Source organism: Pleurodeles waltl, chromosome 8 (assembly GCF_031143425.1).
Source record: "Pleurodeles waltl isolate 20211129_DDA chromosome 8, aPleWal1.hap1.20221129, whole genome shotgun sequence".
Classification (NCBI taxonomy): Eukaryota; Metazoa; Chordata; class Amphibia; order Caudata; family Salamandridae; genus Pleurodeles; species Pleurodeles waltl.
In genome coordinates, this window is record NC_090447.1 from 294,442,992 (window position 1) to 294,515,080 (window position 72,089).

The window sequence follows — 72,089 nt, forward strand, 5'->3', positions numbered from 1 at the left end:
GAGAGGTTAATCCAGGATGGGCAATTGATCATAATCGCCTTGGGCCCTTTGTTCCTGGGTAGACCACCTGGACACGGGCCATGGGCGTCGGGTGCACAGGGGTCAAGACTCACACATCGGAGTGAGGTATTATTCTTTGGTTGTATGTTTCTTTACAGTGAGCCGCTATCCTCAGAAGTTCTTGGTCCTTTTAAGTGCAGGGCAGTCCTTTGGAGTTGGGCAGAGGTCGCTGGTCCTGCTGGATGCGTCGCTTATCTTTTGCCGGTTCTTTGAATCAGGAGACAGGCCAGTAGGGCTCGTGACAAAGCAGTAAAGCAGTTGTTGTCTTCCTTCTTCTCTGCTGGCGGTTTCAGACTACCAGTCCTTCTTCTTCTTGTAGGTCACCAGGAATATGGTTTACTGCAAAGGACTGCTGCCTTGCTGTTACCCTGCTTCCTTGCTGCCCTACGGCTCTGCTTTTCAAGGGCTTGGATAGAGCTTGCCTCCTCTTCCTTGAAGTCTCAGGACCAAAAAGACTTCATCCTGCAAAATAACTTCTTTTGCGGTGAAAGTTCCAAGCACAACCTGCAAGAAACGTCGCACCGCCTGCATAGTGGTATCACCGCACACCAAATTGGATCTACGCAAACCGACTTCGCAAAAAAAGATCAAGGCAGTGCCAGTATTGCGATTAGAACTTCGCCGCATGGCCCACTGGATCTGCAGAGAATTTGAATGCAAACCAGGTACTTTGTGCTTGCAACAGACATTTGTTGCTTTTTAAAGACTAAAGACTTCTTTATATCATTTTCTAAGTGCTATTTCAACGTGTATGTATTGAATCTTGATTGTTTTGACCTGCATTTATCCAGATAAATATTATATATTTTTTCTAAACACTGTATGGTGTATTTTTGTGGTCTTATACTGTGTTATTGCATGATTTGTTGCATGAATACTTTACACATTGCCTTCTGAGTTAAGCCTGACTGCTCAGTGCCAAGCTACCAGAGGGTGGGCACAGGATAATTTGGATTGTATGTGACTTACCTTGACTAGAGTGAGAGTCCTTGCTTAGGTAGGGTTTAACCTGACTGCCAACCAAAGACTCCATTTCTAACAGGGTATTTGAGGATAGCTGGGTTGGGGTGAGGTTAATTTAACATAGTTAGTTGGGTGAACTGCACTAGCACTATGAATGGTAATGGGAGAATGCCCCGTATGTCTGCAGATGAGCTGGTAGGAGTCATCTGATTGGTGCAGCACTACCTCCTATTGATGCTGGAACTGGGTGGCTGTGTGATCCTCGGCTACCCCACAGAGGTACAGCGGCTGAAGTGGGGCAAAGTGCTCCACCACCTGAACAGAATTCTCGGCAGTGGCAGGAACGACCACCAGCTTAAACACCCATGGACAGATCTGGTGACAAGAGAGCAGGATCTGCTGGATCATCTGGGAATTCAGATTGGTGGACCAGTTAGTAAGTCTCACATTACCATGCAAAGTTTGTAGTTTTGCATGTGCATGACGGTTGCAGATATGGTTGTAATGCTTGTGGATGTGGACATGTCTAATAATACCTGTATAATGTGTCCCAGCCCCACCTTAGGCCTTTAAGTGAGGTGTACAAACATGTAGCCGATGCTGGGCAGATGTACCTTTTTCCCAGGACAACCATTGGAAAGTGTTGTGATGCATGTATAGGGAAACTTGGTAATGAGCAGGAACAAATGAGGCCAGCACCATGCATCATGTATGGAAGGGGGTCCCAAAACCTATTTTGCTGAGAGCAGGTGTGATTTGGTGGGTTGAAAATCTATGAGATGGGCCCCTAATGTACTCAGCAGAAATGGTGAGGATATGTTGCAACTCTTGATGAGTACATCATTTACCTACACTTAAATGAATGCATTTGGGCCCTACCTGCATCACGCTGCGCCTTAGTTCTCATGACGCACACACATGGCAGGGAAAAGGGTTGTACTGAGGACCACAGGAACTGTCTTGATGAAATTGCTGCAGCACCACTGTTGTTCTATTGGCCCCTTTGTGTCATTGGCCAAGGCCATGCAAGGGAGCTTGACTGTGCACTGGGCCCAGAATACTAGCACTTCCCTGTTCAAATTCCTTACGTATCACATATACCCTATGATATGTCTATTACCACACATATGTCCAGAGTCAGTACCGCTTCTCTCTGACAGTATGGGGCTGTCTGCATCTGCTCCTTCACTGGCACATCAGTCAGTTTCCTCTACCAACAAATGCATCCTTGGACCACAGAGCAAGTGTTTCACTGTTGAGGCATATACTATGCCCATGTTCATATCCCTACCTGGACACATGATGGTATGCCATGTTGACAATGCCTGGCCACGCAATATTGTCAATACCTCCATGAATACAATCAGTAAATGTGCAGATAGGTATAATTACCTTCACATTAGTATACTTACATTGCATTACTGCTTAGGTGTGTGTCTTGTGATGGCACACACACACATTACTTAGGTCGCTGAAGGATGTATGATGTCACTCCTCAACACCTTGGCATGCCCAAACAAACCCTAGGTAGGAGTTTGTCAGTGTGTTATGACAATAAGGTAGATGTCAACAACATCTGAGGCAGGCACAAATGCTATGGGTGTCACAATGGGACAGCCACTGCAACAACCTTTGCATGCCACTCAAAGGCAATATACAGTGTGAAGCAGTCCCATATGGTCATGGAGGTGTTGAGGTAACAGACACCTGCATGACAATGCCATGCAGCAATGGAGTACTGAGAAGCATCACAGGAGTGGCAAGGACAGTGACGGTTAGTAGGTATGTCAGTCTACATTATCTAGCTCTTGGATGACGTGCTCACTCAGCCTAACTAGTTAACAGTAAGTAATGTTGTCCATTAACAGAAATGTACAAATTACGCTAATCAATGTTTCAATCCATGTTTTGCAAGTGGACGTGCACCCTGCATGGTCAGAGGTCACCCAATTTGAATACACTAATGTATCCAGTAAGTGTCATCTTGTGCATTATGGGTGCAAATCCTGGGTTTGGTGTGAGTCAGTCTAAAGGGTGGAATGCAATGTAAGATCGTTTTGCCTGACCAATGACCTGACATCATTGGAGAATGGATGGTGACATCACGTATATTGGAATGTTGTGCAATGAGAATGGCTTAAATGTAGTTTAAGGGGCAATGTGGGCTGGCATGGAATTGTGTGACATGACGATTGGTATAGGTGGCCAGTACTCCTTTGGTGTCTACTATGTCAGGTCTCATGGAAGCTGTTAATGTACATAGCATGCCTGTTTACAGAAAAATACATGTTGGAACCATGCATGCTGGAACCACACATGCCTTATCAACGTGATCAGAACAACGACCATGTTGATACCACACATGTCTTCACCATGCATGCCTGCACAATGATTATACATTGCAAAAGCCCCCAAGCCTGCCTCAGCCCCACTTACCTCACCACTTCCACTCCCGATCCACTCTGCCATTTTCTGTGCCTTCACCATACATTTTCATAGATCAGCTTAAATGTGGTTAAGGCACAGATAAAGGCATTTGTTGCTCTGGCAAGCATGGTTACCCTTCCGTGGGCAACATCCGCATTGTTCCTAACTCATTAATTGTGAGGGTTCACGTTTACAAAGACTTTGGCCCTCATTATTAACCCTGCAGTCCAGACCGCCGTGCCAGCGGTGACCGAAATTACCACCACAGGCATAGCGGTCTGGACTGCCATATAATAAACACAGGGGGGACCGCTACAAGCGGCCCTCCACCACCGCCAGGCTACCGCCGCCAGGCAGCCTGATGATGGTGGAGTTCTCTCTCCAACAGGGCAGTGCTGCAAGGAGCGCTGCCTTCTGGATAAAGAACCCGTGTTCTGCCAGCCATTCCCTGGCAGTTTCACCCACCAGGGAAAGGCTGGAGGAAGGGGTGATCCGGGGGCCCCCGTACACAGCCCTATCGTGTAGGTCACTGCCCGATTTACGGGCAGTGATGTGTGCGACAGGTGCTGCTGCACCCGCCGCACTGCGCCATTGATGGAGCCGTCAACAATGTCTAGGCCCAGCATTCCGCTGGGCAGGCGTGGTCCTCAACAGGCTGGCAGTCTGTGTTCAGACCACCAGCATGAGCACGGTGGGAATCCCCGCCGTGTTCATAATGAGGGCCTTTGTCACAACACCATTGTCACCACCCTATACCACACATAGCTTACACTTACTGACAAAATGGTACAGATGTGGGCGACATCTGCAGAGGTCTCTAGGGGGCCTATGTAGGAGACACATACACTACAGGTGACTCAGTATTCTTCAGATATCATGGGGTATATTTATGAGCCCATATTTTCACCAGAGCATCACTTTTCGTGACGCTCCGGTGGCACTATGCCCTGCACCGCCGCCCGCCAGGATGCCGCCCTCCAAAATACCGCGCCGCGGTCAAAAGACCGCGGCGGGTATTACAAGTTTTCCCCTGGGCTGGCGGGCGGTTGCTGAAAAACCGCCCGCCAGCCCAGGGGAAAACGACCTTCCCACGAGGATGCCGGCTCGTAATCGAGCCGGCGGAGTGGGAAGGTGCGACGGGTGCAGTGGCACCCGTCGCGTATTTCAGTGTCTGCAAGGCAGACACTGAAATACTTTGCGGGGCCCCCAGGGGCCCCGCGACCCCCCCTACCGCCATCCTGTTCATGGCGGCTTTCCCGCCATGAACAGGATGGCGGTAGGGGGGGTCGGAATCCTCATGGCTGCGGAGCGCGCTCCGCAGCCATGGAGGATTCACACGAGCAGCGGAAAGTCAGCGGGAGACCGCTGACTTTCCGCTTCTGACCGCGGCTGAACCGCCGCGGTCAGAATGCTCGTTGGAGCACCGCCAGCCTGTTGGCGGTGCTCCCGTGGTCGGTGGCCCTGGCGGCCACCGGCCGCCAGGGTCAGAATGACCCTCTATTTGTTGCTCAACGCTACCTTGTAAATACAACCCCTTCACATGCAGCCCTTTGCGTGGAAAGGGCATGCAATGGCTGTTGCAGTGGGCATGCCACAGCAAGACCCAGTGCAGCTTGATGCTGCCTCAGATTTAAAAGTTTTAGTAAACCTGAGGCTGAACCAAGATCTAACACCACCCCAGGGTGGTGTTAGCAAAGCACTAGGAGGAATACTTTTATTCCTCTTTGTTCTTAGCTTTTTCTATGTGTGCTGCACTCTGTAGCACATATAGAAAGAGCAAAATGGCAGAAATGATTGTTTATGTGCGGGAAGGTGTACCCTCCTGTACATAAACAATCATTTGTCAAATACACTTTGGCACTTCTTTGTGTGCTGCATTCTGCTGCACACACAGAAGTGCCAAATCTCCATTAGTGATTGTTTATGTGCAGGAAGGGACACCTTCCCACCCTTAAACAATCACATGCCTCAACGCAGATATCCTTGCACTATAGTACAAGGATGCCTGCATTGGTGCTGGCATCTAAATTTAGCACCAGTGCAGGGGACAACACAGTGGTATCTTCTATTCAATTGAATATGGGGCATCCCTGCATTGTAATCATGACAGAATATGGTGCAGGCCAATTTTGCTGCAGCAACGCACTCGGTAATTTTCCTTTCAATATATGCCCATGTGTCTGTAGCACTGCAAGGAGCCATATTGTGCTGTGCAACAATCAGTAGTGTACATATGTAGTCAACAGCTAACCTCCAGATAGTTATGTGAAAAGTCAATGAATCTTCAACACCAGCTCTCAGGCAGTTTTCATAACATGGTCCTGCCACCATGCTATTTGTGAGTGATGTAGGTCACATCACGTACACATATGATGTGAATGGTGTGTGTGTACCTGGTATTTGATGATGTGTGACATGCATGTGCAAATTATGTACTATGTTTCTGGATACTGTTGCAGCACCCACTGCAGTGCCAAACTCACTATGGGCCTAAGGGCACCCATGCAGCCACCTTTTGTGTGCAGTTTAACACATGTAGCACTATTTGGCACAGGGTGGGGGGCTTCAGTTGGGTTATGTGTTGACAACTTTGATGTGCAGCACAGGCTTCAAGCCTAACTTGCTGTACATGTGGGCACATCATGGGCAATGGCATGCCCCCTTGATATGTATGCTGAGGGCAGGTCTTACCAAAGGACACAACAATGTTGATATACCTTACCTTAGAATAGCAGGTTTGAAGTTACCTGAACCCCTATTATATGGGCCACATATTGCCTCCTTGCTGACTGGGCAAGCCGTGATGTTCCACCTGGTGTGTCGAAGTGATCGATTACATGCACAGCCCACCCAATGCACAGGGACACAGGAAATCCAGATTTGTTGGGGCACGTAAGGCTTATAAGGTAGACAACACAAATGTTGATCATGGAAAGTTTTGTCCACTCATCTCTGGGCCCTGTTGTATCTAAACACAATCCCTCCAACCCAGTGACATGTACATGATACTGATGATGACTGGTAGGAAACAGTCATAGAGCAGGAGTGAGTTATCTTGGAGTAATGTGTGTCGGAGTGTATGTGTTATCTGCAGTTGCAGCGTACATAATGTGTCTGTACAATGTCCACCCTCATGTTTCAGCTGCCAACATGACTGAGGCACAGAGGTGAGACATCCACAAGAGGGCAAAAGCTACTACCACATAGTGGAAGTTGATGATGCCTACCGCCAAATGGGCAGGCAGTTCTGAAAGGAAAAAATAATCAGGGTAATAGCATGCCTATCCACATGGGGCACATCTAAAACAGTCACAGCAGGACACTGGCAACAAGACTTCAGGAGTGCAGGGGGCCACTTCTGGAGCAAGGATATCAACGTCAGCTGCACCACTATTAACGCAGCCACCAGTGCAGCCACCTGGATCAGTGGGCCAGTTTGAGATGGACATTAGGAAGGACATTGGGCTGATATTGTCAAGACTGACAAATTTGGAGGAGGAGGTTGCAGCAACTCTCAAGATGTTGTGCTACGTCAAGAAGAAGTTGAAAAAACACACAAGTGAACTACTGTAGCATCCTGCAACCTCCCAGTTCTCACTCCTCCCTTTTACCATATTTGTATCGTTTAATTAGGGTATTAGATTTGCAATGTTAGGTTAATGTATGGTACGCATAGATTAGGTTAAGTATACTGGGGGTGGGTTTTACTATATCATTTTATTGTTGAGGGTTGGGTGGGGTAGTGTTGGGGTATTTTTGTGTAAAAATAAAGAAATATATTTAAAACAAATAAAAAGAAATTACAAAGAATATATATATTTGTTTAGATCATAGATTAGGTGGTACATGTGTAGTTATAGTTTATGTTGTCCTACTTGTACCTCATCTCATAAAGGGGGTGGGGAGCCAATGTTTAGAATGAGGTGTTGCATGTGTAAGATAAGTTTAGTATAGGTTAGATGGCTGAAGTATAATTTTAAGGATAGTTAGTATAGGTTAGTTTAGGATAGGGTAGGTTTTAGATGTTCATATGCTTGACGGTTTTAAATAAATCCTGTTCCCATTTGCCTCATTACTTTTTAAAATTATTTTGTGTATGGTTTATCATGAGTGCACTCAGCAAATTGAGGGAATGGCCTAGGGTATGCTTACTGTCATGATTTCCAAGTTTCCCATATGCATCCGCATGAACATGGAGCTGTCAGAATTGCTGCTACATTCTGTCTATTTGTGCACATATTGACATCCTGTGTTCCAGCCAGTCACAATGTGTGTTTAATTTTCATCTCGGAGAGGTGAATATGGTACTTTACCTGTCACTGGAGGGGTCTTGGTAATTCATTGTTGGCAAGTGTGGTACATCTGACAACTCCCAATTTTTAAACTGTCCTGCAACACTGCCTGCGACACTGACAGGTGGCCATCACTGGTTAGGTTAGGTTTTCCTGTTCCACACATATCAGTTGTACTTGTACTCCCATCTGAGTAACTCAAATTTGATTGGGTAATTGGCCATACGTGCCATATGTCTACTTCCAAGGCTATGTGTTCAGGAGCATTTGATCTACACAGTAAATTGGTTGTAGCCGACAACACCATCATCCAGCTTTTTCTTGTTTGGATCCTAGTGCGTGACTTAGGGGCTCATTCCAACCCTGGCGGTCGGTGTTAAAGCGGCGGCAAAACCGCCAACAGGCTGGCGTTAAAAAAAATGCAATTCCGACCCTGGCGGAAACCGCCAACAGAGACCGCCACTTTAACACACCGACCGCCACGGCGGGACAAACAAACAGTGCGGCGGTCACCGCCAACAGACAGGCGGGAGACAATGTCCCGCCCACCCTATCACAACCCACCAATCCGCCACCTTTTCTGGGGCGGTAGCCCCGCCGATTAAAAACACGCCGGAACCAGCCATTTCAAACGGAAAACGCTCACCTCCATACACCCCACGAGGAATCTGGACAGCATGGAACCCGAACTCCACATCCTCCCAGCCATTGTCTTCCTGCTCCTCTACCAGGAGCACGAACGCCGGCGCAGAAGACAACGGTGAGTACTGCACCTACGACACAGGGGAGGGGGGAGGCAAAAAATTACGGGGACACACATATGCGACACACCCACCCTCACCCTCACCCACTACAACACACACATCAATGCATAGCAACACATCACAGTTACCCCCCCAAACCCTCTGGAAGAATGCAAAGACAAAAGGAAATGAATATAAAATTAGAATTATATTGTAAGACTGAGTATAAAATATATCACACATCTATAACTTTATCTACATAAATTGTCCAGTCCGATATGTGTATCAGCCATTGTTCGTGGGCCACTGGGCCAAAACACATGGGCAAAGCCCACACAGGATACCTGCCTCCAACAGAGAGAACACTGCAATGGCATCAGATAGGAAAACTACAGGCACCTCAGGGGGAAGGGAAGGGGGGGCACCTCAGCCAGATGAGTCCACGACGCCAGATCCACGAGGGGCCTCCATGGCCACTGTGCCATCCTGGGGAGTGCAAAGCCACAGTCTCTCAAGTCTCTACAGTGGGTGGCTTGCCCACTGTGCCATCCTGGGGAGTGCAAAGCCACAGTCTCTCAAGTCTCTACAGTGGGTGGCTTGCCCACTGTGCCATCCTGGGGAGTGCAAAGCCACAGTCTCACAAGTGGATGATAGTCTCCACTGGTACTGGAGGGGGACTAGTGCCCAGAGTGCTTCGTGCAGCCCTGCCCGACACAGATGCGGGCCTGCCCCTTCCGCCATTGGCCCAGCGGTGCTTGAGATGAAGGGCCCAGTGGAGCGGTGCTTGAGATGAAGGGCCCAGTTCAGCGGTTCTTGAGACGGCGGTGCCCAGCGGAACGGTGCTTGAGATGAAGGGCCCAGTTCAGCGGTTCTTGAGACGGCGGTGCCCAGCGGAGCGGTGCTTGAAATGAAAGGCCCAGTTCAGCGGTTCTTGAGACGGCGGTGCCCAGCGGAGCGGTGCTTGAGATGAAGGGCCCTGTTCAGCGGTGCTTGAGATGAAGGGCCCAGTTCAGCGGTTCTTGAGACGGTGGTGCCCAGCGGAGCGGTGCTTGAGATGAAGGGCCCAGTTCAGCGGTTCTTGAGACGGCGGTGCCCAGCGGAGCGGTGCTTGAGATGAAGGGCCCTGTTCAGCGGTGCTTGAGATGAAGGGCCCAGTTCAGCGGTTCTTGAGACGGTGGTGCCCAGCGGAGCGGTGCTCGAGATGAAGGGCCCAGTTCAGCGGTGCTTGAGATGAAGGGCCCAGTTCAGCGGTTCTTGAGACGGCGGTGCCCAGCGGAGCGGTGCTTGAGATGAAGGGCCCAGTTCAGCGGTTCTTGAGACGGCGGTGCCCAGTGGAGCGGTGCTTGTGATGAAGGGCCCTGTTCAGCGGTGCTTGAGATGAAGGGCCCAGTTCAGCGGTGCTTGAGAAGAGTGTCCTGGCCAGCGGATCCGGCCATGGCATGGATGTCACTCGCCACCTGACATGTGGCTGGCGGGGCCTTCCTGCCCATCTGTCTGGTTGTTTGCGGGGCCCTCCTGGGCTGCAGTACCGGGCCTGTGGGTGTCCTCCTGCACACCTGGGACGTGGCTTGCGGGGCCCTCCTGGGCTGCAGTACCGGGCCTGTGGGTGTCCTCCTGCACACCTGGGATGGGGCTGGTGGGGCTCTCCTGGCCAGCTGGCCTGCTGCCGGACTTGTCGGGCGTGCTGCCCTTCCCACCCTTCCCTGTTCCCCTGTGGCCCTTTCCCACCTTTGGCGGTGTGCCAGGTGGCACCCGACTTCCTGCCGGAGCCAATGTAGGGATTTTTGTCCCTGGCGTCTTTGGCCTTTCGCGCCGGGCACTGGCGATCTTCGGATGCTTTTCCGGGGGTGGGCTGGCCGTGCCTTGGCTCCTAGCTGAACTGGCTGCCCTTGAGGGTGGGGGACTCCACAGTCCATGGCAAACAGTTTTTACAGGTCCCGGTTTTGTGGTGGCTGAGGTGCTGATTGGAGTCTTATTCGATGGAAGGGGTGGGGGAGTTGTTGGAAAGAGGTCAAGTTTGGAAAACAAAAGCAATTTGGCAAGAGAGGGACGGGTAGGTGTAGTGGGTATGGGAGTGGAGGAACAGGATGTGGTTGTAGGAGTGTGAAGTCTGGTGTCTTTGGGGGCAGGTGCTTGGGCTGGAAGCTGTCGTGAGGTGGATGGCGGTTGGGTGGGTGGCTGCCTGCGTTTGTGTAGTTTGGAAGAGGGGGTGACAGACACAATGGGAGAGGACACAGGGGACGTGTAAATGGTAGTGGGGGTGGTGACTGCACGTGTGCGGAGTGTTCTGGTGGGTGTGCTGGTGATGGACGTAGTGGCTGAAGATGTTGTGCATGCAAGTGTGAGTGGAGACGTCACAGGGAGGGAGGAGTGAGACGAGGAGGAGGGGGACACAGTGGAGGCAGTGGGTGTTGGTATGTCTGCATGTGGATGTTGCTTGTGTGAATGCTTGTGTGATGTGTGGTGCTTATGTCTGGATGAGCTTCCCTTGGGTGTTGAGGTGTGTGCAGGCTGGTCTGACGGTGTGTCTGGGATAGGCAGAGGTACAGGGGATTGGGTCTGGGTGGAGGAAGTTGGAGGGGGGTGGCTAGAGACAGGGACAATGGCTGCCATCAGTGCTGAGGCCAGAGCGTTGAACGATCGCGAATGGGCAGCCTGACCAGAATAAATGCCCTCCAGGTATGCATTACTCTGGTGCACCTCCCTTTCTACACCCTGGATGGCATTCGAAAGGGTAGACTGCCCAACAATGATGGTCCTCAGGAGGTCAATGACCTCCTCACTGAGGGCAGCAGGGGTGACAGGGGCAGGGCCTGAGGTGACTGGGGCGAAGGAGATGCCCATCTTCCTGGGTGAGCGGGCACGGGGCAAACGCTGAGGGGCTGGTGGGAGGGCGGTGCTGGTGCACTGGGTGGCGGCTGTACCTGTTGTTGCGGGGGGCACGGATGTTGCCACCACCACAAGGGAGCTCCCTTCAGAGGACGAGTCGCTGTCACTGACATCAGCACGAGTCCCTGCTGTGGAGCTCCCCTCACCCTCCGTCCCACTGGTGTATTCGGACTCCGTTGCATGGCCCTCCAGGGCCATGTGGGATGCAGCTCCCTCGTGCTCCGATGCCACTTCTCCTCCGCCTGATGATGCTAATGCACACATGAACAGGAAGACCACAAAAAAGTGGGGGTGGAGAAATAAAGACATGTTGAGTGCATGCATTGGCGACACCGTTGGCGGAGAGGACAGACACAGAAGCCCCCTGCACTACGCCGCGCACTTGGGGTCCACTACGCAATCCGTGGGACATGGCCTACAAGCTTATGGACGACAACTGCACACATAGATGACACAGGGCCATGGATACCTGTACTTGGCACTCTACAGAGGTGGGGGGCGGGGGCACAGGGCCATGCCTCACGGAGGGGCCTAGCCTACAGAAATCGCCCTGGCCTAGGGATACCCACAGCCCTCCTCCCCTACCCAGACACCTCCACTGCGCGCAAAGTCAGCCGAATGTATTTGTACTCACCCCCTTGTGTCTGCTGAAATGTCCTCACGTGCCCATCCAAATCGGGGTAGGCCACTGCCAGGATCCGGGACATCAGGGGGGTCAAACTACGACTGGCACCCCTCCTAGGTTGGGAGGCCATCCCCAGCTGAGCCTCCACCGTCTTCCTGCTGCAGCGTCGGATGTCCTCCCACCTCTTCCGGCAGTGGGTGCCCCGTCTTTTGTGGACCCCCAGGGTCCGGACGTCCTTGGCGATGGCACGCCAAATGTCGATTTTCTGGTGGGCGCTGACCTATGTGACATGTACAGGGAGAGAAAAATTGTCATCACCTTCTGCATGCTCGATGTGAGTGGCCCCCCATCCCCACCCTTGCCATGTGGCACATGCTCTCTTCTGTCGTTTGATGCATGCCTCAATTGCTCCCCTCCCCACCATCTTTCATCCACCCGACTCAACCCAGGCATTGCCCACTAAGCATGGTCCCTGTGTAATTACCTGTTGGTCTGGAGGACCGTAGAGTAGCGCATACTGGGGGAGGACCCCATCCACAAGTTTATCCAACTCCTCTGCAGTGAAGGCAGGGGCCCTTTCCCCAGTCGCATGAGCCATTGTCTCTTCCAGACCGAGGTCACAGCAGCACTTGCAGTGTAGGTCCTCTCCTGTGGAAGATCAGGCATCGAGTGATTAAGCAGATAGAAAATGGCGGTCACGCCCGCGGCGGTGCGTACCGCGGCGGTGCGTACCACGACCGCCGGCGCACATCGTCATTGGCTCCTGAAACCCATAGGGTTCAATGTTAACCAATGCGGCTTTGCGGCGTGGTCTTCGACCGCCTACCGCCTACCGCCACGGTGTGCCACGCCAGCGCATTGACCTCACATTCCACTGTCGCACTTAACAGGTCAGGCAGCTGCCATTTCAAGGGCCCACATGGCTTAATTTCTACTGCATCACACATACCTAGGCCTTGCATCAACACTCATACAAGCCATTCAATGCATTGGGAATCGTGTTATGTGCAAGCTGTGGTTACGTACCTGTGGGCTGATTGACTCTGTGCTCGCTGTTGTCCTTCATAGGCACCGTCCGATGGGACATGCAAGGAGATGGAGGAATCTTCCCGTGTACAGACCGCTGGTGGACCTGTCGACAATGGAGGAACGACATGTCATACTGACATACAGGCTTGACCGAGCCACTATACAGGAACTGTGTGCCCAGCTGGAGCCAGACATGATGTCACCCATCCGCCAACCCACAGGGATCCCCCCTCTAGTGCAGGTGCTGTCAGTACTCCATTTCTTAGCAAGTGGGTCTTTTCAAACAATATTGGCCATATCATTAGGGATGTCACAGCCCATGTTTTCCAAGGTGTTGTCCAGAGTGTTGTCTGCCCTGCTCAAACACATGAGGATCATTTTCCCTGAGGTGGGGGATTTGGTTACAGTGAAAGGAGACTTCTATGCCCTTGGACATATTCCCAACATCATTGGTGCCATTGATGGGACCCATATTGCTTTGGTCCCCCCCAGCAGGAGTGAACAGGTGTACAGGAACCGGAAGAGTTATCATTCCATGAATGTACAGATGGTGTGTTTGGCTGACCAGTACATCTCCCATGTTAATGCCAAGTTCCCTGGGTCAGTGCATGATGCCTACATCATGCGGAATAGCAGCATCCCGTATGTGATGGGTCAACTCCAGAGGCACCGGGTATGGCTATTAGGGGATTCTGGTTACCCCAACCTGTCATAGCTATTGACCCCAGTGAGGAATCCCAGGACAAGGGCAGAGGAATGGTACAATGAGGACCATGGGCAGACTAGGAGGGTGATTGAGCGAACCTTCGGCCTCCTGAAGGCCAGGTTCAGGTGCCTCCATATGACTGGTGGATCCCTAATGTACTCACCAAAGAAGGTGTGCCAGATCGTCGTGACCTGCTGTATGCTTCACAACCTGGCTTTGCGACGCCAGGTGCCTTTTCTGCAGGAGGATGGTCCCGATGGTGATGTTGTAGCAGCTGTGGAGCCTGTGGAGAGTGAAGAGGAGGAAGGTGAAGAGTACGACATAGAGAACATGAACACAGTAATACAGCAGTATTTTCAATGACACACAGGTAAGAGTACACACCGGCATATTACATTTACTTAAAGACTCCTACCTCTCTACTGTCTGACTTTTTCCCCCAGTGTATGGTAACTATGTTGTGACTTTCCCTTCCGTTTTCAGAGATGTGGGCCCCACTGCGTGACATCTGCTTTGTTTCCCCATGGACTACAGCTGTGTGACAGCGGTTTGTTGGCATCACAATGTGAATGAAAATTTTGGCACGGTCATGTCTAATACATTTGTACAAAATCACAGCCAGACTCCAGATTGTTTTGTGCAATAAGTGTGTTTATTCAAGTGCTCTAAATTGGATGGGTGGTTGCTAATCGGTGATGGGTGATGGTGGAGGATTGTCCATGGCAGAGTCCAGACTGTCAGTATCACAGGTGCATTGTCCAAATGCCTGTGGAAAGTGGAGCAGGGGCAGTTTAAGGTTGGACAGGGTGACAATGTGGGACAGTGGGATGACAATCAGGGCGGTATCCTTTGCTGCCGGGGGTCTTGACATCTTACTCTGTCTTCTTCCTGGATCTCAGGGCCCACTTGCGGGGTGGTTCTCCTTCTGCAGGGGGTGGGGTTCTGGTGGCCTGTTGGTCTTGTGTCGGGTCCCCCTGTCCACTAGCGCCGGCGGAGGTGGTAGGCAGTTCTTGGTCCATGCTAGTGTCAGGGGCCCTTTGAGGTGCCACAGTGTCCCGCAATGTGGTGACTACCTGATTCAGGGTAACTACGATGGTACCCATGGCGGAACTGATGTTTCTTAGTTCCTCCCTGAACCCCATATACTGTTGCTCCTGCAGAAGCTGGATCTCCTGAAACCTGGCCAGGACCGTCGCCATCGTCTCCTGGGAGTGGTGGTATGCTCCCATGATGGAGGAGAGGGCCCCGTGGAGAGTGGGTTCCCTGGGCCTGCCCCCCCCCTGTCGCACAGCAGCCCTCCCAGTTCCCCTGTTTCCATGGGCCTCCGTCCCCTGGACTGTGTGCCCACTTCCACTGCCCCCAGGTCCCTGTTGTTGTTGGGGTGTTGGGTTGGCCTGCGTTCCCTGTAGTGGTGGACACACCGCTGATTGACGTGTCCTGGGGACAGAGGAATGGGCCCGCTGGGTGGGTGCTGTGCTGGTGGTTCCAGAGGGGGGAAGGTCTGCTGTGGCCTGTGGCTGTGTGAGGGGAACCGACTGTCCCGAGGTCCCCGATGGACCGGGCTGGTCATCTAGATCCAGGGAGACAGAGCTGCTGTCCTCACTGTGGGCCTCCTCTGGGGGTGGAGTGGACATTTGTGGACCCTCCTGCGCGGTGACCTGGCGTTCGGGTCCTGCAGGGGTATAAAAGTATGGTTAGTGCTTCTGTGTGTGCCATAGCGTGCAATGGGTGGATGCCCGTGTACCCCAGTGCTGGCATTCCTTTATGGGGGCTGTTGCGACGGTGGTTTGGGGGGGGTTGTATGTGTATGTGCAGTGGGCATGCTTTGGTGATGGGTGTCCATGCTTTGTGGACGCATGCAGGGCTAGGTGTTGGGATGGGTGGGTTGTAATGGTGACACATTTGCAAGGAGTAGGTGTGATGGGGGTGGGGGTGAGGGTAGGGGTATGGGTCGGCATGCAGGTGGGGTGGGGGGGATGAGACTTACCAGAGTCCATTCCTCCGCCTACTCCTGCGAGGCCGTCAGGATGCAGGATGTTCAAGACCTGCTCCTCCCATGTTGTAAATTCTGGGGGAGGAGGTGGGGATCCGCCGCCAGTCCGCTGCACCGTGATGTTGTGCCTGGATACCATGGAACGCACCTCCCCCCGTAGGTCGCCCCGATTTCTTGGATGCTGTCCCACAGCGTTGACCCTGTCCACTATTCTGCTCCATAGTTACATCTTCCTGGCAATGGTGGTGTGCTGCACCTGTGCCCCGAACAGCTGTGGCTCTACTCATACAATTTCCTCCACCATGACCCTGAGTTCATCATCAGAAAATCTGGGGTGTCTTTGCGGTGCCATGGGGTGGTGTGGGTGATGTGTAGGGTGGATTGTGTGGTGCTAAGTGTGGTGATGTGTATTGTTGTGTTGTGTGAAGTGCGTGCAAATATTGCTGGGTGACAGTGAATTGGCCGTCTGGGTGCTCGGATGTCTTTTCTCGGTGCGTGCTCACGAATCTCTAGGAGTGGAGGTTTGTGGGTGATGTGGGTGTGTGTTTTATATTGTAATGGGTGTGTGGGAGTGGTGTGTGTATGTGTATTAGGTGTGTGTATTTTGAATTGTCCAATGTGGTCGTGTTTTGTACAAGTGTCTGTATTTTGAGCGCGGCGGTGTGTACCGCCAATGGAATACAGCGGTTGAAAGACCGTCACGTGGATTTGTGTGTCGTGAGAGTGTGGGCGTATTTCTGTTGGCGTGGCGGTGGAGGTTTGGTCATCGCCAGTTTCTCGCTGCCCTTTGGTGTGGCGGACTTTTGTGGATGTCTGTATTTTGGCGGTTTGCCTGTTGTGGGTCAGAATGACCGTGGCGGTTTGCCGCGGCGGTGTTATGGCGGTCTTCTGAACGGCGGTAAGCGCCTTTTACCACTGAGGTTGGAATTACCACCTTAGTGTCTGACAGTCATGCACTCATGTACTGATATCCTGTACACAGAGACATGGATTGACACAATGGTAACTTATTGCTGAATAGACGGATCACAGTAAATGTAGACATACTACATGTGTACAAGGTGCTTTATTTACAGGTGCAACTGTCATTGTGATTACTATAAAATGTCGATCTCACTGGTCCCATGAGTAAACGTTTACCAAATATAGATCATTCAGAGTCCAGGGTTGAGGAACATGTCATCAGATATGGTTAGGAGTAGTGTGCATAAGTGAGGAGTGCATGACATTGCCAATTAGTATGGTAGGGACATTGACCTCAAATAGAAGACATTTCAACAGCGGTTAGGTGAAGAGGGCACATTTCCTACTGTCAAAATACTGGCATGATCTTAACCCCAGAATTAGGGAGAAAATGTCCATGTGGTACAGAGTGGTGCTACTGGGTGCTTTTCCTTTTGATTGTCATTCCTTCCACATCTTCAGTCTCTGATGTATGTGGTGCCTCCTGTGACACGGCTGATGCTGTTGTAGAGGTAGGGGGGCCACACACACTTCAGGGGATAGAGATGTGGAGTCAAAGGACCCGGCAGCTGCCATTTGTAGCAACACATAAGGCATCACTACTGCAAGGAGGAACTGCTGATTCTTCAAGACCGCAACAACATCACAGTGGTAGGCAGCCATGTTTTCCCTGATGGAGGCCACTTCCCGCTGTATGGACTCCATGGTAGTCTGCATGCTGCTGGCATTTTGGGAGGCCATCTGTTGTAGCATCTGGTTCTTAACAACAGCTGTGTATGACAGGGACTATTGGAGTCCACATAGTGGGGAGTGGGTGCCTCTAATGGCAGCTGAGTTGTCCTTAATTGGACTGAGGCACCTCTGCATTTCCTCTAGGCTGTCTCCCATGATCTCCATTCCCACCCAAACCTGCATTGCCAGTTTATGCTGAACTCCTACCATTGTCCTCTGAGAGCTGATCTCTGGGTCCTCGGAGTAGAGGGTTGTTTGTGGACTGGCTGGTGGCCTCTGTTGGTGGCTGGGTAATTCACATGTGGACCCTGCAATGTTGTCTGTCTCCTCTGCAACTGGAGGTGGTGTCTGGAGGGATCCTAGGACATCCTGGAGAGTCTGTTGATTGATGGTTGCCAGCTGCTCATCCATGTCATCTTCAAAGTCCAGGACAGGCAGGTCAGCAGGAGGTCAGCCGTCATGCTCTGCAATGAAAAAGTGTAATATCAATTTTGGATTGCATTGGCTGCTGACATGGTACATCATGTATTTGCCACTGGAGACTCAGTGGCATGTCACTGACCCAAGGCTGTGGCTGTACTATGTGTAGCATTGTGCAGCTCACATGGGTCAAGCTCACTAGTTATTGGGAATAACGAAGTGCAAGCTGGCTGAGAGTGGCAGCTCCCTGCTGCACCATATTCACAGTGCAGGGATGCGCCATATTAATTTGCATATGGGGCACCCCTGTGTTGTCCCCTGCCCTGGCATGAACTGGAGGTGTCTCACATCAACGCTGGCATCCTTGCATCATCCTGCAAGGATGTCTGGGTTGATAGGTTTGATTGTTAATGTGTAGGGATGTGACCCTTACTGCACATGTACAAACTATTTTTACAAAGTTGACATTTCAATGTGTGCTGCAAGATGCAGCACACATGCGACACTGAAGAAGAGAAGCATTTTGGCCAGTGACACCACCCTGACACCACCCCTGGGGTGGTATTGACTTCCGTTGTAGTCTCTGATGTGTACGTTGTGTTGGTATAGCTTTGACTATACGCAACAGGTGTTGTAATGGCACAGCCACACTATTTGCATGTGCCTGCCAGGCAATGTGGTGCTTAGTTACATGGTGAAGTTTAGCCATAGTGAATGGCCTATATCAAGGTTGTGTATATGTTGGTGTGCAGAGCAAAATCAAACTGTCAGTACATGTGTGGCTTGGGTGAGGATGATGCTTCTTGATGCATGGCCTATGTGTCCTGATGCAACCCTTTAGCATGCATTGGTGTGTCCTATATACCTTCCCCTTCAAGCATTGGTGGTATTCCAGACATCCCCCGCAACTTATCCTGCATTAGTGGTGTTTCCTGGTAGTCTGCGCTGTCCTGTCCTGCTACTCCAGTGACCAGCTCCTCTGAGATGACTACTGCCACCATCTTCTCCAGCTCATCAAGATCCTCCTGTAGTACAGGACTTCCGCCTCCAGTCTGCATCTGGCAAGTTTCTCCTTTGTCCTGTGCTTGCAATCGTCCCAGCGCTTCTTGCCCTCAGTGCACTCACCTCTATCACACTGTTGATTTTGTCCACTATTTGCAGCCATATTGTGTTTCTCTTCCCAACTGGCATTTTGAAGGTGATGAATAGCTGATGTTGGTGCTCTGTCACCTCTCTGACCAGGATGTCATGCTTCTCCTCAGTAAAGCGACACTTGTGCTTTCTCTTCTGCTTCTCCTGTACTTGTTCTGTACCCTCCTGGTTGGTACTTGGGTGTATGGGGTCTCCCAGGGTTCTCCTCTGGCCTGATGCTTCCATTTTTGGTTGCAATTGCACTCTTTCCTGTGTTAGCGTTTTCATTTTATTGCTAATGTGGTGTAAATATGGCTCTCACCCTTTTGCAACATGTTTACGTGCAGCAAAATGGTGTTGCACCATTTTTGCAGCCTTAACATAATTTTTACTTACTGCATTGTGCAGCTGTTATTGTCTTTTTTTAGTGCTACCCATTCCTTAGCGCCGTCGTACATCATACCTTACAAATGGCACACAGCTGGCGTTATGGAATGGCCCTAGCTTGCGCTAAATAAAATGACGCAGAACTGGTTAGCGCAGTTTTGGCATCATTTACTATAAATATGGGCCTATATGGGTGAACTTTTGAACATGTAAAATTCACCAAATTTTCAGCCAGCAGCATCAGGGTTGCACCACTGTCACAGGAGAGAAAAAAGCTCAATACAGTTGCTTGTAGGAGCACTGTGAAAGGACGGACAATGTATGTATCTTAATGATTGCATTAATATGGAACCATTTATTTGGAACCCTAAAAGTTTTCTTCAAAGCACCTTTCTCAGTGGAGATGGCTGAGTGCAACACCTTCCTGTGAGGTCTTTATGGTGTCCAGCAGGAAGTTACCATACACAGTCTCCCCTGCTAAGTAAGGAGCATGCATTCAAACCCTGACCTAAAATAGGCGGTGTGATTCTCTTAATGCAATTACTGTGAGATTAATTAAACTGTCCAATGCCTGACAGAGCTGGATGGCACAAGAAATCCTCATTCCATGCTTTCCTCGTTGTAGACGATGGGGAATTTTTGTGCAGCAGGTCATTCTGCTTTCATTCTTGCTATTTTTTATCCACTGCCCTTAGAGATGCAAAGCCAGTGGAAATAGGCAGAATTGGCCAACGTTTTTATCTACTTATCTTTTAAAGAAAATGTTATCATCTTCACCTGTGAGTCATAACATAACAATAAAGCTGGTTCTCTTCTAGCTCGATGTTTGAAACAAGAAAAGAAAAAACAACTATTAAATCTATCACAGATAACAATGGTGTTAAACACTTTAGAGATAAAGATTTAGCACTGTGTTTCGCTTCTTACTATAAGGACCTGTACACTCCAGAACACACACCAACAGTTGAATCTCTCAACCAATATTTCTCTAATCTCAAACCAAGATACCCATTGCAGATAGACCTCTCATCTTTAGACCAACCCCTACAACTTACCGAACTATATACAGCTTTACAATCTCTCCCCAAGGGTAAGACGCCAGGTCCAGATGGCTTCACAGTAGAATTCTTTATTCAGTTTGATAAGTCTCTCTTCCCCAAATTCTTTCAATTGCTTAATCACTTTATAATGTCATGTTCTGCATCTGACTCATTTACAGAGGCCATGATTTGTCTTATTCCCAAAAAAGATCGGGATGTGACTGACTGTAAAAATTATAGACCTATATCTTTAAATAATATTGATTGTAAACTCTATGCCAAAGTTTTACCTCTCCGTTTACTCCCATACATAACCTACCTTATTGATTCTCATCAATCTGGCTTTATCCCTAATAGAAATGTAGCAGATAATTCCCGTACTTTTTTAAATCTTATTAACAAGGCACCTAAACTTTAGATTCCTCTGGCAGCTTTATAATTGGATGCGGAAAAGGCCTTTGATAGGGTCTACTGGGGTTTCTTGTCGAAGGCATTGGAATGGCATGGACTAGGTACTAAATTCCGACATTTTATATCCATTCTTTATTCCTCACCATGTTCCTCGATTATAACAAATGGTATCCGATCTCCTTTTTTCCCTCTTAAAAGGGGTACTTATCAGGGATGCCCATTATCTCCTTTACCATTTATTTTGGCTCTTGAACCTTTTCTATACTAATTAAAAACATCTGAACAATTTACAGGGTTTCAAATAATGCACACATCAAAGTTATGGCATATGCTGATGATATTCTTTTGTTCATGTCTCACCCTGACACTTCTCTTTCTGCATTCCTGCATGAGCTCAACTTAAATTCTGATGTATCTGGCTATAAACTTAATATAGAAAAAACAGTGGTCTTACAACTTAATGCTCATTGCACTGGCTCTGAATTCCTTGATGCAAGATTATCTTGGAATTCTTCTAAGATTAAATGCCTGGGGGTATGGTACTGCACTACTCTCAAGGATACATTAAAGACTAATTTAGAAATCTTATCTGCAAAGCTTGTAGATCTCACACAGAAATGGTCTCTGTTATATCTCACGTGGTGGGGCCGCTTGGGCACCATAAGATGTTGCTTCTCCCTATCATTAACTTCTTCCTTATGATGCTTCCTATTAAGATACCTTAACTATTTTTTAGTTCAATTGATAAAATTCTATCCACGTTCCTGTGGAACGGTAAACAATCCCGAATCTCTCTCTCGAAATTAAAACTTCCTAAAGTACAAGGTGGAGTTAATTTTCCTGACTTTTTAACTTATCACAAATCTTTTGGCATTAAGCAAATACTTCCCCGTTTATCTACACTCAATGATGCCCCTCAAAAGCTATGGTTCTCTTTGGAAGAAACATGTATTTCTCCCTTTTCCCATAAACACATTATGTTTATGTCTAACCCCCCAAAATTCTGGTTGCCCAGCACTATCTCCCAGTCAGCCAACTTACTGAAACCTTTTTTTATTTCGCATTTTACCCCCATTAATCAATTCTATAACAGTCCTATTTGGCACAATAGTTCTCTTAGGAAACAAGGTAAAACCTTGTGTTGGAAGGCTTGGATGACTAAAGGTATTCTTCTTATTTCCCAATTATATCATAAAGACTCTCTCATCCCTTTTACTACTCTCTCAGAAATGTATATTCTCCCTATTCACATGAAATCCCAATATATCATTCTTTCTACTCTGGTCCAAGAGGACCTCAATAAACTTATACTTCATAATCATTCTTCTCTTGCATCATCTCCACATCTGATTGTAACTTCTAACTATCCTAGGGCATCTGGAATTTATAAACTTTTAAGAACATCTGTTTGACCTAGGCTCAAATCACCTATTGAGACATTGTGGGAATCAGATCTTGGTGTTGTTTGGACAACATTTTTATGGGATAGAATATGGAATAAGATACATTCCACTTCATGCACTGCAAGCCTCACGCAGACCCTATATATTTTTTTACAATAGACTTTCCTACGCTCCTGTACGCCTTTACAATCTCAAACTTGCACAAAATGACAATTGTTGGCACTGCCACACTCAGCATGGTACTGACTTTCACATGTTTTTTTCTTGTCCATCCCTATCCACTTTTTGGTCCTCAATATGCTCTCGCATTTCAGCAATAGCTCAGATCCCCTTACCAATGTCATATGAATGACTGTTTTTGGGTGGCATACACAATACCTGGAGTTCATTCAGGCCTCTTGGAAAATTGGTGTTTTTTTTGCTTTCTATTTCAATCTCTATTGTTACTTCTAACTGGAAATCTTCAGAGAGCATTACTCTCAGACAGTGGTGGAATTTTGTATGTTATCATCATAGACTTGACAGCGACAAGCTTGATTCAACAGGAACTTTCATAAAACTTCATCAGCTATGGTTGCCATTAAGTAACTATCTCTCACGCACTGCAAAGGAATTGATTTCTCTCCTCCTTTTTAAAAATGTCAATATATTTCCTGTTTTTCTTACTATATGTACTTATTTCAACTTATATTCACTGTAATTAATGTCTATTACCTCTCTGTCCTCATGGCTATCACTTGATTTCCTTTTATATCCCTATAGCTCTTCTCCCTCTCCCTTTCTCTTTCTTCTTTCTCTATTCAAACTTGGAGTCTTTGATACTATGTTGCTGTATATGCCTAATTCATTTACAAGTTTAATATGCATTTATAAGTACAATATTCTTTATGAATGTATATTCACAACTGCATATCTCTGTCCTGGCAATGTTAAGTTAATGTTCTTGTATTTGACTCAATAAAAAATATCTTTAAAACGAAGTATGGATAGAATAAAGGTAGCGCAGATGAGTTTAAAATGCTAAAGGTTTGGATACGAAGGCAGAAAGGGTACGATGTCCCACCTCTCCAGAGTCAGAGCAGCAACACAGCTAGTTTGTTGTCTGTCCACCATTATGCAGCTGGCACTATATACTATATATAACTAGGAAAGTATGACTCATCTTGAGATTTCTCAGTTTGTTGACATGTACAGCAGAAGTGTACGCTGGTTCCATATTATAGGGGACTGCTAATAACGAACTGTCTATTTCTAATTCTGCCATGTCAGCAACAGTTAAAATAAATAAACATGTGACAGGTGTCCTCAAGCTACCTTAACAGGAATATTCTAAATATATGCGGCATTAGTGTACCACTTCCTCTGTAGTGATCAGGGCATCAAAAAGTCAAGATGTGTCCTATAGGTCTGGAAGTAAAAACTTAGGGCCTGATTGTGACCCCGGCAGTAAGGAACCGCCGGGGCACAGGCCCCGCAGGGCATTCTGACCGCGGCGGTTTTGCCGCGGTCAGAAGTGGAAAACCGGCGGTCTCCCGCCGGTTTTCCGCTGCCCATTAGAATCCTCCATGGGGATTCTGACAGCCCATACCGCCTTCCTGTTCCTGGCGGTTCTCCCGCCAGGAACAGGATGGCGGTATGGGTTGTCATGGGGCCCCTGGGGGCCCCTGCAGTGCCCATGCCAATGTCATGGGCACTGCAGGGGCCCCCGTAAGAGGGCCCCACAAAGAATTTCACTGTCTGCATTGCAGACAGTGAAATTCGCGACGGGTGCAACTGCACCCGTCGCACCTTCCCACTCCGCCGGCTCAATTCTGAGCCGGCGTCCTCGTGGGAAGGGAGTTTTACACTGGGCTGGCGGGCGGCCTTTTGGCGGTCGCCCGCCAGCCCAGTGTAAAACACAGAATAGCCGCAGCGGTCTTCCGACCGCGGTGCGGTATTCTGGAGGGGGGAAGTCTGGCGGGCGGCCTCCGCCACCCGCCAGACTTAGAATGAGGCCCTTAATTTTGCCCAAACCATTGTCACCATGTCAAATCTTTGGAGCAAGATTTTCTCAGGCAGACATAGATTGATGCTCTGGCTGTCCTACATGGTCTTTGCTCAATTTCTTGAGGCTTGTAGTTAATATCTTAATTGAAGAAGAAAGTATCTTTAGTGACGGCGGTGTGATTGTTGAGAAAGGATTCAAGCTCCTCAAATGGCTGTCAGGGTCAGTACTCTTCAGTTGATTTACAGTTTCTGAAACAGCCTCAGAACAAGATCACCACAGATGGTCCTTTGCTTCCCAAGGCAGGACTCCCTGGGATATTCTTAATTTCTTTCATATTTCTTATACGGGTTTTTGGCTTCAATACATTTTGGAACAATACAGCAAATGAAAAGTCCATGCCAACATTTTACATAGCTATATTCAAAGTGCTTCTGAGCAATGGCCTAGGACATCCCACGATGAGCTCTTCTGTTCTGTTTTTTTTGTTTTACAGACGGGGAGCGACCCCTTGGACAAGGGTCGCTCCCCTGGAGGGGCAATTGTATTTAGGCCATTTCTGCCCCCTTTGGGGGCAGATAGGCCGATTTTTGTTACACCAATCTGCCCCCAAGGGGGGCAGAAACCACTAGGCACCGGGGATTTTGTTTTTTGCGGCAATGTCACGCAGGGGGAGCGACCCCGTAGGCAAGGGTCGCTCCCGGGAGGGGTGGGGGGGCAAATTTATTTTAGGCCATTTCTGCCCCCCCCTGGGGGCAGATCGGCCTACCTCTAGGCGCCAGGGCAAAAAACAATTTTGTGTTTTTTTTTTTTGTTTGGTTGGTTTTTTAGAGGTGGAGAGCGACCCATTAGGCAAGGGTCGCTCCCCTGGGGGGCAAATTGTATTTAGACCATTCATGACCCCTTGGGGGCAGATCAGCCGATTTTAGGTCAATCTGCCCCCAAAGGGGCAGAATCCACTAGGCACCGGCATAAGGGAGCGACCCCTTGGGCAAGGGTCGCTCCCCAAGGGGGCAAACTATATGTAGGCCATTTCTGCCCACCTTGGGGGCGGATTGCCCTATTTTTATCGGGAGACTTGAGGGAACGCTGGGTGGAAGGAAATGTGTGGCTCCTCTCAGATTCCAGAACTTTCTGTCACCGAAATGTGAGGAAAACTTGTTTTTTTAGCCACATTTTGAGGTTTGCAAAGGATTCTGGGTAACAGAACCTGGTCAGAGCCCCACAAGTCACCCCATCTTGGATTTCCCTAGGTCTCTAGTTTTAAAAAATGCACAGGTTTGGTAGGTTTCCCTAGGTGGCGGCTGAGCTAGAGGCCAAAATCTACAGGTAGGCACTTTGCAAAAAACACCTCTGTTTTCTGTCAAAAATTGTGATGTGTCCACGTTGTGTTTTGGGCCATTTCCTTTTGTGGGCACTAGGCCTACCCACACAAGTGAGGCACCATTTTTATCGGGAGACATGGGGGAATGCTGGGTGGAAGGACATTTGTGGCTCCTCTCAGATTACAGAACTTTCTGTCACCGAAATGAGTGGAAAACGTGTTTTTTTAGCCAAATTTTGAGGTCTGCAAAGGATTCTGGGTAACAGAACCTGGTGAGAGCCCCACAAGTCACCCCATCTTGGATTCCCCTAGGTCTCAAGTTTTAAAAAATGCACAGGTTTGGTAGGTTTCCCAGGGTGCCGGCTGAGCTAGAGGCCAAAATCTACAGGTAGGCACTTTGCAAAAAACACCTCTGTTTTCTTTAAAAGAATGTGATGTGTCCACTTTGTGTTTTGGGGCATTTTCTGTCACGGGCGCTAGGCCTATCCACACAAGTGAGGTATCATTTTTATCGAGAGACTTGGGGGAATGCTGGGTGGAAGGAAATTTGTGGCTCCTCTCAGATTCCAGAACTTTCTGTCACCGAAATGTGAGGAAAACGTGTTTTTTTGCCAAATATTGAGGTTTGCAGAGGATTCTGGGTAACAGAACCTGGTCAGAGCCCCACAAGTCACCCCATCTTGGACTCCCTAGGTCTCTAGTTTTAAAAAATGCACAGGTTTGGTAGGTTTCCCTAGGTGCCGGCTGAGCTAGAGGCCAAAATCTACAGGTAGGCACTTTGCAAAAAACACCTCTGTTTTCTGTCAAAAATTGTGATGTGTCCACGTTGTGTTTTGGGCCATTTCCTTTGGTGGGTGCTAGGCCTACCCACACAAGTGAGGCACCATTTTTATCGGGAGACTTGGAGGAATGCTGGGTGGAAGGACATTTGTGGCTCCTCTCAGATTCCAGAACTTTCTGTCACCGAAATGTGAGGAAAACGTGTTTTTTTTGCCAAATTTTGAGGTTTGCAAAGGATTCTGGGTAACAGAACCTGGTCAGAGCCCCACTAGTCACCCCTTCTTGGACTCCCCAAGGTCTCTAGTTTCCAAAAATGCACAGGTTTGGTAGGTTTCCCTAGGTGCCGGCTGAGCTAGAGGCCAAAACCTACAGGTAGGCACTTTGCAAAAAACACCTCTGTTTTCTGTCAAAAATTGTAATGTGTCCACGTTGTGTTTTGGGCCATTTTCTTTCGTGGGCGCTAGGCCTACCCACACAAGTGAGGCACCATTTTTATCGGGAGACTTGGAGGAATGCTGGGTGGAAGGACATTTGTGGCTCCTCTCAGATTCCAGAACTTTCTGTCACCGAAATGAGTGGAAAACGTGCTTTTTTAGCCACATTTTGAGGTTTGCAAAGGATTTTGGGTAACAGAACCTGGTGAGAGCCCCACAAGTCACCCCATCTTGGATTCCCCTAGGTCTCAAGTTTTCAACAATGCACAGGTTTGGTAGGTTTCCCTAGGTGCCGGCTGAGCTAGAGGCCAAAATCTACAGCTAGGCACTTTGCAAAAATGTCCACATTGTGTTTTGGGGCATTTCCTGTCGCGTGCGCTAGGCCTACCCACACAAGTGAGGTATCATTTTTATCGAGAGACTTGGGGGAACACTGGGTGGAAGGAAATTTGTGGCTCCTCTCAGATTCCAGAACTTTCTGTCACCGAAATGTGAGGAAAACGTGTTTTTTTAGGCAAATTTTGAGGTTTGCAAAGGATTCTGGGTAACAGAACCTGGTCAGAGCCCCACAAGTCACCCCATCTTGGATTCCCCTAGGTCTCCAGTTTTCAAAAATGCACAGGTTTGGTAGGTTTCCCTAGGTGCCGGCTGAGCTAGAGGACAAAATCTACAGGTAGGCACTTTGCAAAACACACCTCTGTTTTCTGTCAAAAAAAGTGATGTGTCCACGTTGTGTTTTGGGGCATTTCCTGTCACGGGCGCTAGGCCTACCCACACAAGTGAGGTATCATTTTTATCGGGAGACTTGGGGGAACACTGGGTGGAAGGAAATTTGTGGCTCCTCTCAGATTCCAGAACTTTCTGTCACCGAAATGTGAGGAAAACGTGTTTTTAGGCAAATTTTGAGGTTTGCAAAGGATTCTGGGAAACAGAACCTGGTCAGAGCCATACAAGTCACCCCATCTTGGATTCCCCTTGGTCTCTAGTTTTCAAAAATTCACAGGTTTGGTAGGGTTCCCTAGGTGCCGGCTGAGGTAGAGGCCAAAATCTATAGGTAGGCACTTTGCCAAAAACACCTCTGTTTTCTGTCAAAAATTGTGATGTGTCCACGTTGCCTTTTGGGGCATTTCCTGTCGCGGGCGCTAGGCCTTCCCACACAAGTGAGGTATCATTTTTATCGGGAGACTTGGGGGAACACTGGGTGGAAGGAAATTTGTTGCTTCTCTCATATTCCAGAACTTTCTGTCACCGAACTGTGAGGAAAACGTGTTTTTTCAGGCAAATTTTGAGGTTTGCAAAGGATTCTGGGTAACAGAACCTGGTCAGAGCCCCACAAGTCACCCCATCTTGGATTCCCCTAGGTCTTTAGTTTTAAAAAATGCACAGGTTTGGTAGGTTTCCCTAGGTGCCGGCTGAGCTAGAGGCCAAAGTCTACAGGTAGTCACTTTGCAAAAAACACCTCTGTTTAAAAAAATGCGATGTGTCTACGTTGTGTTTTGGGGCATTTTCTGTCACGGGCGATAGGCCTCTCCACACAAGTGAGGTATCATTTTTATCAAGAGACTTGGGGGAATGCTGGTTGGAAGGAAATTTGTGGCTCCTCTCAGATTACAGAACTTTCTGTCACCGAAATATGAGGAAAACGTGTTTTTTTTGCCAAATTGTGAGGTTTGCAAAGGATTCTGGGTCACAGAACCTGGTCAGAGCCCCACAAGTCACCCCATCTTGGACTCCCCTAGGTCTTTAGTTTTCAAAAATGCACAGGTTTGGTAGGTTTCCCTAGGTGCCGGCTGAGCTAGAGGCCAAAATCTACAGCTAGGCACTTTGCAAAAAACACCTCTGTTTTCTGTAAAAAATTGTGATGTGTCCACGTTGTGTTTTGGGGCATTTCCTGTCACGGGCGCTAGGCCTACCAACACAAGTGAGGTATCATTTTTATCGGGAGACTTGGGGAAACGCTGGGTGGAAGGAAATTTGTGGCTCCTCTCAGATTCCAGAACTTTTTGTCACCGAAATGTGAGGAAAACGTGTTTTTTAGGCAAATTTTGAGGTTTGCAAAAGATTCTGGGTAACAGAACCTGGTCAGAGCCCCACAAGTCACCCCATCTTGGATTCCCCTTGGTCTCTAGTTTTCAAAAATTCACAGGTTTGGTAGGGTTCCCTAGGTGCCGGCTGAGCTAGAGGCCAAAATCTATAGGTAGGCACTTTGCCAAAAACACCTGTTTTCTTTCAAAAATTGTGATGTGTCCACGTTGTGTTTTGGGGCATTTCCTGTCGCGGGCGCTAGGCCTACCCACACAAGTGAGGTATCATTTTTATCGTGAGACTTGGGGGAACACTGGGTGGAAGGAAATTTGTGGCTCCTCTCATATTCCAGAACTTTCTGTCACCGAACTATGAGGAAAACGTGTTTTTTCAGGCAAATTTTGAGGTTTGCAAAGGATTCTGGGTAACAGAACCTGGTCAGAGCCCCACAAGTCACCCCATCTTGGATTCCCCTAGGTCTCTAGTTTATAAAAATGCACAGGTTTGGTAGGTTTCCCTAGTTGCCGGCTGAGCTAGAGGCCAAAATCTATAGGTAGGCACTTTGCAAAAAACACCTCTGTTTTCTTTAAAAACATGTGATGTGTCCACGTTGTGTTTTGGGGCATTTTCTGTCACGGACGCTAGGCCTATCCACACAAGTGAGGTATCATTTTTCTCGAGAGACTTAGGGGAATGCTGGGTGGAAGGAAATTTGTGGCTCCTCTCAGATTCCAGAACTTTCTGTCATCGAAATGTGAGGAAAACGTGTTTTTTTAGGCAAATTTTGAAGTTTGCAAAGGATTCTCGGTAACAGAACCTGGTCAGAGCCCCACAAGTCACCCCATCTTGTATTCCCTTAGGTCTCAAGTTTTCAACAATGCACAGGTTTGGTAGATTTCCCTGTGTGCCGGCTGAGATAGAGGCCTAAATCTACAGGTAGGCACTTTGCAAAAAACACCTCTGTTTTCTGTCAAAAAATGTGATGTGTCCACGTTGTGTTTTGGGGCATTTCCTGTCGCGGGCGCTAGGCCTACCCACACAAGTGAGGTATCATTTTTATGGGGAGACTTGGGGGAACGCTGGGTGGAAGGATATTTGTGGCTCCTCTCAGATTCCAGAACTTTCTGTCACCGAACTGTGAGGAAAACGTGTTTTTTAGCCAAATTCTGAGGTTTGCAAAGGATTCTGGGTAACAGAACTTGGTCAGAGCCCCACAAGTCACCCCATCTTGGATTCCCCTAGGTCTCTAGTTTTGAAAAATGCACAGGTTTGGTAGGTTTCCCTACGTGCCGGCTGAGCTAGAGGCCAAAATCTACAGGTAGGCACTTTGCCAAAAATACCTCTGTTTTCTTTAAAAAAATGCGATGTGTCCACGTTGTGTTTTGGGGCATTTTCTGTCACAGGCGCTAGGCCTATGCACACAAGTGAGGTATAATTTTTATCAAGAGACTTGGGGGAATGCTGGTTGGAAGGAAATTTGTGGCTCCTCTCAGATTCCAGAACTTTCTGTCACCGAAATATGAGGAAAACGTGTTTTTTTTGCCAAATTTTGAGGTTTGCAAAGGATTCTGGGTCACAGAACCTGGTCAGAGCCCCACAAGTCACCCATCTTGGACTCCCCTAGGTCTCTAGTTTTAAAAAATGCACAGGTTTGGTAGGTTTCCCTAGATGCCGGCTGAGCTAGAGGCCAAAATCTACAGTTAGGCACTTTGCAAAAAACACCTCTGTTTTCTGTCAAAAATTGTGATGTGTCCACGTTGTGTTTTGGGGCATTTCCTATAGTGGGCGCTAAGCCTACCAACACAAGTGAGGTATAATTTTTATCGGGAGACTTGGGGAAACGCTGGGTGGAAGGAAATTTGTGGCTCCTCTCAGATTCCAGAACTTTCTGTCACCGAAATGTGAGGAAAACGTGTTTTTTTAGCCAAATTTTGAGGTTTGCAAAGGGTTCTGGTTAACAGAACCTGGTCAGAGCCCCACAAGTCACCCCATCTTGGACTCCCCTAGATTTCTAGTTTTCACAAATGCACAGGTTTGGTAGGTTTCCCTAGGTGCCGGCTGAGCTAGAGGCCAAAATCTACAGGTAGGCACTTTGCAAAAAACACCTTTGTTTTCTGTCAAAAATTGTGATGTGTCCACGCTGTGTTTTGGGGCATTTCCTATTGTGGGCGCTAAGCCTACTAACACAAGTGAGGTATCATTTTTATCGGGAGACTTGGGGAAACGCTGGGTGGAAGGAAATTTGTGGCTCCTTTCAGATTCCAGAACTTTCTGTCACCGAAATTTGAGGACAACGTGTTTTTTTAGGCACATTTTGAGGTTTGCAAACGATTCTGGGTAACAGAACCTGGTTAGAGCTCCACAAGTCACCCCATCTTGGATTCCCCTAGGTGTCTAGTTTTAAAAAATGCACAGGTTTGGTAGGTTTCCATAGGTGCCGGTTGAGCTAGAGGCCAAAATCTACAGGTAGGCACTTTGCAAAAAACACCTCTGTTTAAAAAAATGTGATGTGTCCACGTTGTGTTTTGGGGCATTTCCTGTCGCGGGCGCTAGGCCTACCCCCACAAGTGAGGTATAATTTTTATGGGGAGACTTGGGGGAACGCTGGGGGGAAGGAAATTTGTGGCTCCTCTCAGATTCCAGAACTTTCTGTCACCGAACTGTGAGGAAAACGTGTTTTTTAGCCAAATTATGAGGTTTGCAAAGGATTCTGGGTAACAGAACCTGGTCAGAGCTCCACAAGTCACCCCATCTTGGATTCCCCTAGGTTTCTAGTTCTAAAAAATTCACAGGTTTGGTAGGTTTCCCTAGGTGCCGGCTGAGCTAGAGGCCAAAATCTACAGGTAGGCACTTTGCAAAAAACACCTCTGTTTTCTGTCAAAAAATGGGATGTGTCCACGTTGTGTTTTGGGGCATTTCCTGCCGCGGGCGCTAGGCCTACCGACACAAGTGAGGTATCATTTTTATCGGGAGACTTGGGGGAACATAGAATAGCAAAACAAGTGTTATTGCCACTTGTCTTTCTCTACATTTTTTCCTTCCAAATATAAGAGAGTGTGTAAAAAAGACGTCTATTTGAGAAATGCCCTGTAATTCACATGCTAGTATGGTCACCCCGGAATTCAGAGATGTGCAAATAACCACTGCTCCTCCACACCTTATCTTGTGCCCATTTTGGAAATACAAAGGTTTTCTTGATAGCTATTTTTCACTCTTTATATTTCAGCAAATGAATTGCTGTATACCCGGTATAGGATGAAAACCCACTGCAGGGTGCAGCTCATTTATTGGCTCTGGGTACCTAGGGTTCTTGATGAACCTACAAGCCCTATATATATCCCCGCAACCAAAATAGTCCAGCAGACGTAACGGTATATTGCTTTAAAAAATCTGACATTGCAGGAAAAAGTTACAGAGTAAAACGTAGAGAAAAATTGCTGTTTTTTTCACCTCAATTTCAATATTTTTCTTTTTCAATTGTTATTTTATGTAGCAAACCCTTGTAGGATCTACACAAAATACCCCTTGCTGAATTCAGAATGTTATCTACTTTTCAGAAATATTTAGGTTTCTGGGATCCAGCATTGGTTTCATGCCCATTTCTGTCACTGACTGGAAGGAAGCTGAAAGCACAAAAGATCATAAAAATGGGGTATGTCCCAGTAAAATGCCAAATTTTTGTTGAAAAATTGTGTTTTCTGAATCAAGTCTGTGTGTTCCTGAAAGCTGGGAAGATGGTGATTTTAGCACCGCAAACCATTTGTTGATGCAATTTTCAGGGAAAAAACCACAAGCCTTCATCTGCACCCACTTTTTCCCATTTTTTTAAAAAAACCGAAATTTAAAGTGTATTTTGGCTAATTTCTTGGCCTCCTTCAGGGAAACCCACAAAGTCTGGGTACCTCTAGAATCTCCAGGATGTTGGAAAAAAAGGACGCAAATTTTGCTTTGCTAGCTTATGTGGACAAAAAGTTATGAGGGCCTAAGCGCGAACTGCCCCAAATAGTCAAAAAAAGGCCTGGCACATGAGGGGGAAAAGGCCTGGAAGCGAAGGTGTTAAATTATCGCCTGAGAATAACCCTTCTGCAATTTTTCAAAAGTGGCGGCTATAATAGAGAAAGAGACATATGGAAATGAAACAAATAATCATGTTTTTAATTCTTTTATGTATACACCGAACAATAAGGCATATTTATACTCCGTCTGCGCCGAATGTGCGTCAAAAATTTTGATGCACATTCGGCGCAAACCTTGCCCCATATTTAAACTTTGACGCCCGAAGCTGCGGACGTCAAAATCCTGCTGTGTGCATCATTTTCTGGATGCGGGAAACCGCCTTGCGTTAATGATATGCAAGGTAGACATTCCCGTCCAAAAAATGACCTGAACGCCCGTGCGTTGTATTTATGCTACCAGACAAAAATCCTGCACGGCAGGGAGGCGGAGGCGGAAAATGATGCACAGCCCGATTTGCATCAAAAATTAATGCCTGGGTCAGGGCAGGTATTAAAATGGGGCAAACACACTTGTATTTAATCAGAACAAAAAGAAGCAACAGCAGAGCAGCAAAAGGAAGACATGGAGGTGCTTCTCATCCAGCGTGCACGCAGATGCAGAGCACAGCAACAACAACAGCAGCTTCCACAACACCAGCAGGGACCCCAAAGGCAACGCAGAAGGAAGGAGAGGATATTTCGCACCAGGACAACCCTTCATGGCCTCAGGGAACTTGACATCATCCAGAGGTATAGGTTGAACTGACAAGCCATTCAGCAGCTGCTGCGCAACATTGAGCCACAGTTGGCACCCAGCTTGCAGACACCCTGCACCATCCCAATAGAAACCAAGCTGCTAGCTGTACTACACATGTTGGCAAGTGGCTCCTTTCAAACCGCTGGCGCCCTGGTTGCTGGGATCTCACAGCCATCATTCTCCGCCTTCCTGCCCAAGGTACTGGATGCCATCATCAGACTCACCCCGCCACATCTGCTTCCCAAACACACAGCAGAAGCAGCAGGAGTCAAAACAGGGGTTTTACTTCATTAATGGATTCCCACACGTCCTTGGTGCCATTGACTGCACACATGTACGCCTTGTGCAACCTGCTGCAACTGAACATCTATACCGCAACAGGAAGCACACACACTCCATCAATGTGCAGGCCATTGTCGATCACCAAGGATTGATCACCAACATCGTGGCAAAGTATCCTGGGAATGTACATGACTCATTCATCTTACGTCACTGTACCATCAATCAACACTTCCAGGATGGACGATGTGGAAATGGACTACTTGTTAGTAAGTAAAGAAACCTACTTATATGCACACTGCACAGCAACCCTTTAGGACAAACAACACATACACCACAACTTCAACATGTGAACAGGAACACAGTGAGGTTTTGACACCGCTAGGCATGTTTGATAGGTCTGCAGTGAACCTGTCACACATCTGAAATTAGTGAACAGTCAAATGTTAAGACGTCAATGATCACAACGTATGGAGAGGTTTAGCTAATTGTCACCTTGCAAAATGTAAGCATCTCACTGATGTTTAAATTGATCCATTGCATATGTGTAAAAGTATGAGATGTCCAAGGTACATAGATGCTAACGTGTTACCACCAGTGTCAAATTGAAGTTGAAATTGAAGTTGTGTATGGAACTATCATCTCAACCCCAGTGAAGACACAGGTACACCTGTATCACAAGTCACAGTGCAAGGGAGTACACACTGTACTGCAAATCCCAAAACATACTGCTGACAACCGGTCAGCAGGCAAACACTCATTCAGCCAAGGAAACAACCCAATGCAGATGGTACATCCTAGAAGCCTAGGAATCAACACAAGACAACTACTGCCAAGCAAGGTGATATTAATGGGGCAAGCTACATCAACATGATCTCAATCATTTTCTCTTTCAGCTGATCAGGGATATGGGATCCAGTATTGGATTATGACACCATTTGGCAACCAAAGCACTGCAGCAGAGCGTGCCTATGATGAGGCACATAGGAGGACACACACCATAGTCGAGAGGACCTTTGGCATCCTCAAGTTGAGATTCAGGTGCCTCAACATTGCTGGTGGCAGCCTCCTATACTCACCAGAAATGGTCTGCAAGATCATTTTAACATGTGCCAACATCCTGCACAACATTTGTGTATGAAGGAACATTCCCCAATTAGAACCAGAGCCACAAATGCCTGAAGAGGAGGAAGAAGAGGATTCTGGCCTGCAACATGAGGGGGACCAACAAAACACAGCTGCTGGATTGCGTAGGCGCCAACATATTGTGAACAATTTCTTTTAAAACAACTCACCATCACAACTGTATCAACATATGTAAATAAACACCTATAATAATCACCATACCATGGTCTGGGTAATCATTTTGGCTCACCTTTATCTCTAACTATCAGAATAAAAGTGTAGCCTCATGGAGCATTGCTGACATACCAATCAGGACACAGAAATTTCCAAAGCAATTGTGATGCGTATTAATCAACAGTCACATTCACACACACTGTAAATGACATATATCCTGTACATTTCACCTTTGAAGGGCAATAGCAGAGGACCATACCTATTTCACACATACATGTTGGCAACATGGTTCATCACAGCATATGGCACACAAGTAAGACACATTCAGTCAAGAACGGAAAAAAAAGCCTCATACATGAGGCAGTGGATGTGCTGTTGCATTGGTAACAGGAATGTATGACCAGACCCTTGACAGCAGTAAGTAGTACAGCACCTATCTTTGCAAGGACTATCTGTGAATAGAAATCCATATAAGCAGAACATAGACAGCACAAATGCCACACCTATGACAAGCATTGTGCACATGACATTCCATGTACATGTCAGCCCATGTCCTAAGTCCTGACACACCCATACTCCTGGTCTCACCCCACCTGTCTTAAGAGGTCCCTGGAATGGTAATATGTGTACCCAGATATTCCCTCCTCTACACACACACAGACTAACAATAGTAATCCAGTGTGCTTTACCTTTTAGTATGATATGCCATAGTCATTGTACATCTGTCTGCATGGACGTCAGGTTAAATTATGCACTGGCTTGTAGTCTCTAAGCCCTGTTCTCACCTGTAGTTTGCTTTCCATGTGAAAGGTACTGTTGGCCATTTGAACTAGAATCTCACCTACAGGACTTGTAAGAAACTGATGCAGCACACACCTGTGAGCACCTCCATGCAGACCAGCCATTTGTACATGCACTGCCCTTGCAGATGCTTGGAACAGCATAGAAGCTGACATTTTGTTGATTACACTGTTATGCATTGCTAGAAAAATAAGCTATGTAACACAGCCCTTGGGTTTATGTGTCACCTTCCAAAACACAGGACAAACACAGTTTTCATGTCAACTGTCTTGTTCTTCCTCCGACCAGTCTTAGTCAGACCACTGAGTATGTACCTTGTGAAATTGCTGGATCCTGATTGACCCTGCATCCTGTCAGCCTGACTGGCACCTGTCTGTGCGTTACCCTAAAGGTTCCTTGTGGCTACATACGTATCATACTTGCTTTCCCAACCCTCACATTCCTCCGGGAGTATTTTGTCAGGTGGCTCTTCAATGCATACTCAAATACATTGTATAGCATAATCTACTTATTTATTCTACCATAATTGGGAACTTGTCTCCAGATACCCAAATCATGGCCTATCCCTTGTCTGGGTCTCATGTATGCATAGTGACAAAGTTTGACAGTGTACCATGGCCGTATGCTGGGATTGGGTATGGTGCCTCTAGCAGAACCAGCAGCGTCAGATAATGTGCATGAAAAGTCCACACATGTTAGGACCCTGACAGTCCACACGCTGAATATCACATTGCTCACAAAATATTGATGGGCTGTGCGTGCTGAATAGCTGCAAGATTATTCAACACAGAGGCTATGATGTTCCCAGATGCAGTGGGAATTTTACAGGCCAACCTGTGTACAAATGTTGTAATGACACCTGCCGGAACAAGACTCCTGAGAAATGATCTCACTCAGCACACCAAGGTTGCCCTGTTGACAGTCTCATAACACGTCTGCAGTGACAGGGTGGGGCCATCCCCATGTAGGTTCTTAAATCCTCATTTGCTTTACTTCCATTGATCTCCAAAGGATACTCAGTAGATACAGGAATAGACGCCACTGACTAATGATGAGACCTGAATGTAACTGTGACAACATAGACCCCTACAAATGTACAGGATCAACATTGGACCACACACATGAACCATAGCCATTGAGGTATTGTACTTATGTGCGTCACCTTGCTATCCTCTCCTGCCGCCTAACATGCCCAATTTGTGCAATACAGGCATGTAGGCAACATGTTTGGCCATGTAGTGCATCAGTCAAGAGTGAAAATCCGGTACATGAAGTACCGGATCATGGTCCGCAGTAGCATGTCGTCTCACATGTGCCCATATACCGTCATGACCAAAGTGGGTGCAATCAGCCTATCTCAGTTTTGTCAAAAATGTAATATAACAATAAAATGGTAAAATGACCCAAACCCAGTTAATGCCTGAAAATTTGACGCATACGCATCAAAAAATGACGCACAAGCGTATAAAATTGAGGCATAATGCCCTGAAATAACCATTGCCCCTAAGCTGTATCTTCCACACTGTACCTCAGAAAATTGGTTAAGTGTAAAACTATTTCCAAACATATGGATGCGGGCTCTATTCTACTCCTGTGCATAGAAAATATTTTTTTGATACATAACAATAAAAACGGCCGCCATTTTAGGCAGGAAGTGATGCAATAGGATATCCTGTTTACAGATTATGTACAGTGGGTGTACTTTCACTTTCAATTTGCAGTCTGTGATACTTCCTGACTGTGTGGCTGTGTTGAGAGTTTTGTCTGGTCAATTGTGCTTTTGTCTCCTGTGTGGTCTATTGTTTGTCTTTTTGTGAATAAAAACATATTGTTGTATCCTGTCTGAGTGTTTTTTGTGTACATTTGTGTTTTAAAGTATTGTCTTTCTTTTGTTGGGAGTCTGTTGTGGTTAGTGTTAGCTTGGGTATAGTTGGGCTGTGTTAGTTGTTTAGTTTAAGTTTTCCCAGTTATACTTTCCCCCTGTTCTCCTTTGTTCCCCTTTATCCCCTATTTCTCTATTGCCGCTAAGATGTTGGGTATGCCTCGTCTTGGCAAGATGGGTGAGGAGGAGCTGGGTGGATTTATATGGCTGGTGTGCCATTTCCTACCCCTAATGATTGAGGCAGGTGGGAGGGTGATACAGGGGTATCACACTGAGACACGGAGGCTCAGATGGGCAAAGGTGTTGCATCATCTGCAACGGATTTATCGGACAGCAAGGAACGACCACCAGCTGAAGCACCGCTGGGCTGACCTTATCACCAGGGAGCAAGATCTGCTGGACCACAAGGGGATTGTGATTGGTGGCCATGTTGGTGAGTATGAATCATGTTAATGTGCACATTTAAATGCTCTGTAGTGACATCAGATGATTTTTACAATATCTGCCGGCAATGTTGTTGAGTGTGTGGAATGCTACTTTCATCATACAGGGTCATTTATCTACTTTGTTAAGGACCACAATTGCTAGCTGTTAGGAACCAAGAGCTCCGCAAACTTACTGAGTACTTTTGCATTATGTAAGTTAGTGCCACCTTTGTGTCAAACAGCAACACAAATCACGAATCAATTATGTATAGCTATAGGCCACAGTTGCTTGTGAGGTATGGAAATTCCAAATAATTACCAACATTTGTTAGACTGACTTTTGAAACACTACATGAGGCTGAAAATGAGTGCAGGCTTCACGTCAATTGATGATAGCAATGTGTCCCGAACATATGTCTCATGTGTGTCTGGTGAGTGTGTAAGGATCACAGAAATTCCAAAAATCTTAGGGATTATTGTGCCCCTCCTTCATTTCGGATACATGTCTGATCTGGATTTGGACACATAGGGAACAAGTTCTAGCTGCGCTCAGCTAACATCTTAGACTGGTGTTTGGAGTTTGTAGTGCCACATTTCGTTTAGGGATGGCTTGCCAAAGGTATGCACATGGGTTCATATCTCTATGGTTGGTGCAACTCATCATAGCTGGGCCACATCAAATGGAGAAACTGTAGCAACATGAGGGCTAACAACTGTTCCTGGCCCTCTGTCCATTGTACCTGTGTGTCATAAATTAGGCATGTAGAGCAAAAGGGGGGGAGGGACCGGGAGGATATATGGTCCAGTGTACAGTCTCCCACTAATATAATATACACAAGGTACACTGTTCCAAATGTGCTCAAAAAGCCTAGGGCACCCGTGGTATCAGGAGCAAAACCCTCATGCATCACAATGGATGACTAGCTTCATCATTGGGAATTGCTCCTCGCCAGGCCGGCGCTGCAACGCCTGACGGGCTCCCCTAAAAAGGAGGGCACTCAGCCGTACTGTTCTGATGAAGCCTCATCAGACAGGAATGCCTATACTCAGGCACCAGCAAACGCTCGGAGAGAAAGATGTGAAACTAAAATTGGTTACTCATCCCGAAAAATATTTCATTCCTTTAATCAATATATAGGGTGAAGACCAAGATTAAAATCAGAAGTGAAAGTAATAAACTGAGTATTGATGCTCATTTACTTTCAAAGAGTGACAAAACATGAGGCACTGTAATTATAAACAGTACCCTCAAGTGTGGGTCGACATGTTTCGCGTTGTGTGGTCCTACAGGATCCAGTGACGCTTCACAGGACCAAACAAGAATTATTAAAACAATTCTTCTCCAATTAACAAAAAGGAAAGAAGGAAAAAAGTGACGAAAATTAACTATATGTACCGGTCACTTACACTTCAAGTAAACTAACTACGTCACTGTCAGGTCACCCATCCCCTTAGTCAGGAAAGGGCTCCTTAAGATGCACGTTTCGGGGACTTGGAAAAACTATTAGTAATCCAGGTCCATGTCTGTGGACCTAACCTCCGAACACGGCGTCTCGCATAAATGCCCTTGTCTTTCAAAATGTCTTTGGATCAATTTCCTGTAGGGGTATGGTTTTTCCACCTCTAGCGTTTTCACTCTTTCCGAATACCAGGACCTATATCTCAGGTACTTTATGCAATTGAACTTGTGAAACACAGTAATCAGTGACTCCACAGTCTTCACGTGCAGCTCCAAATTACCTTCTGAATCAGCATGAACCAAGTTTTTCTCTGTAGCTATCATGTGTACAACATGTCCCCATACTTGCCAAGTTCTGATTTTTCTTCACATTCTTTGACAAACTCTACGAACTTGGGCCCATATGTATGGGAAAATGAAGGAGCGCGACACTAGGCCAAAATTGGCAGTGCTGCACTCCGTAATTTTCAAAATGCAGGGATGTGCCATATTGAATTGAATACGGCTCATCCTGTGTTGTCCCCTGAGCTGGTGCTAAATTTAGCTCCAATGCAGGCATCCTTGCACCATCATGCAAGGATGTCTGCGATGAGAGGTGTGATTGTTTATGTGTGGGAAGGTGTCCCTTCCTGCACTTAAACAATCACTAACGGCGATTTGGCACTTCTGTGTGTGCTGCAGAATGCAGCATATACAGAAGTGCCAAAGCATCATTTTGAAATGATTGTTTAAGTGCAGGAAGGGACATATTCCTGCACATAAACAATCATTTCAGGCATTTTTCTCTTTCTATGTGTGCTGCAATGAGGAGGAATACAAGTATTCCTCCTCGTTGTGCCTTGCTAATGCCACCCCTGGGTGGCATTAGATTTTGGCTCTGCCTCAGGTTTTATGAAATTATGTAAATATGATGCAGTGTCAAAATGCAATGGTTGTTGTTGTGGCACTCGCACAGCAACAACCAGTGCACGCCCCTCTGATGCAGAAAACTGAATCGGAGGGGCCCATATTTACAAGGAGGCGTAATGCCACAAAAGGTGGCACAATGCCTCCTTGTAAATATGGAGCAGAGGATAGCGCATAAGTTAGTACATAAAGTGATGCTCCAGTGGCACTAGGGGGCTCTTAAATATGCCTGTGGCTTTCAGTTTTTCTGATTTTGAATTAAGTATATTGAACATTGGCAGTCCTTGAATTATGTCTTTTGAATGAAGTGCTCCCTGTGCCTTGTTCACTTTTGAGATAAGATACGCAAAACAAAATTTCTTCTTGTTTCAGAAAGCATTCAATAGCAATGTTTCTATAGATTCAGATACGATGAGCATACTTTGTACTGAACAAACATAATGAGTTCCATTCAATACAGAATGGACAGTTTTGCTTCAAAAGATTTCAGCCTCAGAAAATACATTGTCTGTGTCACATCCACTGAGATAACTTCGTGCACACCGCAGCACAGCTTTTGGCCATGTGGAAAACGGCCATCTTTGGATAAAGACCATCAAATTATACTGGATTGCTCATAAAAATGTCAGCTACAATACAGAAAGTACCTTAATGGTGGAAAATTTACAGGATAGGCTGGTTTTAGGCTAAGCATTCACATTTTAATTTTTTTTTAGAGCTCTGTAAACCTTTACGTAGTTTGTGACTGGAGGTGGCATTACTGGTAGAAACCCAATCTTCTTTAGTGGGATGGTATTTTGAGTGATCAGAGCATGAATTTCAGCCCATTAAGAAACTAGCTTTTCTTAATTTTTCAGTCCGCACCGAATATGTGACATGATAAACTCAATTAAAACAGCTTTTGCGGACAACAGCATTAGGTAGAAGAAGATGTATGTCCTCAGCTGATTTAAACCTTTCTGGTAGACTGGAATGTGTTGATAGCTTAAAGTGATTTTGCACACGTTGGCAAGGCAGTTGGGTATTACATTTGCAGCTCTGTTTGCTTAATCCTACAGCTGGCACAGCTTGTGTTCCAACAGCTACTTTATTGTTGCAGTCTTGAAAAAGCACCATGGCAATATCATGTGTGGTGGATGTTCCAGACAAAGGAGAGCTGTCTTCAAAATCAAAATTATCAAAAGCAGCAATTGTAAATCCTTTCCTGGTAAAGTGACTTGGAAGTGGTGTGCTGCCGGATTCACAAGATTTTACAGCATGAGTTGCTTACAATTTCCTGCTCCATACTATGTCAAAGTAACTTGTTGATACACCAATGCTATTGATTGAAGTTATTAGCTCTCTACTTTTACACTGCTTGGACATTCATCATGTGTAGCAGAGTTTTCTGTTTGCTGTGATGTAATTCATAAAACAATATTTGGAAAAGACAGTACATTTGCACAGCATAGGACTGTCGGTTCATAGGACTGTCTTTGTCTTCTTTGCTTACATCTTCACAGCCATCATCAATGTTGCTGGATTCTGTTCTAAAGTAAGAACTTTAGTTTGTAACCGTTTTGTTCTGCTGATATTAAACAGTGATGGAAAAAACATTGAGACAACATCTAACATTCTTGTTGACTCCCATGATTTGCAGAGCTCTGGGGCATCACAAAAGTTTCATTAAGTAAAATATCTAAATCTTTCAGGACACTAAAAAAGTTCCTGCTAATTTTACTGCATCTTGTGCTCTTATATTGACAGTAGGAACTTCAGGAGTCATATCAGCTGAGAATACCATAAGTGGCTTATTCTTTTTTAGACTGACAAAAACAAATTCTGTCATCGTATATTTTCACCAGAAAAATCTTGATTTCCTTAATATGGATCAAAACAGTTTCTTCAATGTTGACCATTTTTCTCTGATTTTATTGTGTGAACCCGTAGCCAGCACTCAAAAGTGGCTTTAAAACTTCATTCGCTTTTTCAAAGAGTTCAAACTTAACTGAAGGCTGGCAGGCTGGCATTTATGTTGCTGCTGGGAGTTCACTGTAGATTAATATTTTTTAATGTATGCACGCAGCGAGTTCTGGTGAGCATACAAATCCGCTGTAACTAAATTCACCTTGTTGTTTAGATCACATGCGTGGCTGAAAACCTCACCATGGAATAAACTAGCTGCAGATAAAAACATGTTTTCCCTTTGAGACACACATATTCTGTACTTTGCTCTTTCATCAGTCCCTCTGGCCCTTGTTCTGGCAAACCACAGAAAACACATTGAAGATCCGCTGCTTTCTGATCAGATGTTGGAGGTGGACGAGGGGTAGCAATTGATCTTCTAAGTGGATGGACATTTGGTTTGGTTGTTGTCATTTTCTCATTTCTCAGAAGACTCAGGCCCTCATTACAACCCTGGCGATCGATGTTAAAGCGGCGGAAATACCGCCAACAGGCCGGCGGTAAATAAAAATGGGATCACGACCACCGCATAAACCACCAACATAGACAGAAACTTTAACACTCCGACTGCCACGGCGGTAGCAACAAAAACCGCGTCAGTCACCACCCACAGACAGGCGGAAGACAATGTACCACCCACCCCATTACAACACACCAATCCACCAGCTTTTCCAGGGTGGTACCATCGCCATCAAAAGCACGGCAGAAACAGTGTTTGGAAGGAAAACCACTCGACACCCAACGAAGAACCAGGACGCCATGGAGCCCGAGTTACAGGTTCTCCCCATGCTGGTGTACCTCCTCATACACCAGGAATATCAAAGGCGGCAGCGATGACCATGGTGACCCCCACCCTCACCCGCAACACCATACACATAAACACATGCAGCAAAATTGCATTCACACCCCGTAACCCCCTGGAAGAACGCAAGGACAAAAGGAATTGAGTTAAACAGTGATATTTTAGAAATAGTCAGATATACGTAACAATTCAAAAAACAGTATTTACAAAAATATACAATATGTACATTAGGTCCTACATTGTCCTTTGCAAATGTCTGTGGCCCACTGGGCCAAAAATCATGGGCCAAGCCCACACTTGACTCCTGCCTCAATATGGAGAGAACACTTCAGGGGCATCAGGTTGAAAACACACAGGCACCTCGGAGGGATGGAGAAGGGGGGGCACATCAGCCAGAAGATGGAATAACGCCACTGCTCCTCAAGGGGGCTCCATGCCCTCTGCGTGGTCCTGGGGAGTGCAAAGCCACAGTCTCTCAAGTCTCTCAAGTGGGTGGTTTGCCCACTGCTTGGTCCTGAGGAGTGCAAGGCCACAGTCTATCAAGTGGATGCCTGTCTTCACAGGTTCTGGAGGGGGCTTGGTGCCCAGTGTGCTTCATACTGCCAAGGAATGGGTGAGTGGATGCCTGTCTTCACAGGTTCTGTAGGGGGCTTGGTGCCCAGTCTGCTTCATCCTGCCAAGAATTGGGTGAGTGGATGCCTTTTTCACTGGGTCTGGAGGGGGCTTGGTGCCCAATGATGCTGCACTTGTGGTGTGGCAGTTCACATTCCCTCACTTGGGTGTCTGAGGCACGAGATTTGCAGGGGACGGGTAGCAGGAAAGTCCATGGAGGCAGGGCCAGACTCCATCCTGCAGTGACTAAGGCTGCAAACTGCTGGTTGTTGCGGTGCTGGTGGGGGTGCTTGTCAAAGCCCAGCTCACCTGAGTTCTTGTTCAGTTCTGATGGAGGTTGAAGACAATCCGACCCCACCCTGAAACTGCTTGTTCCAGCACACTAGTTTTTAAAACAGTGCACTAAGAACAGAAGCTCAAGGGAAGGGGGGAAGTGGATAAAATAAAAAAGAGAGACAACACCGTTCTTGCGTTTCCACTGTTGAAGTGCTGCACAAATCTGCGGCCCTTTCTGACTTCTGTAGAAACTGGTACCTAATGAAACATAAACAAAGAACAGATAAGTGCAACCTATTCCTAAATGGGTTCCTGACTATCCCTTTATTTATTAGAAATTCTCTTCTAAAAGTACCTCTTGGATCCTGGTCTCTAGTTTCCAGGTTTGGAATGTGTTACTGCTCTGGGATGTGTTTTCTATTACTGTAAAGCTTCTAAAACATTAAACAAATACCGTTATCAGAATTACCAATATCAAACATTCATCATAATATAACTAAAGCCTAAATTCCCAATAGCAGACTCACTTTTCCCATATTTCCAGAATCTTTTATAAAACAAATACTGTACTTTTACATCAAAATACAGCATGTAATTTGTGCAAGTCCTTGATTTACTGTTTGCCTTGCTGTTAATGGTTTCCACTGTTCGATTCTTAAAAGTTCCATGAGAAAAAACAATGTTTGCTTCACAAAGTTCTGCAAAATATTCTTGTAACAAAGAGTTTGAATCACAATGTTCGTGGAAGGTGTTTCGTTTCAAATTGTCTATACACGAATCCAGAAATTGTCGTCAAAGTTCTTTCAGGTAATAAAAGGTTTTGCACTTACTTGTTGCTGGCAAGAGATACTGATCAGTCTAACCTTGTCTTCTTTCTCTTTTGCAGGTTACTCATAGGAGAGAGGCTGAAGCAAGGAGGAACCGGAAACCGGAAGAAGGAACAGCCAGAAGCTGCGCCCATTGAAGTCAATGAAAGTCTGTAAAGAGCAGGAGTGCCAGCGCCGAGGGATCTGTTCTCAGGTAAGCGGGAGGTAGACGAGCACAAGCACTGGGTGAGGCTCGGGATGCCTTTTATAGACAGGGCTGGGTGTGGTTTGAAGAGCTGGGTGTGGTCCTCACATGCTGCACATGTTCTTGGAAGGTGTGCAGAGCTGGGTGTGGTTTGAAGAGCTGGGTGTGGTCCTCACATGCTGCACATGTTCTTGAAAGGTGTGCAGAGTTTCAGTTATTATACAAATGAATTGGATTAACACATGGCCTAGGGAGGAGTATTTTAAAGAAGCCTTGGTAAAAGCAAGGCCCAATGTGTAAACAAAACAGCACATTAAACAACATACACAGAAGCCTAGGTGGGGGGGAAGGTGAGATAACAAGAAAGGCTTTCAATAGTGAGTTTAAAAGGGAGCTATTACAGAACCCACTAGTGCAGTGAGAGGGGACATGCTCTTTGCTGTGTACAAACCCTAACAGTGCTGCCTGTGGTGGTGGGAGGCTCCAGCTGGTCTCCTGCAGTCCGGACGGACAGACACTGGGGCTGCTGCTGCTGCTGTTAGTGGTCCTACTGTCAGCGGTGCAGGTGGCAGTGCTAGCGGCGGGGATGGTGGCGGTGCTGCCTGCGGTGCAGGTGGCGGGGCTGACGGTTCTGATGGTGGCCACCAGACCCACCTGCAGGCTCCAATGCCTGAGGTGCCTTGCCTTGGCTTCTCTGCCCCTTCTTCACCTTGGCAGCTGCAGTTGGGACCTTGGCTCTGGCAGATGCAGTTTTGGAGGAGGCCTTGCTGGGTATGTCGTGCTCCTTGCCCTTGGTGCATGCTGTCCCCTTCTTCACCTTAGCAAGTGGCGGTATGGTATGGTCCTTTGCAGGGGTCGGTGGCACACTGACTGGCCTGACGGGTGCCCCCTTGAAGCCCCTGGGAGATGCAGGTACCATAGCGGACGCCGACTTGGTGGCTGAGGTGCTGGCCTGGGTTCTGGACACCCTTGCCCAAGGGGAAGGATGGGGAGGGAGGGGTAGTGAACAGGTCAATGTTTGCTAGGAAAGCTTTTTAGACACACTGGGGCGGAAAGATGGAGAGGGTTTGGGAGTGGAGGTAGAGGAAGCGGTTGTAGGAGGTGTCTTTCTGCTGAGTTTGGATATAGGTGCATGGGATGGATGCTGTTGTGAGGTGGATGGCTGTTGGGTGGGTGGGTGCTTGTGTTTGTGTACTTTGTGAGGAGTGGTCAGAGACACACTGGGAGAGGACGCAGGGGACATGTGCATGGTTGTGGGGGTGGTGACTGCCAATGAGGTGTCTGTTGTGATGGGCGTGCTAGTGATGCAGGTAGTGGATGAGGATGTAGTGCATGCAGGTGTGAGTGGAGACGATACTGGGAGAGAGGTGAACGAAGAAGAGGAGCTGGACACAGTGGAGGCAGTGGATGTTGATGTGTCTGCATGGGTATGGTGTTGTGTGAGTGCCTGTGAGATGAAGTGTGGTGCTTATGTTTGCCAGAGCCACCTTTGTGTGTTGATTTGGGTGAATGCTGGTCTGAAGGTGTGCCTGGGAAATGCTGGGGTTGAGGGGATTGGGTCTTGGTAGAGGAAGTTGGAGGGGGGAGGCTAGTCACAGGGACAAGGGCTGCCATCAGTGCGGAGGCCAGAGCCTGAAATGCTCTCTGTTGGGCCGACACGCCAGAGTAAATGCCCTCCACGTATGCATTTGTTTGTTGCAAATGGCCTGCTACACCCGGGTTGGCATTCAGTAAAGTTGACTGCCCAACAGAGAGGGATCTCAGGAGGTCAATAGCTTCCTCACTGAGGGCAGCAGGGCTGACTGGGGCAGGGCCTGAGGTGCCTGGGGCGAAGGAGATGCCCACCCTCCTGGGTGAGCGGGCATGGGAAACACACTGAGGTGCGGCTGAGAGGGTAGTGCAGGTAGGGGGAGGTGCCAGCTGTACCTGTCATTGGGGTGGGCACAGAGGTGTCTGCCACCACCAGGGAGCTTCCATCAGAGGAGGAGTCTCTATCTGTGGTCTCCCCTCCTGTCCCTGTTGTGGTGCTCCCCTCGCCCTCCGTCCCACTGGTGCCCGCACCCTCAGTGGATTCGGCCTCATGGGCCATGTGGGATGCAGCTCCCTTCTGTAGCCGGTGCCTCTGCTCCTCCGCCAGATAATGCTAATGCACACAAGGACTGGGTGACAAAACAAAAAGTGGTGAAGACAGATGATACACTTGGTCAATGCCAGCAACACCAATACAGTTGGCGTACACAACACACAGGGAGCAGCCCTATGTACTAGGCCATGCCCAACCCTTTACTAAGACAGTCACCAGCCCATAGGGTTCAATGCCTAACGCCATGAGCTGCACACCTGAAAACCATTGGACCCTGCCCAGGAGGCCGCCAACACTATTGGGGTAGGAGTGATACTGAGCCTGCCCAACAAGGGACCTACCCTGTCATGTTTACCCTGGCCTAAGGGCACCCACAGCCCACATCCACCACCCAGGTACCTCCTAATGCACGCAAAGTCATGTTTCAGATTCTGTACACACTCCCTTGTGGCTGCTGTGATGCCCTCAAGCGCCCATCCAACTCCGGATAGCCCACCACCAGGATGCTGAGCATCGACGGCGACAGGCACCCCTTCCTCGTTGGGAGGCCAGCCCCAGCTGGGCCTCCGCCATCTTCTTTGCCCAGCGGTTCAGGTCCTCCCACCTCTTGCGGCAGTTGGTGCTCTGCCTGTCAAAGATCCCCAGGGTCCGCTCCTCCTCGGCGATGGCACGCCAAATATCCTTTTTCTGGTGGGCGCTGACCTGTAGGGAAAAGACAGCAGAAAAGGGAATTATTCACCTGCTCAGACCATCATACTCATTGCCCACCAGATCCCACATATCCCCTGATGCACATACATTGACCACCTTACATGCTGCACTCTGGACAGGACCCCTCTGTCCCCCCTGTATCTGGCTTACACACACAGCAGTCTATACATTTATGGGCCACACATCATGCTCAGAGTACTCACCTGTTTTTCTTTAGGACCGTAGAGTAACGTGTACTGGGGTAGGACCCCATCCACTAGTTTCTCCAACTCCTCCGCAGTGAAGGCAGGGGCCCTTTCCCCAAACACATGAGCCATTGTCGCTTCCAGACACTGGTCACAACAGCACTTGCACTGTAGGTCCTCTCCTGTTGAAGGCCAGGTAGCAAGTGAGTGATTAGATAGAAAATAGTGGTGGCGTCCGCAGCGGTAAATACCGTCACCGCCGTCATGCATCGCCTTTGGTTCCTGGAACCAATAGGGCTCAATGATAACCAATGCGAATTTGCACGGCTGTCATCGACTGCCTACCGCTAAGGCACACAACACCAGCGCAATTACCTCATTTCCACTTGTCCCTCCTCACAGGTCAGGCAGCTGCCATTTAAGGGGGGCACAGGGCATGGCACCTAACTGCGTCAAAGCAGACATTGGCACATCAAGGGACTCTCGAGTTCACATACTGTTTCTGTAAAGTCAACAATTCATCATTAGTGCAATATAACTGTGAATATGGCCCTCTGCTCACCGTTGTCTTCCATAGGCTTCAACCACTGAGGCAGATTATGAGATGGCAGCATCCTCCGGGGAACAGACTCCTGGTGGACCTAGCGACAATGGAGGACAGACACATTATCATTACGTACAGACTTGATCGTGCCACAATCCAAGAACTGTGTGCCCAATTGGAGCCAGACCTGATGTCTGCTGTCCGCCAACCCAAGGTATCCCCACTCTAGTGCAGGTCCTGTCAGTGCTCCATTTCCTGGCAAGTGGTTCCTTCCAAACAACAGTGGCCATGTCATCAGGGATGTCTCAGCCACTGTTCTCTAACGTGTTGACCAGAGTGTTGTTTGCCCTGCTGAAACACATGCGCAGCTATATCGTGTTCCCCCAGCTGGAGGATTTGGCCACAGTGAAAGCTGACTTTTATGCCCTGGGGCATGTCCCCAACATCATTGGTGCCATTGATGGTACACATGTGGCATTTCCCCCCCCCCCCTGGAGAAATGAACACGTTTACAGGAATAGAAAAAGCTATCACTCAATGAATGTGCAGATGGTGTGTTTGGCGGACCAGTACATATCCCATGTAAATGCCAAATTTCCTGGCTCTGTGCATGAAGCCTATATCTTGAGGATTAGCAGCTTCCCATATGTGATGGCCCAACTCCAGAGGCACCAGGTGTGGCTAATAGGTGAGCCAAAGGTCCCCACACAGTATGAGTAAGTTACTGGGTATGGGGTTGTCCCTAAGGGTTACTGTGTGTCTAACAGTTGTCCCTTGATATTTGCAGGTGACTCTGGTTACCCTAACCTCTCATGGCGACTGACCCCTGTGAGGAACGCAAGGACAAGGGCAGAGGAACGTTACAATGAGGCACGTGGGTGTACAAGGAGGATTATAGAAAGAACCTTCGGCCTCCTGAAGGTCAGGTTCCGCTGTCTCCATCTGACAGTGGATTCCCTGTACTACTCACCCAAGAAGGTGTTCCAGATCATCGTGGCATGTTGCATGTTGCACAACCTGGCCTTGAGACACCAGGTGCCTTTTCTGCAGGAAAATGAGCCTGGAGATGGTCTTGTGACAGCAGTGGAGCCTGTGGACAGAGGAGGCAGAGGAAGAAGATGTTGACAAAAGAACCAATATTATTCAACAGTACTTCCAGTGACACACAGGTAAGACACTGTAACTTCACTTAACATTTCAGTTATCTGTTGGACATTGTACAAGGCAGCCGGTTTCCCTATGTTCATGGCCACTGACTGTACCCTTTGGCACCCCCATTTTCAGATCTCTGTGCCCCACTTTGGCTCCTGCTATGTGTACTGCTGCCCACCAGAGGTCATCCTAAAGTACATTTCACTGTACTTTTGATTTGCGATGCTCTGATAATGTTGTACTAATACATATTTGAATCATTTGACAGACTCCAGATTGGTACTTGTTCCAAGGGTGTTTATTTAGGTGCTCATAAGTAGAGGAGGTGGTGCAAGGGGCTGGGCTGATGGTGGAAGGAAGTTCAGTGTAGAGCCCAGTCTCTTGGTATCACAGGTGGATTGTCCAATGGGGCATAGGAAGGGGAGTAATGGCAGTTCAAGGTGGACAGGATGACAGAGCCCAGTCTCTTGGTATCACAGGTGGATTGTCCAATGGGGCATAGGAAGGGGAGTAATGGCAGTTCAAGGTGGACAGGGTGACAATGTGGGACAGAAAGGTGACAATCAGAAGAGTCTTATTACTTGGCGGGGTCTTGGCAATGTTCTCTGTCTTCTGCCTGGATTGCAGGGACTGTTTGTGGGGTGATTCTCCTTCTGCAGGGGGTGGGGTGCTGGTGGCCTGTTGTTCCAGTGGCGGGGCCTCCTGTCCACTGGCGGTGGCAGAGGTGGAAGGCGGTTCCTCAGTTTGGCTAGTGTCAGGTGCCCATTGTTGTGCCACAGCCTCCCTCATGGTCTTGCCCATGTCTGCCAGAACCCCTGCAATGGTGACCAGGATGGTGTATATTTTTGTTAGGTCATCCCTGATCCCCAGGTACTGTCCCTCCTGCAGCTGCTGGGTCTCCTGCAGCTTGGCCAGTATCTGGCTCATCGTCTTCTGGGAATGGTGGTATGCTCCCAGGATGTTGGAGAGTGCCTCGTGGAGAGTGGGTTCCATGGGCCTGACCTCCCCCTGTCGCACAGCAGTCCTCCCAGCTTCCCTGTTGTCCTGTGCCTCTGTCCCCTGAACCGTGTGCCCACTGCCATTCACCCCAGGTCTATGGTCATCCTGGGTTTGTGGGGTTGCCTGGGGTCCCTGTAGTGGTGGACACACTGCTGATTGACGTGTTCTGGGGACAGTGGCATGGGCCCGCTGGGTGGGTGCTGTGGTGGTGTTTCCTGAGGGGGGAGGCTCTGTGGTGGGTTGGGACTGTGCCTGGGTACCCGACTGTCAAAAGGTCCCGAATGGGCCAGGTTGGTCATTGAGATCCAGGCATGCAGAGCTGCTGTCGTCACTGTGTGCCTCTTCTGTTGGGGGACTGGATGTAACTGGCACCTCCTTTCCGGTGACGTTGACTATGGGTCCTGTGGGGATGCAAATGCAGTGTTAGTGCATCTGCGTGGGCCATATTCTGCATGGGTGTATTTCCCTCTATGATTGTGATTTCACTGTCAGCTTGGCCTTGTGTGAGTGATGATTTACTGGGCATGCTGTGGTGATGGGTGTCCATGCAGGTCTGTGACGGGGGTCCATGCATTGGTGTTGCAAGCAGGACTTGGTATTGGGATGGGTGGGGTATATGTGAGGTGATGGGTGATGGGAGTGAGGGTAAGGGTCGGGGTATGTAATGGCATGCAGGTAGGGTGGGGGATATTATAGTAAAGATGTGACTTACCAGAGTCCAGTCCTCTTGCTACTCCTGCGAGGCCCTGAGGATACATTATTGCCAGGACTGTGTGGGGGAGGAGGTGGGGGTCCCCTGCCAGTCCTCTGTATGGCTACCTGGTCTCTCGCAACCATGGAATGCACCTTCCCCCGTAGGTCGTTCCACCTCTTCCTGATGTCATCCCTTGTTCTGGGGTACTGTACCACGGTGTTGACACTGTCCACTATTCTTCGCCATAGCTCCATCTTCCTAGCTATGGAGGTGTGCTGCACCTGTGCTCCGAAAAGCTGTGGCTCTACCCGGATGATTTCCTCCACCATGACCCTTAGCTCCTCCTCTGAGAACCTGGGGTGTCTTTGGGGTGCCATGGATGTGGTGTGTGTGAAATGTGTGAGGATGTGTGTGGTGATTTGTTGTGGTGTATGTTGTGAAGTGCGTGGATGGTGTACGGGTGATGGTGTTCTGTGCTACTGATTGAGTGGGTGCTCCTGCCTTGTCTTTCACTATGTGCTATTTTTTTTCCACTGTAAATGGTTGTGGGTAATGTGAGTGTGTGTTTTATAGTGGTGTGAGTGTGTGTGGTGTGTGTATGTGTGTCAGGTGTGTGTAGTTTGAATTGTCCAATGTGGTGGTGTTTTGTAAATGTGTGTGTATTTTGAGAACGGCGGTGTGTACTGCTAATTGTTTACCATGTTTGAAAGACCGCCGCAGTGATTCGTGGGTCGTGATACTGTGGGCGTATTCCTGTTGGCATAACGGTGTAGGTTTTGCTATTGCCAGTTTATCCCAGACCTTTGGTGTGGCAGACTTGTGTGAATGTCTGTATTGTAGAGGATTTCTCAGTGTGAGTCATAATACCCGTTGCGGAATACAGCCGCGGTCACCAGGGTTGTAATGAAGTCCTCAGATTCTTGTTGTGATTCACTGATTTCTGCTATTTTTTGACAAATGTTTTCCAGACTTTTTTCCATTGTATACAACTTATAGCATTTGTTGTTACAATGATAAAATATTTGATTCACTTCACCCATCTGTTTCAATCTTTTCTGAACTTTGTCTTGCCCTATTTCTGCAGCATCTCAATCTCTTTTCTGTCCAGTCACAGTTGGTAACTTTTCTTTCGGATTAGTTTGACATATGACATTATTCTTTGTTGGAGTCCTCAGATTTTGTAGTTAGCAACACTCAGTCAGGATGTAAAGATCCTCTGCTTCCATCCACTTTGCTCATGTTTACGAATTTGAAACAATGGAACACCTGAATTAGCAATGTCTGCCTAAGCTAAATTATTTCTCTAATGATACAAAAACACAAATCAAAAAAGAAATCTTTGGACAACAATATTTTTTTACGGGGGTATATCAAGGGCCCAGGACTAAAACATGTCAGCTAATGCAATGCCAGAGTGCCTACAGCACCTTTTAGTGACAGCAATTAGAGTTAATTGTGAATGTGGGCATTAACTAGGGTAATACTAGCAAATATGAGATAACCTTGCTATGAAACCTAGGCTGATTCCCACAATTCCTTCATTTATTCATTAATTCATCCATCCATTCTCTTTCTCTCTTTCTCACTCTCTCTCTCTTTATTCCCCTGTAGCAATTTGATTATATGATTGAGCCGCCTATCATTTAACTTTCTTTCTATTTCACAATATAATTCTCATTCTTTCTTTGCATTTCGTTTTCACTCTGTATTTCATTACATCTGCACTTCTCTTTCTCTTTTAACCTTTCTATCTCTTTTAACTTAAATGTTCAACGTAAGGGTCTGTGTCTCTGATTGATTGAAGCAGGGAATATTGGGCCTGAGTCTCCAGGGGACAACAATACTGAGGCACTAAGTATGAAAAGGATAAGTCCCAGGAAGCAAGTGAGGATTTATTATTCCTTGCTCCAGATGTAGGTAGCTTGAAGACATATATCAACAAGTTATGTTGATGTGCGATTAGGTATGGAATATGTATAGAATGCTACCTTTCAATATATTGTCACTCGAAAGTGTTCTACAATATTTTATCCCGTCAACATTCAGGACTCTGTATTCCCAGTCTACACCTTTCTGATTGCATTGTAAGCTGAAGATTCCTTCCAGCAACATTCAGCCCTGCCAAATACCAAACATAAGGGGTTAGACTAACACATTTTAGTGCTGGTGTCCGCATCACCCCACTAAAATGCATTAGTCATGCATCTATAGCTACCCAACTGAATGTGTTATTTTCCCCTGCACATAATTAAATAACAAAAGCTCTGTGAGAAATTGGGTTTTTTGTTAACTGAGGTGTGAGCCCTGGTCAAGCAGCAGCCACAATCTCTTGCAGGCTGAACCACAAAATGTCAATAATTTGACCTGTGCTTAGCCCTGGAAAGCTTGGAACAAAAAACAGTCAAGCTAGCCTTAGAGGCAAGGTGTTAAGTATTTATGCAGTGCACAAACAGCAACAAGGGGAAAACACAACACAAAAAAAATCCCAAAACTCCCAAACTGTTTAAATACATTGAGAACATTTTAATACATTATTTGAAACCAAAACCATCAAAATCCAATTGGTACAACTGGAGTTATGAATTTTTTAAAATTTTAAGTGTCAAATAGCACTTAAAAACAAAAAGTGACAACTGGGGACATTTGGGGGCATATTTATACTCTGTTTTTGCCATTTGTGCATCATTTATTTTGACGCTAGACCCATCTACGGTCAAAATATATTAGTTAATGTCATTTATTGGATGCGTGAACCCACCTTGCCTCAATGAGATGCAAGGTAGGCATTCCTGTCCAAAAAATGACTCTAAGCGCCTTATTTATCCTCCCGAGCAAAAATGGTGCACAGGTGGGAGGCGGGCCTAAATAGTGGCGCTAAGCCTGCTTAGTGGCATTATTTAATGCCTGGTTCAGAACAGGTGTTAGGGGATCTGTGGATCCATTTCCATGGTCAAACACCATGGAATGGACCCACATGCGCCCACCCAAGCCCCAGGAACACCCCCACCAACACCAGAGGGGCACCAGAGGATGGGGGACACATCCCAGGTAAGTAGGGTGTTATTTTTATTAAAGTGCTATTGGGGGCGAACAAGGGGCATCCTGCATGGCATTGGGTGCAATGGCCATGCCTAGGGGACACTGGTTCCCTGTGCTGGCCACTGGGTGGGTGGGCATGACACCTGTCTTTTCTAAGACAGGATTCGTGTGTTAGGGTGGTTGTGCATCAGGAAATGACACTAGTCTAGCTTACTGCATTTTGTTGGCCTCTAATCAGCCTAGTGTAATTTTGAGGCAAAACCCCCTTCACCCCTACCGCCACCCCACCCGGCTAACGTTGGTTTTTTTGATGGTTGCCCAAGCTTACACTGGCTTGCGGCATTCCATAAATTTGTCACCTGGCTGGCACTTTGGAATGATGCAAGCCGGCAGTAAACTTTTTGACGCAAACTCACATTAGTGCAGTTTTGCATCAAAAAGAATAAATATGGGACTTGGTTAATCTAGACCGGGGCAAAGTCAAAAGTTAAGGCTGACTGCGATGGCTCACAGGTCTGATGCACAAGTTGGATTGGGCCCAGCCAGCACTTTCCTTCAGATGTAGAATTTTTTTTTAGAAAAAGACTCTAAGAAGGTAGAAATTCAGCGGATCAATGCTGCAGGAGTGTGCGAGGAAGGAGCGATGTTGTGGGTAAGATCTTTACCTTTAAACTTAGCCATCGAGCTGGAAAATCTCTAGCAGGACAAGGCAGGAGTCTGCAGCCAATGACAGTTCCGCAGGGTCAAATAACCCTTTTATGAAGAGCCACTGAAAAGAATTTGCTGAAGTGGAAATGTACGTACCGAAGAAGACGCAAAGCCAATCCGATTGGTGATGCATCTCAAGCGGATAGGTGGGTAGGTTGGTCCCGGTCCTGGTTCTCAGATGACTTTTGAGAAAAATGTTGTTTAAGTCCTTTGTTTTGAAGATGGTCATCTGGGCACCCTTAACACCACAACCAAGGGTCCAGGCGTGTGCGCAGACCTCACAGAGTTTAAGACTCACACAGGCTGTGTCCAAGGAAAGGTCTAAGATGTTGAGAGCCTCCCATATTCCTCTGGCTCAGAACAGGAGACCAGATGTTCTAACACCTCTAGAGTCACTCCTGAGGTCCTGGGTGTAGGTGGTGTAGCTGGGCTCCACAGGAGGCCTGCCCTCTGAAGGTTCCAAGCAAGCTCCTGGCAGTAAAGCAGTTCTTCCAGGTAAAGCAGCAATCTGGCTGAGTGCACAGCAGGTCACAGCAGCAGACAGTCCTCTGAGAGTCATTTCAGCAGAACTGAGGAGCAGGTCTGAGAGCCCTATTTCTATGCACTGGTCCCCTGCTCCTAAAATTTGGGAGACGTTTCCAGGTAAGTTCTCTAAATTTCCAACAATTTCAGGCCTCTCCTTACCAGTCACCTGTCTGGTTGCACAGACAATGAAGGGTTGTTAAGCCTATTGTGTAGCAGCAGAGCTCAGACCTTTCAGATGTGACTGGGGCTGTACTCAACTCTGTCCCCCCAACATGCCAGTGGAAAGGGCTTTCAGGCCTTTCTAATCCCACTATTGTGTGACTGTCTGGGGTGAATCCACAAAGTCCCAACTGTCAGACCAAGGCAGGCTGCAGGCACAGAGGGCTAAGGGCAGGAGAATGCCAGATGTCTTAAAGTAGCATTTTTAAATGTGTAATAATAAATCTGACTTTATCATTAAAAGGGGTTTATTATTACAAGTTCATAGATACCAAACATGATATATATACCACCTCTGGTTTGGGAATTACAACTTATTAATAAGGAATCCCCAATGTTACCCTATGGGAGATAAGGCATCTCAGTAGTGAGCAAACAAATGTAGGGGTTTTTCACTACTAGGACATGTAAAACTGAAAAGTACATGCCCTATCACTTAATTCCACAGCACCTTGCCCTATGGGTTTCCTAGGACCTACTTTAGGGGTGACTTATATGTAATAAAAGGGGTGTTTGGGGCTTGGCAAGGGGGTTTGATACCAAGTTGAAATGGCAATGGGTCACTGCCTTCGAGCCGCTAAGGCAGGCCTCGGACAAATTTTAAGGTGCCACTTACTTGGGTGCCACAATTAGTGCTAGAGTTTGTCTCTGCCACCTTTATCATGGGACCAGCCCCTGAACATCATGGTTTCACTGGCACATCTTTTTGCTGTGGCTGACGCAGGCTGATGCAAGTGCGTTCTTGTCAGCTGACTGCTCAGGTGAGACAGTACTTCACTGCACTCTAGAGGACGGACACTCCTGTCCTCTAGCCCTGAGGGAAGTGCGGCAGTTACCTCAAGTGTAGACATACAGAACAACAGCTGTCATAGAGAGGCTTCCGGTCAGTGAGTGGCAGCAGGATGTTTCAATTTCAAATTCCGGCTGCAGGCAGCCCTGTCCCCCAGAAATTGTTGCTGCTGCCGACAGAATGAATAATTAAAGGACCTCCATGATCTCCTCGGCATGTGCTTCTCGCCTCTGCTTATGGGTGTTGCTGGGGGCTGTACCAGTAATGGTGAGAGGAGTCGATGAGTGTCTAAATGGGCCGGGCACAACTCTGAAGTGAATTTGCCACTCCATGACTTCTTACTCTGAGTTTAATCTACTGCTGCAAATGGGTCAACATTATCTGTGTCACTGAGTCGCCTGCCCTCTTCACGCCGTTAACTGACTCATGTCTCTAGCACATCACAACACTGTCAGACCCTTGTCTGCAGTGAGTTACTCCACAGACTGCAGACACTGTGACCAGGCTGAACAGCAGGAATTATTTATATAGCACTGTCAGTGACTCCACCAGTAAGTGACAAATGATGTAGTGATTAATGATCCTACCGCAGAGAGATCAGAGTTTTGTCTAGTGCAAGTTTTAATTCACAGGTAGCACAGAGGGCTAACATGCCTACCTCAAAGAATGTATATTCTGCATATCACAGATCAGTATTGTATGTGGGTAGCTCAGTAGGTTACTGCTTTTGTCACAGATAATCTTTTATTACTTGTGAATCATAAATTATAATCCTAATCTACATAGTGACCTAAAAATTACCAAACACATTATCTGCATGTAAAGTGCATAGTTTAGGTTAGAATGTTATGCCCCTCCCTCAGGCTTTCATTATTCTAATTTTGCTAAAAGGGGTTTGTTTGTGTAGAAATGCATTCTTCTTAGTAAACCAACCCAAACCACTGTGGTTCATTTTAAATCTTCAGAACAAACACTCTTATAATAGGTTGCCTACTAGTATGGATGACTTGATTCCAACAATTTGTAATCCGCATTGTTTTATATAACATTCCTAAACTGAATTACACACACATAATTCATTGTTTCTATATAACGTGTCTGTGATGTAAAGTGCTCTGACACCCTGCACTAGTATGAGGAGCAGTATAAAACAAATGAAATGCTTTTGAGAGAGGGACGATGAGAAGGGAGATGGAGAAATGAGGGGCACTGTTGGAGAGTGGTAGTAAGGGGATATGTGTAAAAGGGGGTAATGGGGGACCCAAACATTATTGTTACACAGGGCTTCTCCTGCACTAATGCCGACTCTGGAAGAGCAAGTCAGTGATGTTTGACATTGATATTTTTGTCCAGTTGGGAAGGTATTGTACTCACTTGTGACTGTCTATGCAAAAGGACTTTAATAGTACATTGCTTATTCTATAATGGAAGTTTTATATCCAGGAAGAAGTTTTGTATTTAATTGTCTTTTTGTATATTTGCAAAGAACACTAACAACGTACTGCCTCCGAAAGACGTTCATACTGTTTAATATCAATGTTACACAATTGTTTTACAGCCAAATGAGTTAACAGTACCACTAGGTTAGAATCCTTCCATTTCAGCTACCTTGCAGCAATTTTAAGATCATCTTAGAGTTTCCTTTTGCTCAAATAGGTGTAATTTCTGATATTTATCCATTTTCATGGACTTCATTGCTTGCTTTGCTCGCATATAATTCTCACTCTGAGGGGCATATTTATACTCTGTTTGCGCCGGAATTGCGTCGTTTTTTTTACGCAAATCCGACGCAAAGCTAACTCCATATTTATACTTTGGCGTTAGACCCGTCTAGCGCCAAAGATCTTGGAGTTTGTGTCATTTTTTAGCGTGGACACCTACCTTGCGTTAATGAGATGCAAGGTAGGCGTTCCCGTCTAAAAAATGACTCCAAGGCATGTGCGCCTTATTTAAACTCCTGTGCAAAAATGACGCACGGGAGTGGGCGGGTCAAAAAAAATGACGTCCAGCCGCTTTTGCGTCATTTTATAGCGCCTGGTCAGGGCAGGCGTTAAGGGACCTGAGGGAGCCCAGAGGTGCCCTCCCATGCCCCCAGGGACACCCCCTGCCACCCTTGCCCACCCCAGGAGGACGCCCAAGGATGGAGGGACCCACCCCAGGGACATTAAGGTAAGTTCAGGTAAGTATTATTTTTTTTTTTTTTGTGGCATAGGGGGGCCTGATTTGTGCCCCCCTACATGCCACTATGCCCAATGACCATGCCCAGGGGACATAAGTCCCCTGGGTTGGCCATTGGGCAAGGGGGCATGACTCCTGTCTGTGCTAAGACAGGAGTCATTTCAATGGGGGTTGGGAGTCAAAAAAAATGGCGCAAATCGGGTTGAGGCCAATATTTTGCCTCAGACCTGACTTGCCCCATTTTTTTACGCCCAAGCTCCATTTCCCCCTACGCCGGCGCTGCCTGGTGTGGGTCACTTTTTTTGACGCACACCAGTCAGCTGCGCCGGCTAACGTCATTCCATAAATAAGGCGCCCGCATGGCGCTTTGGAATGGCGTTAGCCGGCGTTAAGATTTTTGACGCACAACTGTGTTGGCGCAGTTGTGCGTCAAAAAGTATAAATATGGCCCTAAGTGTCACACATTTGGTTGTTGAGTGTCACTCATAAGTATACTGAAACAATGAAAATGTCACACCTAAGTAATCTGAAACCTTGGGAGCTATGGTAGTGTGTTATAATATATGGCTGTTTCTGTTGCTAAATAGATGGCTAGGTTATGGTGCTGTCCCAAAAAGGAATGGTACTAGTAGTGTGTTCCACGTGGTAATTGGTCAGTAACATCTAGAAACGTTCTAATTAAAAAGGTGATGCATATTTGGCAAAAGTAGAATTATGTTGCGTAGGTACCTAAAGCACGGTTTTTGTGTTTAATTTTCCAACTCGGTCGTGACTTGTGGCACCTCTCTTACGACTGCATCAGTACGTCCTTTGCAACCTACCTTGGTAATAAAAAAAAAAAGTTTCTATTTGCAAGTAGTCATATGGTTTTAACAGTAGTGACATTTTTTAGGCTTAGCTACTCGTTCCCATTTACTGGAAGCTTTGTTAGTCTGCCACGCCATCTTGGTGTGGAGTATTAGGGAAGTACCTACCTTAGCATTATTTGTGTTCCTAGGGAAGCTAGGGATCAATTTGCAAGTCCCTGGGGAAAGCAGTCAGTGGTTTATAATATTTTACTTGCTACAGCAGGCAGCCTTCGTTTTAGAGTTCATCAGGGAAATCTGAGAGGCCTACTGCTTTTAACGAATCGATCCCAGGAATAATCAGGCAAAGATTGTCATGTTTGCGGATGTAGGTGAGCGTTTCCAATGCTCCTGGAGTATCTGGCCTGGGGTAAGTGATTTCAGCAATTCTTCGTTTCGACATGCAATTTTTCAAACTAAACCACAAAAAGTAATGTAATTTAAACCGAAGCAGTTGGTTACCACTGTATACGCTTGAATAAAAAGACAAGGAACCAGACACATTCTATACGTATGGGACTATGCTAGACTAATCAATGAGGAAGCTATATACAAACAAATAACAGAGAGGCAATCTCTGAAAGTATGCCTAATCCGGAAAAAACACCTTTCCTGTTAATGACGAAACTGTGAGAATTTTCACGAGTCAGAACATCACTGTATGTGTACGGTGAGTGCTCAACAGAGGGGAAAACAAAGACAATTCGATTTCATTTTTTTTTTTTTTTAACGATTGGTCACTACCACAGGTGCAATTCAGAACCTGAAATGTACAAAAAATAGATATCACACGTGCATAGACGTAAATTCACCAAAATGCCTGCGGTTGCGAAAGTGACATCATATGCCTCTTGACGTTCATTCACACATACACATACTTACAAATACACCCAAATTCACACTTACATACACTCTATCTCATGTAAACACCCGGCAGGCACGCGCACAGCCTACATTAAAAACGTTTTTTTACTTGCCTCAGCTGCCATGGAAGGGCATATTCCAGCTAACGTTACTCCACTTTTATTACACTAACAGTGAAAAATATATTATTATTCACTTTTAGTGTAATAACAATTTGACAGGAAACAAAGATCCAAATTTAAGAACAGTGGCCCTGTTTCCAATGCAGCACCACTTTTCTTGCACACCTTAGAGGCCCCCTACTGCCACCATATGTGTGCCATATTTAGGCCCATATTTATACTTTTTGACGCAAAACTGCGCCAACGCAGTTTTGTGTCAAAAAAATTAGCGCCGGCTAACGCCATTCTGAAGCGCCATGCGGGCGCCGTATTTATTGAATGACATTAGCCGGCGTTAGCCGCCGGCGCCGTCTGGTGTGCGTTAAAAAAAACGACGTACACCAGGCAGCGCCGGCGTAGGGGGATATGGGGTTTGGGTGTCAAGAAATGGGGCAAGTCAGGTTGAGGCAATTTTTTTGCCTCAACCCGATTTGCGCCATTTATTTTCACTCCCAACCCCCATAGAAATGACTCCTGTCTTAGCAAAGACAGGAGTCATACCCCCTTGCCCAATGGCCATGCCCAGGGGACTTCTGTCCCCTGGGCATGGTCATTGGGCATAGTGGCATGTAGGGGGGCACAAATCAGGCCCCCCTATGCCACAATTTTTTTTTAAAAAAAACACTTACCTGAACTTACCTTAATGTCCCTGGGATGGGTCCCTCCAGCCTTGGGTGTCCTCCTGGGGTGGGCAAGGGTGACAGGGGGTGTCCCTGGGGGCATGGGAGGGCACCTCTGGGCTCCTTCAGAGCCTACAGGTCCCTTAACGCCTGCCTTTTGCAGGCGCTAAAAAACAGCGCAAAAGCGGCCGTACGTCATTTTTTTTGACCCGCCCACTCCTGGGCGTGATTTTTGCCCGGGAGTATAAATCCGACGCACATGCCTCGGAGTCGATTTTTTAGACGGGAACGCCTACCTTGCATATAATTAACGCAAAGTAGGTGTCCACGCAAAAAAATGACGCTAACTCCATGGACTTTGGCGCTAGACGCGTCTAACGCCAAAGTATAAATATGGAGTTAGTTTTGCGTCGAAATTGCGTCAAAAAAAATGACGCAATTTCGGCGCAAATGGAGTATAAATATGCCCCTTAATATACAGCACACCATGGCGCAGGGTAGGGGCAATAGCGTCAAACCTTTAGACGCTATTGATGTACTGTGCAGGATTACTGCCAAAATGTTGGTGCTAATCATGCAGAATACATAAAGACCTATTGAAAACAATGGCATGCCCCCTTTATTGCCTGCTCTGTGCAGGCGTTAGAAATAGCCACTAAAACGATGCAGTGGAATCTCTTACATTCCACTGTGCCATTTCTGCAGTCCCCTTAATGGCGGAACGCCCCCTTGCATACATTATATCTGGCGCAGTCGTTATGTGGCGCATGGGGTTACAAAGTGGTGTAATGCATGCATTGCACAACTTTGTAAATATGGTGCTTAAAATTTGGCCTCATTGGACCACATTAACATCATTAAAAAAAAATGACTGTCTGCCCTGGTGTTCAATTTTCATGTGAGATGCCAGCAATCAAATTTTGTGAAATATTGTGATTTTGAACAACCTTGGTGTGGCTGGCCAGCGAAGAACTGACTGATTGTGCTATAGGATTTCTTCATATTTTAAATAGTGCATCAGCCTCCAGAGATCTAGTGTACACCAGTCTCTTAGGTCTAGATTGACAGCACAGCTAGTAAAAAGACATTTTTGATACAATGGGGTTGATTTATGAGAAGTGGTGCTGCTCTGAGTGCAGCGCCACTTTTCTTGCGCTCCTTAGCGCCCCCCTAATGCCACCATGTGTGCGTCATATTTAAAATACGGCGAACCATGTCAGTAGTCGGGGTACTAGCGTAATAATTTATGATGCTAGTCTGGCTCTTTACAGGTTTAGCATCATAAATTTTGATGTTCATCCTGCAAGGCACCCAGAGACCCATTGGAAACAATGGGAGCCTCCCTTTGACACCTGCTCTTAGCAGGCATTAAAAATGAAGATAGATATGACACAAAGAAATCTATTAGATTTCTCTGCACCATTGTTTCGACTCCCCTAGTGCTAGAATGCCCCTTTTGCATACAATATGCCTGGCCCAGGCATAATGTGGAACAGGGGGTTACAAAGTGGTGCAAAGCAAGCTTTATGCCACTTTGAAAATATGGCGCTGCATTTTTGGCCTTCCAACGCCACATTAGCGTAAAAAAATGACCCTAATCTGGCACTGGAATGGAGCAAGGCCCTCTTAAATTTGGGCCAATGTGTTTCGGGAGGTCTTTGGGCCTGCCACTTTCAGTGACTGGCTTTTTTGACCAGCCTCTTTTAGCAATTAGCTTCATACTTTTTCAGTTACATCTTGGTGCTGTCCATAGGAGTATTTCTATCTCACCTGGTTATTTTACCTGTTAGGGTTCTTCTTTTTACTTCCAATGCAGTGCTTGCAATAAACTTAATGAGATATTACTTTTAAATATGAAGCCTCTGACTCTTGTAACCTTTCTCCTGTCCCTCCCTCTTTCCTTTGTGTCTTGCTTTTCCTCTCCTGCCTGAACCTCCATCATGTCTTTTTCCTGCACTTTTCTCTGTCCTATATGTTCCTTATTTCCACCACATGCACACTCTCTTCCCTCCCTCCTCTCCACCCAGACAGCTGACAAAAGTCTAGACACTATGGTGAACATTTACAAGAAAGTGGCACATCAGCTCTGATGCTCCACTTTTCTTGCATTGCCCTGCGCCCCCCTAACATCCCCATGGTAGCGCTGTATTTACTATACAGAGCACCATGCTGCATGTTAGCACAACAGCGTCATATTTTGCGATGCTATTGAGGCGCTTTGCTGATTAGTGCCATAAATTATGGAGCTAGTCCAGCGAAGCACAGGGAGGCCTATAGGTTATTATGGAGTGTCACTTTAACACCTGCCATGAGCAAATTATGGAAAATATGGTGCATTGAAATCTTGTAAATTTCAGTACACATTCTTTGGGCTTCCCTGCGTGGGAATGCCCCCCCCTTGCATACATTATACCTGACACAGAGGTGGCAAGAGGTTACAAAGTGACACAATGCATATAAATATGGCACACAGTGGGGGCCTCCTTAACGCCTCCTTTGGCAAGGCTTTAATAATTCCTGAAATGGAATCGAGGCCAGTTTGACAAGCATAGAGGTATATTTGCCATTGGGAGGCAAACTCAAAATCAGATATAACACCCAACATATCACAGTGCAGTCCACAATTAATGCAGGAATATTTTGCTAATAAGCTAGTGCAATGACTAACCAAGAGCACACCCTCACGTGAGACTGAACCATTGGTTTAAAATGAGTGCCAGACACCATCCTGCATCGCAAGTGAACCTAAATAAATTAGTTTTTTTGCTACAATACCATCACTTCAAAGATTTTGAGTTTTAGTTAATCATCATAGTTAAGGGCATTCAGGGTGTTACATTTAGCTCCAGCCGCCAGGTATTGCTATATTAAAAAAGCAGTTATGGTCATGTCTCAAGCTGACTTCAAGCACAGTTCTTGCTTAATACAATTGATATGCCTAATGTTTGCAAGTAAAGTCAACTTGCATATTTCTGTTTAGAGTTAGTAAAGTCACCTACCACACTAGCTACGTGATGCTTCTTACCCTCACACGAAAGCTTCTACAAAAACTTATTGTCGATTTTTACACAGGCAAAATAGCAAAATATAACTACCTCCTACAGTATGAGGGCCCAAATCAATTATTGCACTGTCTCTGGCTAAAGTGCATAATCCTGATTTTTGCCAAACACACAGCAAGATAATTTTGGAAAAGTGGTCGTAACTAGACCAATTCAAAATGTGCTTTACACTGGCGTAATTAGAATAAGCTAGGTAAATTCACATATGTGAATTTCCTCTGTTACAGCACCTTATGTAATTATGTGCCGTTCATTGTAAACATTTACTACAAATGCATTGTTAGTAGTAAATATTTACTGCATATATATGGAAAGAACACAAATGATGGTGCATGACTGGCTGTTGTTCATGCTGCTTTTGTTTTTTGCACTTAAATTATATCAAAAAGTATCCTTGTGTCCAGATTGGACACAAGGATGCCTATCATCCTAAAATACAGCACCAAATTACAGCATAGTTTTGCATAATTTTGGGTAATTCTGATGAAATTTCACATAAATATGCAAAAACAAATTGTGGGAATTTTGCACACCTCTAGCAAAAATCCACTGACCCTGACTGAAGTCCCTCTGGGGTTATATCTTGAATCAACTGTGTTAGAAATGGGGTCTCTAGTGGGCAGTCAGTTTACACCTTGTTCATATAGGGACCGTCACTCTAGTCAGGATAAGGGAGACACAGCTCAGATAGCTCCTGCTTACTCTATTGGTAGCTTGGCTCAAGCAGTCAGGCTTATCTCAGAGGCAATGTGTCAAGTATTTGTACACACACACACACACAGTAACACAGTGGAAATACCACAAAAGTACTCAATACCAGTTTAGAAAAATAGCCAATTTTTATCTGAGCAAAACAAGACCACAATGACTAAAATCCAACATACACAAAAAAAGTTAGCACTTTTAAAGGTTTAAAAGAGTCTTAATCCTGAGAAATCAGTAGTTGTATCCTTATAACAAACAGTACCTTGGATGAGTCAAAAACAAAGATTATGCAAACCGCAAAGGAGGTGATGTGTCGGAAAAGCAAGTGATGCGTCAATTATTTCATGTTGGACAGGCAATGTGTGGATTCTTTTCTCTCCCGACTGGTGATGCATAGATTCTTTTCCTGCCCGACTAGTGATGCACGGATCCTTTTTCCACCGGACTAGTGATGCGTCATTTCCTGGTTGGAGAGGCAGAGAAATTACACCAAGGAATGATGCGTGGAACATCCAGATGCAGAGCAACAATGGATCCATGCTGAAGCAGACAAGGTGTCAAATTCACAGCCGCAGGAAAGGTGATACATCGATTTTTCTGCCTCAGTGGCCTCGGTGTGTGCAATTTCACTCAGGTTACCAGCTTCCATTTCTAAGGTCCCAGGGACTGGATTTGGTAGCACTTAGCAAGTGAGGATCCTCAGCAGAAGAGCCCAGACACTAGCAGATGATGTCCCTGAAACTTCACTACAGGAGGCAGGCTCAGTTCAAGTCTTTAGAGAACCTTTGAAAGCAGGAAGTAGAAAGCAAAGTCCAGTCCTTTTACTCCCAGGACAAAAGCAGCAAGTGGCAGGCCCATACAGCAAAAGAACAAGCAGAGTGCCAATTCCTCCTACAGCATTCAGCTCTTCTTCCTGGCAGAATGTCCTCAGTCCAGAAGTGTTCCAAAGTTGTGGGGTAAGCAGCCCAATACTTATATCATTTTTGCCTTTGAAGTAGGCAAACTTCAAAGGAAAGTTTTTGTAGTGCACAAGACCCTGCCTCTTTCTTGCTCTGCCCCTAACACATTTAAGGGGGTTGATGACTATATTGTGTGAGGGCAGGCACAGCCCTTTTAATGGACAGGTGCCAGCTCCTCATCCCCACTCTAGCTCAGGAAGACTCATCAGCATATGCATATGCATGACTCACCTCAGCTCCAGTTGTGTCACTGTGTAGAGTGAATTTACAAACAATCCAACTGTCACTCTGACTCAGATTTGTATTCAGCAGCCAGGCAGAGGCACAGAATGGTTAAGTAAGAAAATACCTGCTTTCTAAAAGTGGTGTTCTCAAACTTACAATCTAAAAGCCAACTTTACCAAAAGATTTATTTTTAAATTGTGAGTTGAGAGAGCCCAAACACCAAATCTCTATCTGCTTCCAATGGTAAATTGCACTTAAACGATATTTCAAGGCACTTCCAATGTTACCCTATGGGGGAGATAGGCTGTACAATAGTAAAAAACAAATTTAGCAGTATTTCACAATCAGGACATGTAAAACACACCAATACATGTCCTAGCACTTAAATATACTGCACCTGCCCATGGGACTAGCTAGGACCCACTGCAGGGGTGACATACTTGTAGTATAAGGAAAGGCTCGGGCCTGGCAAGTGGGTACATTTGCTAGGTCGAATTGACACTGTGATAGCGGGTCTGAGACAGGTTTTCAGGGCTACTCATGGGGGTGGCACAATCAGCGTGCAGACTCACTAGTAGCATTTGATTCATAGGCCCTGAGCACACAAAGTGCACATTACTAGGGACTAACCAGGTAATCAAACATGGCAATCATGAAGAAACCAATCACCAATCTAATTTAGACAGAAAACACTTGCACTCTATGTAGGAGGCTGGCTGTCAACATCAGGGCAGTACGCGCTATACGGGCGACTAGAATGCAAAAACCTAACAATTTCAAGCTAACATAATTTATGCATTGTGCTGACATGATGTTGCTTAACCTTTTGCATTGCAGAGTTTAATCTTGAATACTTATGTTCAGCATGCATTTAAATACTGTTCACATGTGATGTATTTCTGCAGGCTTTCAGACTGTGTCAGGGTGTGGTCCCCTTCCAGGGCCTTCTAGAAGCCTTCCCTGCAGCATGCCTGGGTGTGGTTTGTGGGATGGGGCAAGAATCTATATATGGGAGCCAGCCCAGCTCCACGTGCTCACTATTCAGAGGTCCCGGTGCAGAGTAGCAGCAACTTCCTGAGCTCCTGTTCCGGTGGCCTACTTTGATCTTCCAGGCCTTGCCCTTTTCACTTAGTGGGTGATCCTTGATCAGGGCGCTAAGACAGAGGTTGGGCTGGGCCCCCGATCCTGTTATCGAAGACTTTTGAGTTCTTGGGCCTAATTTTGCATAATAAACAATTTTACTCTTGTGTGTGTGAATGTGTGCTTGTCATTTCATGGCATTTACATGCTGATACTCAAATCGGCAAGACGCACGATTCTTTACTTGTGTGTTAACTCTTGATATTCATTGTGCGCTACCATTTTATGGCTTTTGTAAGGTAGCATTCGAATAGGCAAGACGCGCGATTCTTTTCTAGTGCTGAATTCATGTTATTCATTGTGCGCTACCATTCCTTGGCATTTGCAAGGTAGAATTCGAAACGGCAAGACGCACAATTCTTTTCTCATGCTTAATTCATGTTATTCATTGTGCTCTACCATTCCTTGGCATTTACAAGATAGCATTTGAATCGGTAAGACGCGCGATTCGGTTTCTCATGCTTTAATCCTTGATATTCATTGTGCGCTACCATTTCTTGGCAGTTACATGGTGGCATTCAAATCAGCAAGACACACGATTCATTTCTCGTGCTTTAATCCTTGATATTCTTTGTGTGCTACCATTTCTTGGCAGTTACATGGTGGCATTCGAATTGGCATGACGCGCAATTCTTTTCTGTGTTTAAAATCACGGTGTTCATTATGCGCTACCATTTTAAGGCATTTACTTGGTGGCTTTCGAGTTGGCAAGATTCTTTTCTCGTGCTTAATTCATGTTATTCATTGTGCGCTACCATTACTTGGCATTTACAGGGTAGCATTTGAATCGGCAAGACAGCCGATTTGTTTTCTTATGCTGTAACCCATGATATTTATTGTGTGCTACCATTTCTTGGCAGTTACATGGTGGCATTCGAATCGGCAAGACACGCGATTCGTTTCTCGTGCTTTAATCCTTGATATTCATTGTGCGCTACCATTTCTTGCCAGTTACATGGTGGCATTCGAATCGGCAAGACGCGCGATTCTTTTCTCGTACTTAATTCATGTTATTCATTGTGCGCTACCATTCCTTGGGATTTACAAGGTAGCATTCGAATCGGCAAGACGCGCGATTCGTTTTCTCGTGCTGTGACCCTTGATATTCATTGTGCGCTACCATTTTATGGCTTTTGCAAGGTAGCATTCGAATCGGCAAGACGCGCAATTCTTTTCTCGTGCTTAATTCATGTTATTCATTGTGCGCTACCATTCCTTGGCATTTACAAGGTAGCATTCGAATCGGCAAGACCCGCGATTCGTTTTCTCGTGCTGTGACCCTTGATATTAATTTTGCGCTATAATTTCTTGGCAGATACATGGTGACATTCGAATCGGCAAGACACGCAATTCGTTTCTTGTGCTTTAATCCTTGATATTCATTGTGCGCTACCATTTCTTGCCAGTTATATGGTGGCATTCGAATCGGCAAGACGCGCAATTCTTTTCTCATGCCTAATTCATGTTATTCATTGTGCGCTACCATTCCTTGGCATTTACAAGAAAGCATTTGAATCGGTAAGACGCGCGATTCGGTTTCTCGGGCTTTAATCCTTGATATTCATTGTGCGCTACCATTTCTTGGCAGTTACATGATAGCATTCAAATCAGCAAGACGCACGATTCGTTTCTTGTGCTTTAATCCTTGATATTCATTGTGCGCTACCATTTCTTGGCAGTTACATGGTGGCATTCGAATCGGCATGACACGCAATTCTTTTCTGTGTTTAAAATCACGGTGTTCATTATGCGCTACCATTTTAAGGCATTTACTTGGTGGCTTTCGAGTTGGCAAGATTCTTTTCTCGTGCTTAATTCATGTTATTCATTGTGCGCTACCATTACTTGGCATTTACAGGGTAGCATTCGAATCAGCAAGACACGCAATTCGTTTTCTCGTGCTGTAACCCTTGATATTTATTGTGCGCTACCATTTCTTGGCAGTTACATGGTGGCATTCAAATCGGCAAGACACGCGATTCGTTTCTCGTGCTTTAATCCTTGATATTCATTGTGCGCTACCATTTCTTGCCAGTTACATGGTGGCATTCGAGTTGGCAAGACGCGCAATTCTTTTCTCGTGCTTAATTCATGTTATTCATTGTGCGCTACCATTCCTTGGCATTTACAAGGTAGCATTCGAATCAACACGACGCGCAATTCAGTTTCTCGTACTTTAATCCTTGATATTCATTGTGTGCTACCATTTCTTGGCAGTTACATGGTGGCATTCGAATCGGCAAGACGCACAATTCTTTTCTGTGTTTAAAATCACGGTGTTCATTATGCGCTACCATTTTAAGGCATTTACCTGGTGGCTTTTGAGTTGGCAAGACGCGTGATTTATTTTGCGAGTCTAATTTGTGTTATTCATGGTGCACAATCATTCTATGGTATTTACAACCTATGTAAAAATCTTAATGTGCGCAATTCATGTTCCGGCAATTTGAGAGAACAAAAAAGCTAGAGTTCTAGATGTAATGTTATGTGTGCATAATATGTTTTCTCAAAACACGATTCATATGATGGTTTAGAAATCATTCAGATTATTTCCTGATCCTCATGTAAAAGATAATACTTGAATTTGAAAGTTGCATCTATCCTTTCTTGATTCCCTCACAGGTATCCAATCATCTTGAAGCCTAGTCATTTTAAGTCTATGCTTGGATTGTCCATGTTTTCAGAATGACATTGCTTTGAGTCATAGCCTAGTATTGATACATATGATATAATCTTGATATTGTGTGTTTTAACCTTTTTGCTTCCTACAGGTCTCCTTCCCAGCTGTTCCCTTCCTATTCCCCTGTTCCCCACTTGGACTCTCTTAGACTCTGTGACAATTCTAATCAGAGTATTGGAGCTGTCTTGTGGTGAAAGTGTTGGGAACTTGCAGAGGCCCCGAGGATCTGGTGACTCTGACAGAATAGTGAGCCCACAAATTATTATCCTCCTGATTTGTGTATGTTCTCAACATGGCCACACTGGACGAGCTAATCAATGCTATCACTCAGCTCCAAGCAGAGGTGGTATCATCAAAAGATGTGACAACTAGCCTAGCTGAGAGAGTGAGTCAGTTACAGGATAAGGTGAGGAGAAGGAACAAAGTCCCACAGGTGTGTCTTGGCCAGGCATTTAGTCTCGGACTTCTGGAGGTAATCCGACAAACATTTCCCTCAATGTTTCTTCAGCCATTCCTTTAGCTTCCCCAGAACGTTTCTCAGGCGACCCCTTGAAAGCGCAATCTTTCCTAGTTCAAGTGGAATTACACTTCACCTGCAGACCACATACTTTCCCTGATGCCCAGTCCAAAGTAGCTTTCTTGTTATCATATCTGTCTGGAGATGCAGCTACCTGGGCTATTCCTCTTGTGCGTAAAGATAGTCCCCTGCTGTACAACTGGAGAAATTTTGTTCGCGAGTTTGAGCGAGTTTTTGATCGTAGAACTGTAACACTGTCAGCAGATCGTTAATTATTAGACTTACGACAAGGGAATCTGGACTTAGTGTCATATTTAGCCAACTTTAATCGGCTGGTCGCTGAGACATCCTGGCCTGAAGAAAAACAAGCGGCCTTGTTCTACAAGGGACTCTAAGAGGAGCTAAAAGATATCCTAGCTCAAATAGACCCGCAACCTACAGACTGTCAAGAATTGATAAACCTTGTCTTCAGGCTTGATCATCGTTGAACAGAATGAAAAGGAACACGCAAAAAGACTTAAAAATATTCCTGGCGTGTTCACAATAATAGAGACACAAGAACTCCGAAAGAAAGAACGTCGGAATCGATGGAAAGTGGAACCATCAGGAGACCCTTGACCAATGATGAAAAGGACATACGTAGAAAGAATGGACAATGTCTCTATTGTGGGTGCAGGAGTCATTTTGCCAAAGAATGTCCAATCAAACCAAAGAGCAAACGAGGTCCAGTTCAGAAGGTTGCAGCCAATGCACAAGTTGAGTCTGAAAAACTAAAGCACCCAAGATGCAGAGAATGGTTGCTCTTGGGTGTCACCATGGACCCTTCACAATCTAGACATCTCAAACTGGGAATAAGAATTCAGGTAAAGAAAAAGACCTATTTCAAGAAGGCTCTAGTCAATTCTGGGGCTACTGGGAACTTTGTTGATGCCCAATTGGTTTGTGCATGTGGGATCCTATGTATTGAAAAAAAGACCCCAGAAATCATCCAGGCAGTCGATGGAAAACTCTTGACTGGAGGTCTGGTAACTCTTCAGACTGTCCCCTTGTGGGTGATTTGTGAAGATAAGAATCAAAGAAAGAAACATAAAGAGAAACTCATCCTTGACGTGATCCATGCTCCCCAGTATGGAATTATTCTTGGTTTACCATGGTTAACTCATCACAATCCAGAGGTTAATTGGGTAAAAAGAAAGGTCGTGTTCTCATCTGCGTTATGTAAAGAACAATGCCTCCAAAGGTTTCAAGTATCAAAACTTTGTAACTCTTACATAG